We start from the raw sequence: 72,089 nt of genomic DNA, 5'->3' as shown, positions 1-72,089 counted from the left end.
AGAAATCGTATGAAAGTCAGAGGAATGTCAATTTTATAATTGCAATGCAGCTGCATTATGCCCATGCGTACGTGACTCATTACCACACTGACTATTATGCCAATCTGATCCACTGTCGGCTAGAGCCCGCCCCCTCACCCCCCAGCTCCTGATGTCGTAGCAATATGACTGCTGATGGAGCTGCCATTGTTGGATATAATCCAATATGGCATCAGCCTCTTTAGCGCAAAGTGTTTGGACTAAATCTGACACTCTGAGAGCCAGATTATCTTCTTGCACTAGGGTGAAGAGGAAGAGACCCCACCAGCTCCCAGCAGCACAACATCAAAGGGTCATCCCCTGTCCATACACACAGACACAGACACACACACACACAGAGACACACACACACACACACACACACAGACACACACACACAGACACACACACACACACACACACACACACACACACACACACAGACACACAGACACACAGACACACACAGACACACAGACACACACACACACACAGACACACACACACACACAGACACACACACACACACACACACACAGACACACACACACACACACACAGACACACACACACACACACACAGACACACACACGCACGCACGCACGCACGCACGCACACACACACACACACACACACACACACACACACACACACGTACACATACTAAAGCTGGGGGGACCATGATCCTTAAAAAGGAATGAAAAGGGTTAATGAAAATATGCTTCATTGACCATTTTCCTAATAAAGTACATTAAAAATATTCCGACTGCAATATTTGTACCACTAGAGTAGCATGCGTTGCTATGGTAATGCGTGTTTCACAAGCTACGTATTGTCTGTTACCATAGTAACTGGAGCATTGACCCTGTACCGCGAGCTGCACTAATTGCACAGCGTGCGTTGCTCTGGTAGCCATAATACCGGTAAATATTAATACCAGCATACAAATGTTATCGTAGCTTAGTGAATCAACCCCTATGTGACATATTAGTAATATGTGTCTGCAAATGTCCCTAGTAGGAACTGTCCACGGTAATACTCTTGGCAATAAGTTTCTCTGGTAACATGCTTTTCCTAGGCAATAAATTACAACTATTTGAGGCTCAAAAGAGTTAGCTATTTTTCCCTAGTAAAGTTGTGGTAGACTTTATCTGGGGTGTTACCGACATCTGCTTTTTATGTTCTTCCTAAAGTCCCTGCTTATGTGTGTCACCATACTCCTAGTAAGGCATACCCTTGGATGTGCCCTTTAAGTATCTTTCTGGTAATCCATCTGCTTGGTATTCCTTTCTGGCAATGTGTGTCCCTGGCAAAAGGAATCCTAACCATTTTCCTCATAATGGGCTTGATTCACTAAGACAAATGGCACTCCTTATCAAAGTTAACACGCCTTATCAGAGTAGCATAGCAAACACTATGAACCTGCAGGGGCTCAGGGCAGGACAAGTGGAGCTTTCATCTTTGCCAATTAGCTGGCATAAGTTCATAGCGCTACTCTGATAAGGCGTGTCAACTTTGATAAGGCGTGTTATCTCTGATAAGGCATGCTATTTGTCTTAGTGAATCAAGCCCAAGGTGTTTATCTTTTCTTATTGCTTGCAGGTTGTGTAATTATGGATGTATAAATATATATAAAAAGTGATAAATGTATACAAAAATACATATAAATATATAAAGGTGTTAGATTGCAGCCATGTGCTTTGCTTGTTACCACTGCTGGGCAATATTAGAAGGGCGAATGATGTGCACCATCATAAGTCTGTCTTTGTGAAGACCAGCTGTGATATGTGCCAGGAGCTACCTGGAGCTTGGCACTGTAAGTGGGAGAGGGCTGGGAATGATGCAACAAACGGCTGCTAATGGAAAAGATGACAGTTATGTTATTATTCCGGTACGTAGGTCACAGTTTTAAACATTTAACACATTTATCAATAGGCTGGGCAGTGGGCACAGGTTTTTTTCTTCCTATGAAAGTATAAATTATAACTTCATAAAGACTTTTGTCAAACACTCCTTACTGTCATACTTTTTGTAATAAGATGCATATTATTCTCTGTGTGTGTTTATTTTACAATATCTGTCTATTTTTCCTGGCATTTATCTGTGTAATCTTACCGTAGTTCTTCAGTGTTCACACTAGTGCACATTTGGGTCTGATTTAATGGTATGGTTAATCATTACAATCATTTCAGTCCTTGTCACACAAAGAGACCAAAGATATCCTTTTGCTGTGTTGGCAGAAAGTATTACTGGCACTTCCACAGTACTGAATAAGTCTTTCCCCAACAGCCATGTAACCTCCCTGGCCCTGCTGGATTTAGTTTGTTTATATTACAGAGAACCAGTAGATAAGGATCTACCAGTTGGAATATCCTACATGCAGATGCAAATTTCGCATGTGGCTGTATGCAAATTTTAAATTCGCATACCAAAACCACTTTGGAATTTCCTATTAAATACATTGTATGCAAATCGCATAGCGGTATGCGGTATACAAATTCTGTAGGCTCTGCCGTACAGATTTTTTCTGCACAGAAAAACGCTCAGAAATCCTGAAAAGTGGAAACAGTCCCATCTACTTATATTGTCTATGCGAATCTGCATGCAGGAAACACATGCAGATTCGCAGAGGCGTAGCTATGGTTTTCAGCGACAAGACAATTTTTGTGCCACCCACCTGGACAAAATGGGCGTGGACGTGCATCAGAATGTGGGCATGGCCATTGGTGGAGACAGATGGACAAATGCTGTTTAGAAAGCCACATCTGCCCCCTTCCTCCATGGATAGATTTGCCCCCTTCCCCCTTTAGATAGCCCAATTTGCCACCCTTCCTCTTGTTTATGTATCCAGATTTGCACCTCTTCCTCCTGTTCATATAGACAGATGTGCCCTGCTTTTTCAGCTCCTGTAAGGATTCTGCACTCCTCTGCAGAGGGAGAGAGAGAAGCAGGGGCACTTCAGGCAGTCAGCAAGCTGCCTCTCACGTGTGTGGGGGTCCAGTAGCTGTGCTGAGTGCTCTCACAGTGCTGCGCCCGGGGACATATGTCCCCCCTTGCCCACCCATAGCTACGCCCCTGCAGATTCGCTCTAGTGGAAACGGACCCTCAACAGAGCTGTTCTTGTTTACTAAAGTATTTGACAAGGAAAGAAAGTTACAGGCCACCGTTTATAAACCCAAAGTAAAGCAAACGTCCCACAACAGGCCACCTACAATGTTCTTTCTTCCCTGTGACTACCTCACAAAATTGGCCCATTTCCTCCTTTTTTTTCCTACTACAGTCTCTGCCCCTGTTGGTAGATGCTGTCTCCTAACTTAATAAGACAAATTTATATAGGACAAATACATTTTTTTTAATCTATTGTCAGGAGGTGGATAGATAGATAGATAGATAGATAGATAGATAGATAGATAGATAGATAGATAGATGAAATATTAAAGTAGCTAACAGTGCAATATAAAACAATTATACTGAAAGAGGAACTCCAGTGAAAATAATGTAATAAAAAGTGCTTCATTTTTACAATAATTAAATGATTTAGTCTGTGTTTTCCCATTGTGAAATATTTTAAATCCCTGATTTATATTCTGACATTTATCACATGGTGACATTTTTTTTTTAAAGAATAATTTGTATTGATTTTCAAATATGCATATAACATACATAACATTGCAATATAAAACATTGCTAACATCAACAACCTATTTGTGGCAAAATATCCAAAGTTATAGCTGCTCAACAAGGGACAGCAATTCAGTCGAGTCCAAGACTGATGAACTTGTCTGACTCGATATCTTCCTGGACAGATTGTATGCTCCCCGCTTGCTAGACATTCTAAATTGGGTTACAAATTATTATATACTAGTCATCAAGATGCAGTTTATAAAAGGAAGTCCAACACGACCAAACTTTTGAGAATTTTTTCCGACATTTACGTTTGTGATATATCCGTTTTAGTATCACTATCTCTTTATGCACTAAGGATATCCAGTCCCTCTTCCGGGGAGGTATGGGTTTATTCCAGTTTAGAACAATCAATTTTCATGCATATGAGGTCAGCATACGAAAAGCCAGCATCCCATGTCCTCTGGTAAATAACTCAGCAGTAGGGATTCTGGGGGGAACCTAAGGAGATTTTAAAAATATTCTGAAGCTCCACATTTATTTGGGACCAAAATACCTGTATGAGCTGGCATTGCCAGGTTACATGAAAAAAAATCGGCATTAATTTGACCACCCCTAGTGAATCTGGGTTAAATTTCTGTAGACGAGCGGGGGAGAGGTAACTCCTGTACACAAATTTAAAGGCGATAAGTTTGTCTTGTGCAGAAACACTGGTAGTGATAAAGAATCCCAAGACAGCATTCCAGGCCTCCGCAGTGAGTGTAGGAATGTTCTCCAGCCATTTTTGATATAATTTGTTGATTCCCTGTTGACCTCTGTATGGAAATGTTTTATAAAGTGCTGATACTACATGTTCCAGGCCTGTTTTTGCAAGTTCCCCTTCAGTGGCATGGGACTGTATCAGAAAGGTTCTCTACATGGTGACATTTTTACTGCTGGCAAGTGATGTAGCAGCTGCTTGCTGTTTTGGCAGTTGGAAACAGCTGTAAACAGCTATTTCCCACAATACAGCAGGGTTCACAGACAGGGAACTGCCAAGAGTACGTACTCAGAATATCTTTGTGGGAGGGGTTTCACCACAATATCAGCCATACAGCGCCCCCTGATGGTCTGTTTGTGAAAAGGAATAGATTTCTCATGTAAAAGGGGGTATCAGCTACTGATTGGGATAAAGTTCAATTCTTGGTCGGAGTTTCTCTTTAAAGAGAACCCGAGGCAGAATTTTAAATCTTAATAGGACCCAGAGACATGTCATGTGCACAATGACATGCCACTGTGTCCTTCTATCGCTGCTGCTAGTCCTCCCATGGCTCTGCTGTCCCCCCTGAAAATATCGCCAGGCTAGTGACAATCTGCTTGTCGCTACCCGTTCTGTTTACTTGAGGCTTGTCATTCATCCTCCTCCGCATCGCCGCCTCCATTACAGGCTCCTTTAGATTTAGGCATCTGGGGGGGGGAGGGGGGGAGGGGGGGAGGGGGTCAGCAGTTATGGTTATGCATCAGTGAGGGAAATTGATTATGGTTAGGCATTGTTGGGGGGATTAGTTAGAATTTGGCATTAGAAGGGAAAGGGCTCTGTGTGAGAATAGGGCTACGCTTGGTGATGGTAAAATATCAGTAAATTTTACTGATATTTTACTATTGGAATTACTACTGTACTATAGTAGAATATTGTCAATTTTACTGATATTCTACTTATGGCTATTTCCGGCGCACAAAATAATGGTTTGTCCCTGTGAAATTCCCCCTCCCCCCAAGCATTCTGGTAGACCAAGTATATTTTCTACTGGCTTTAGTGCTCTCAGTACACAAACATTCCGCAGAGATCCCTTGACAGGGTTAAAGATGTCGCCAACCTGTGATATATTTCAGAATGTAAATCACAGTGAGGAAAGATTTTACAATGGGCGAACACTGATTACATCATTTATAAATGACTATTGTAAAAAAAAAAAAAAAAAAAATATTAATTACATTCTTTTCACTATAGAGCCTCTGTAAGTAATGTATGAAAAGTAATCTAATACAAGACTGGATTTGTGTTGTTCATAACAATCAAGAAGCTTCAAAAGCCATTTTATAGTATTGTTTACCATCAATGGAAAAATTATCGGTTCAAGTTCATATTTTTTTAAACAATGTTTTATTCCTTAATTAGGCATAGTATCTTGGCCTGAAATGTATATATTTATTTTCTTTTTATTTATTTATTTTAATGTTCTAGTGTGGTGGTGTTGCAGAACTAAGCATTGGTGCTAACTCTCCGCGGTGTACCGGTAAATGCTCACATGGAATATTAGGTCTTCAGGGATCTGCAGGACAAAAGGTACGAGAAAAATAACACAAAAGCTAATGCAAAGAAATTCACATTTAATTGTTTAGACAAATCTCCATTTTTGTTTTGAAGAACCAGGACAATTCCATCCAGACAGACAAAACATTTTTGGCAAACTTATATTAGAAATTTTTATTTCCTTGTGTTCTGCAGAAGAATTTTGTGAACAGGAAATTCAAGTGGAGTGGCTGCCTGCCATAAACACATAACAGATGTTAAAGGGAATGCACAATGGTTTTACATACATTTGCTTTACTCATCCCTTATGATAAATGCTTATTGAAAAAAAAATTGTAGAATTTTTTGAAATATTACAAATGTAGTATTATTTTGTAGCTCCACCTGCTAACTTAGCTGGAATGTTTTGTAAACAGAATAGTGTCATACCAACACTCAGAGCTCAAAAATGAAACATTTGTAAAATTTCTCATTTATTTTATATTTTCCTGAAAAAAATAATTGGATTGATTCGAGGCTAAAGGTGGCCATACATCAGGCAACTTGGTGGCTCAGTGACCATCCGATTTGATTATTATAATCGGAATCGCATGAAAATCGGTGCTGCAAAGTGTATGCAATGTTACCAATTTTGGGTCGAAATTGGTTGCATTAAACGGTCAGACAGGGTGCCAGCTGTAGGGCCAACTTGCTCAATCAGGTGCACGTCAGTAATGGCGAGCGATATCAGGATGAGCAAAGAACGCGACAAAACCCCCAACACTGTCCGCCCTAATGTTTAATGTGCCCCCTGCTGCCCAGTGCACTCTATACATTACCTGTCCATGGCCTCCACTTGCTCCGGGCTCCCTTCACTGCCTATACACACACGCCACGTGGTTACCTAGTAACGTGGGAACGTGTGTGATGTCACACATGCACCATTGCTAAGCAACCACATGGTGGGCGAATGTATTGACAGTGAAGGGAGCCTGGAGTAAGTGGAGGCCACAGACAGATAATGTATAGAGTGCATTGGCCCGGAGGGGATGTTACACATTAGGGGGGACAGCTTTGGGGCAGCAAGGCAGCGGATACGGCATCACAAGGCCGATTCCTGATCAATTTCAGCATAAAATTAATCGGAAGTCAGCCTGCAGTGTATGGGTAGCCGATAGATCTCTCTCTAATCAGATTTAATTAGAGAGAGATTTGTCTCTTGGTCGAATCTGCTCATCATTATTATTATTATATCATCGCTAGATATATAGCTACCTTTACTATTCTATAAACAAGCAGCTCTGATGTATTTAGTGGTTAACAGAAGCAAGCCGAAGCATATGCTTATCTCTGACCACAGTTATTAAGTGACATGAGTGCTGTACTTTGGACATGACCTTCTTCTTTAAGAAGTCAATACTGTAATTTGTAGGTTCCATTTAGTCAAGTCTGAACATTCTTTAGGTGCTGGATCTCAAATACATTACTGGACCCCCTTGTGATGGTTCTGAGACAACAGAACCATGAGACACTGGCCCATTGTTAGGATCCGCGTGGCTGCCTGCGCAGGCAGGCAGCCTTTTGACCACTGTTCAGGTCTGCATTCTGCAGGTCTCTGGAAGAGAGACCTTTTGTCAGTATTGCAGCTTGCTGCTGAGGAATTTGCATATGTTTGTCATGCAGATTGCCTAGCCACATCCTTTGTAGGCTTGCCCTATAAATACTATGTGATATCACAGACCTGGGCTGGTCATAAGAGTTAGTTCCTGTGTAACACTCACCTTGAGTGTCAGCCTTGCTCTTTGTGTGAAGATTAGCCTAGAGTAATTCCTGGGACTGCACTAGGCATGTTTCCCTAGTGCAGTTAGGATTGCATATCTGTTTTGTTTGTCTGTTGCGATTGTCCTGTCCCAGCGGTGGTCGACAGGAAATCATTCTATATGTCTGGGTGCTAACCGGAACAGCGGTTGTTACTGGTAGCCCCTTCTGATCTGTCTTCCTGGATCGCACTAGCCACTTGCGCTAGTGCTGTGGATCTTTCTGGTCTGCTACTCTGTACTTGGATCGCACTAGCATCTTGCGCTAGCGCTGTGGATCCTTCTGTTCTGTCTTCCTGGATCGCACTAGCCACTTTCGCTAGTGCTGTGGATTCTATCTCTCACTTGTTCATGTTTTCGTGTGTCTGTCTTGTCTGCTACGAACGCTTGCTGGAGGCTCGGTGAGGTAACCGTTAAGCAAGCGCTCGCGTCCTCTGTTTCATGTTTGTCTATCGGTGGTTAGTTAGGCGTGCTTGTCTCTGTTGTGCTTATCACGTGGGGACCGCGCATAAACGCGTGCACTGTTGCGAATGAGTGCGGTGTTCGCGTTTTAGCTAGCGTTTGTTATTTTCCGTATCTCCTCATTGTATGCTTTGCTGTGCCTTTGCTACTCTCGTGCTCTGCCTTGCTGTAGCCTTGTGTCACCTCTGGCAATCGCCTCTCTCGCGATTGCGTTCCTACTTCATACCTGCTGTTGTGTATGCACCGTCGCGGGTTGGCGACTAGTTTGGTGCACACACATACAATCTGTCCCTGTGCTCATTCTCTTCCACAATCGCTTCTCTTGCGATTGCGTTCTCACTTGGTTTCTTCTGTTGTGTGTCCACCGTCGCAGGTGGCAGCTAGATTGGTGGACAAACATACATTCCTCATCTGTGCTTATTCGGTCTTGTGTCGCTGTTAGCAATCGCCATCTCCGGCGATTGCCTTCTCGCTTTGTCTTCCTGGTTGTGTGTTCATCGTCGCAGGGTGGCGACTAGTTTGGTGAACACACATACCCTCTGTCGCTTTGATCTCTCTCTTTCAGGGCTATCTTGCCCTGCGTTCTTCCCTTCGTACAATTCCTGTCTGGCGTGTGTGGCAGGGCAGAGGAGCTGTTCCTCTGCACTCCACAGCTCCCCCTGTCGACAGGGATTTCCCTCTACAGGTGCATTGCACCTTTTGCTGGGTTCCCGCAAATTATACGCTTGTGGAGGATTTCCGCAGTGTCAGCGCACGTCTTGTGCGCTGATCACGGAGAGAATTCCACAATCGTTACACCCATATGCAATTCACTTTTTCTCCTTAGTTAGGAGATCATTGTCATATTCTCCTTGAAATAACTTTTAAAGCAGTAGGATTAGCCACACTATGCCAGGGAAAAAAACACATATATAAGTAGATAAATACTTGATCTACTTACACATACCACATGTATTGTACTATCTACGTTTTGATTTCAGTGAATGTTGTATAGTAAATTAAGAGAATTGTGTTCCTTGTGGGAACCATGTCTTTTGCCCACAGTTTAGGCTAAATCCTGATGTTATTTATGCCCTTTACTTTTTTTTTCTTTTCTCCTCCAATCACCTCAGCCTTGCTTGTAAACACAAGTGAGCAGGGGGTCATGTTTCAGATAAGGAGCTAGGCAGGGAAATAAATGAAAGAGGAGGAATATATTACAGATGAAAAGAACCCCCAGCATGCAAGTGTTTGGCACTAAAAGGGCCAGTGCTCCTTAAGTATTTGCTAACTCCATATCATAACAGCAGAAAAAGTTTTGAACGTTTTGAATGCAGGATTAGCATCTTTATCACTTAGGCTGGTTTCACACCAGGACGTTGCATTTTAGGGGACGTTATGGTCGCATAACGTGCCCCTAACGCAACGCCTGGTGCTCCCTGCTTTGGACGTCAGAGTGAGCCGCGTTGTGCAGCTCACTCTGGCGTCCGTGATGCCGTGATGCGCACTCTTGGATGCATGCGGCATCACGTGGTCCCGCCGGCCAATCGCCGCACAGAGCGGCCGCTCCAGGAAGTAAACACTGCACGTCACTGAGTGCAGTGAATATTAATTAGCCATGTGCCTGGCTGCTCTCCGCTCCTCCCCAACGTTACTGAGCATGTGCAAACAGTCTAACGCGGCTCTGCCGCTTACAAAGTACTGTATGCAGTACGTTATATTATGGCGCAGCGTTACACTGTATCGCAACATGGGCACTGTGAACAGCCCATTGATTTTTCATTGCTGTGCGGTGGGGTGCGTTACAGGCTGCTCTAACGTGCGCCTGTAACGTCCCACTGTGAAACCAGCCTTAATACACTCAGACCAGTTGCTGTTGAAATTAGATTGTTATGGTGACAATACCGCTTTAAGCATTTTACATTTGAAAAAGTACTCAAAAGTTGGTAAAAAAAGTACTATTAAAATTATTATCCTCTTGCTTGCTGCTGGTTTAGCCACTTGAGGACTGATGGGCTAACCCCCCCCCCCCCCCCTCCCTAGTGACCAGGCCATTTTTAACAAAATTGGCCACTGCAGCTTTAAGGCCAAGCTGCAGGGCCGCACAACTCAGCACACAAGTGATCCCCCCCCCTTTTCTCCTCACCAACAGAGCTCTCTGTTGGTGGGGTCTGATCGCTCCCCCCATGTTTATTTTTTTAAAAATAAATATTATTGTTTTTTTTTTTTTTAAACCCGTTACTTTAAATTTCTTCCCTCCCTCCCTCCCTCCCTCCCCACAGCCAGCCAATTATGGCGATCGGCTGTCATAGGCTTCTGCCTATGAGAGCCGATCGCTCTCTTGTCCCCCATGGGGACAGCCGCTGTCAATAGACAGCGATCACGCCGTCTAACAGTCTCCCGAGCGGCAATAGCCGCTCGGAGACTGAAGGCGGGGCGGAGCTCCGCCCTCCGAGCATGAGATGCGCGCGCAGCGTGCGCGCAATCTCATGCAAATTACAGCCCCAGGACAATCTGCGTTAGGTGGTCCTGGGGCTGCCGCCGCGGCCACGCCCATTGGTGGGACACAGGCGGCAGAAGGTTAAAAAGCATTTTATTACAAGGTGTAAAAATATCACCCTGGAGAAAACTCAGGAGAAAAAGTGAATTTTCATATGGACCACAGTGTATTATTATTATTATTTAGTATTTATATAGCGCTGACATATTACGCAGCGCTGTACAGTGTATATATATATATATATATATATATATATATATATCTTGTCACTAACTGTCCCTCAAAGGAGCTCACAATCTAATCCCTACCAGTGTACTAGTGTACAGCGGTAGATTAAACAGAATCTGACTGGCAAGCATTTATTGGGCACACAATTCACACAAACAGTCCAAAATATTGCTACATAATCCACAAGTGGGTGTCACCCCCCCCCCCCTTCCAAGTAGCTACAATTCCCAGCTTCACATAGAAAGAAACACAAGTCCCTAAAGGTGGCCATACATGGTACAATTTTTTCATTCAATCTTACCAATTCTATGTAGTATAAGGGAACTGCCCAAAATATCCTTTAAGTATATTCACTTAATTTACCCTTATACTACATAGAAATAGTAAGATTGTATGAAAAAATTGTACCATGTATGGTCACCATAAGTCCAATTAGTTCTACAAATAACAGAAGTCCAAAGCTTGCACAATGGATCCCAGTAGTCCCAATAGAGGTGCAGTTTTCATCAGCCACAACATCCAGTATCTGTCTGGCAAGACCAGTTGAAGGAGAAATACAACAGTCCAAAGTCCAGGGCCTCAAGACAATCTGAGTTAAAGAGACTCTGTAACAAAATGTTCTGCCTTATTTCTTCTATCCTATAAGTTCCTATACCTGTTCTAATGTGGTCTGTCTTACTGCAGCCTTTCCTAGTTGCACAGTGGCTGTATTATCTCTGTTATATAATCTAATCTTCTTTCTTCTGATGGCTTTGTCGGGCTCAGGCACTCAGGCAGGAATGTGCTGGTCTGATTATGATAGGATAGAAGCTATACACACCCTCTCCACGCCCCCTGCAGGCTCTGTGGAGTCACAGACTGAGCTCCTCTCAGCCTATCACACTCTGGTTAGCAGCCATGTCTTTTGTTTGTAAACACTGCCTAAAACTGGAAACTACAAGCCAGGATCGCAGCAGGGAGTGGCAGAAACAGCAGAGGGGCCCAGGAGAACATAATAAATAGAATGGTATGTGTCACAGGGCCCCTAGTGGCCGGACCGCACAATGCCTTCCAATCGGTTTCAGCACACAGACCATGCAATCTGTGGTCGCAATCGGTGCGCATAAACCGCGGGAATTTTAGCAGCAGACCGACTAGAAGGGAGCCTGTGAGTTACGGTAATACAAATTACACACTATTTCAGGGTATAACTGCCACCACCTCTGTTACCATGGGACAGAGGAACCCACTGACTGACTGACTCTAGACCTGCAAATAGAAAACGGTTAAACACACTCTATTTTATCTAGCTATCAACGATAGTAGCGACTCTTCAGAAGTCAGGGTTCAGCTTGTGCGGCTGAATAATAGGGTAGCTGAACAAATAAAGGACGTTAGCATTGTTTATTAAATATGCAATATAAATAATTAATATATACAGAAAATCGTTAAAATCAACAATTATAGAAACAAATAATAGCACAGTATAAAAAATAAAAGGGAAGAAAATACGGATACTTAAAGTTTGTGGAAATATGTCCTTTCTGGGAAAACTCGTAAAGTTTCTTTGTTTCAGTTCAGAGCAAAGTTCAGACAAGATGGCCGCCACAGTTCCTCAAAGCGGCAGCATGCTCCCAAGAAGATGGAATTTGGAGGAATGAGGGAGGAGTCCCTGGCAATCACTTTTGACTGATCTTCATCTTTGGGTGGAGTCTCAGGTCCAGCCCAGGGGCTAGATAGGGTGCGGGTAATCCCCTGGGTGGGTTCCTGGTGCCCACCAAATATGACATTTTCCATATCCCGGCTTACGCTTCCCGCACACACTTAACGGTCACAAATTCATGTTCCTCAGAATATGACAGTTCATATGACATTAAACTTGGGTGCTTTTCCCAGTTATGAAATAGCAGAATACCTCGGGTTCTGGGTATGTCAGTGGCCTCAATTTAATATTAAAATATTCACCAGACCCGGACCAGCAGAATGAGATAACTTTCATACCTCTCATATGAACGGTATTCCTTAAACATGCTAAAAATCATATACGGCATTCACTTTCTCTCTGCTGCTGACGGAGTCAGGCCGTCTGGCCTCATGCTGTGAGGGAAGCTCCCTTTGCTGGGCTCACCAAATGGTGGAAGCAATTGACACCTATCTGAGGTTCTGCCAGAGTGCAGAACCTTTGTTCTCAGGTAATTAAAAATAAACATTAGCCTCTTGGACACAAGAGTTTGTTCCTAGTTCATTAGCTAATCAACAGAGTCATCCTGCACCTAAGTTAATGCTCTTTCTCTGCTGAGAGAAGAGACCCCAGGCTTGACTGCCTGGTATCCACTGACAGACAATCCAGATCTGGCAACGTAACGACAATCGGTGCAGCAAACTGATTGCGATTGCGTTCTCTTTTCTCACGGCTCTTCCGTGACAGTATGCTTTTTATTGTAAGAATTTTAGAGTACAGATTCTCTTTAAAGAAAATACTCTCTGGTTCCTGGCCACATCGGAGGTTATCCTAGGCTCACCACAGCACCCTGAGCTGCTCTCTCTTCCACAGACACAATCCAACTGCTTCTCAAGAGGTACAAGCATATTGTATGGGACATCAAAGAAAGTAGTTTGCATACAATATTTAAGTGAGCTAAGGTGAGGGATGGCTGGATGCTGCTTAGTTGTAGCCCTGTAATCGTACATTAGCCTTCTAATGTGTCCTGCAACAGCAGGAAAACTAGAATTTTGATAAAGCCTGTAAACAAATTAAGTGTGTTACCTTCATACCCACCCCTGAAATGAGCATTTAAAATGCTTTAGTGGTTTTAGAAGATATTTTTGAATTTGTGATTTCTCTTTCTGTAGGGGCAAAAAGGACACCCTGGTGAGCGTGGAGTGTCTGGGCAGACTGGAAACCTGGTAATTTTCAATATCTATTTACTTTTCTGTCAGAATTTTTTAAACAAATTCTGAAATACTTTAGCATCATTAATTAACTTAACATTTATTTTTTTAATTATTATTCTCCCCCTCCCCAAAATTTCCACTTTTGTCCTATTTGATCAGGGAGTCCGCGGAAATTCTGGTGCTTATGGTAAAATTGGTGACACAGGCTTCAAGGTATTGTGCATTATGTTTATTATATTGACATCATGTTGCTATTTTTTTTGCCATTTTGCTAAAGTGAGGTCAATTTTTGAACTCTGTTATTTAGGGAGAACCAGGCATAAAAGGGGAAAAGGGTGGAAGAGGTATACCTGGTGAAAGAGTAAGTAATTTGATTTAATTTTCACATCAGATTGTGTGTAACGTCCTTCTTTAACCACTTCACTACTGAGGGGGTTTTCCCCTTCTGTACCAGAGCAATTTTCACCTTTCAGTGCTCCTTCAATTTTTTTTCCGCAATCAGTTAGGCTTTCTTTGGGTGGTACATTTTGCTAAGAATTATATTATTCTAAATGCATTTTAATGGGAAAAATAAGAAAGATAGTGCACTGGTTAAAGCCACAGCCTTTAACACCAGGTTAGAATCCTGGCTAGGGTCAGTACCTATTCAGTAAGGAGTTCAAGGCAAGACTTCCTAACACTGCAGGGTGGCCTCTTGAGCATGTCTCAGTGGCTGCAGCTCTTGAGTGCTTGGAGTCCAACAGGAGAAAAGCATTATACAAATATTCCGATTATTATTATTATTAAAGCACACACATTTTATTTGCCCATTTGTCTCAGTTATTGCAACGTTTAACATAGATAATCCGTCTCAAATTACAAAAGTGGTTAATAAGTATGAATAAGAATGTCTAAAGTATTTCCATTAAAGTTACATTTATTTTCAATTCAGGGTTTGTGTGTAATACCATTAATACTGGATCTTAATTAAGAAATGTCTATGTTGTAAAAATTGCAGTAATATTATACACACAAAAAAAAACAACAACACAAAACACTGTAGCAAGAAAACCCAAGACATTGAACTGCACATGATAAATTTCAACAAGTGGGCACTTAACAGAACTGCTGTTTGGCTTTGGATTCAGTTCTACCTGAACATAGACTTTTCATTCCAGACTGGCTTAAAGTGATAGTGATGTTCCCAGGAACATTTGTCAGCTTATGTTCTAGCATGTATGGGGGCTTTTGTATTAATCGATAATGTATTCACAAGAACATTTCCGCAAAACTTGCAGAATGAAGGTATTTTATAACACAAATTTTTGCAATAAGATCAGAGGCAGTCTCATCCCTAATAGTAAAGTACTTTACTTAACTGCTTAACGACTGCACCACGCATATTGGCATGAGCAGCGCGGCAGTCCCAGGACCACTCCACGCCGACTGGCATGAATAGCCTGGAATGCGGATTGCAGGGGATCGCGTGTGCACATGCACACGCATCCCCTGTTGAATGACAGAGCTCCGCTCGGAGACTGTTAGATGGCAAAACCGCCACCTATTAACATTGTACAGCGCTGTGATCTACAGCAGCGCAGTACTAGGGGACAGACACGTGACTTGGCTGTCCCCCTAACAGGCACAAAAGTGATCTGCTGTCATAGGCTGAAGAGGGAGGGAGGGGGGATTGTAAAAATAATAAAAAAAATAGGCAGATTTATTTAAAAAAATAATAAAACAAATATTTATATAAAAAAAAAAATCTGGGGAGCGATCAGACCCCAAACTCTGTTGGTGGGGAGAGAAGGGGGTTGGGGAAATCACTTGTGTGCTAAGTTGGACGGCCCTGCAGTGAGGTCTTAAAGCTGCAGTGGCCTATTTTACTAAAAATGGCCTGGTCACTAGGGGGGTTTAACACCGCGGTCCTCACGAGGTTAAAGGACAACTATCAAAGTTTACTGAAATTCTAAATATGTACGTTCTCCGCATGAATTTAACCCATGCATTGAAGCTAGATATGTGTTCCTCCCATATGCTTGATAATTCAAGCAAACACACACACACACACACACACACACACACACACACACACACACACACACACACACACACACACACACACACACACACACACACACTCCTCTTCTGCATCTGCAAGCTGCTTTGCTGCATCCACTTTGTATGGCTCCCGATGGGTGCATGGGACCTGATGCAGGTCAGATGACACATCAGGAGCCATATGAAGAAGCGCCAGGCAGACGTAGAAGTAAAGAAGACCAACACCCAGAGCTTTTGTAAGTAATTGCAAAAGGCACACCCCCATGACTCTGAAAAAAGACATGATGCTTGAGATATATTGTATATGTATTTGTAAGACTGTAATTGTTTCCTTATTTGTCCATATCCATGCCTTATTTGTTGTTTTTTTTGCCCATAGAGCTGTTTGCAGTCTTAACTTAGTCACATTTTTTTTTCTAGGGGGATCGAGGAGATCCTGGATTTAAAGGACTTTCAGGAGCAGATGGTTTTAAAGTAAGTAATAATTGTAGGAACCTTATTTTCACTATGATGACTGAACAACGTTCAACAGATCGTTTTCTGTGAAGATGACATTAACAGAAACTGCCGTGACAGTAGCATTTGCAGTAATCACACATATAACATGCCCATATGCATGCGTACTCCCTAAAGACACACCATGCATGCATCTTACCAGACTCTCTGATTCTTTCTCTCTTCTTTAGGGTATTGCAGGCATACCTGGAAATCGGGGATCACAAGGGCCAAAAGGAAAGAAGGTGATTGTTCACATCGATTACAGTGTAGACTTTTTTAAGCATTACTTACTACCCAATAATTGGTGTTGTATAGCTTTTTTAATATATACTGTATATATGTACTGTATGGTTTTGCACTTTTTATGGATGCGCTATGATTGTAAGAACTAACCTTATTTATTGTTTGCTCTCAGTTTACTGGACCTATGGTCAGTTTTTCACAGTAACACATATTAACATTTTTATGTACAGTTTATTTTAAAATGGGAATATTGTAAGTGATAAAAGTGCAGGAAACGTGCGTAACGTCTTACTGTTGAGTAGATGAGAATGCAATACATTTCATGCAATGCATTCTGCTCTACTAATCAGGTGCAGTGGCGGCGCTACACTGGGACTTGCCGGGGCTGAAGCAGACACTAGAGCTTCAGCTGCCTAGTCCACTTCTGTCTCCTCCTCAGCAATACCGCTCTGCACGCACTGAATCAGGAAGTAGTGCAGAGCGGTATTGCTGAGGAGGAGACAAGAGTGGATCAGGCGGCTGGAGCTCTAGTGTCTGCTTCAGCCCGGAGACTATAGCTGTATCTCCCGCTCTGCGCCGTGCATAAAAGGAGCCCCCGTACGCTGAGGTGAGAGAATGATGGGGCTCCCCTCCCAGCCTCTGCAAATAGTCCTCCCACCCTCCTGACCAGGTAGAACTTTATGTGCCAGAATATAATTAACATCTTTGGCGGCCACATGTTTAAAAATTAGCACCACTCGCTTTCGGAGGAGACAAACTGGTTACTCAAACACTGTTCGCTACCAAATAGAAAACCAGTATGTCTACATGTGCTTAATTAATTTTAATTATAACTTGCAAAATTTATAATTACACACATTGGGGCACACATTGGCCCCCCAGCCAAAGCCTATGCATGCCAATCGGCCGATTGGCATGCATAGGCTTTGGCTGGGTGGACAATGCGGTCTTAGATCCTCACAATGACAGTGGGAATAATGCTTAAGTAGTCCATGCGCCAGCCATGTTGTTTTTAGGATGTTTTAAACAAGTTTGTGAATCACTTTTTGTATGACAATTTTGCAAGTTATAATTAAAATTAATTAAGCACATGTAGACATACTGGTTTTCTATTTGGTAGAGAACTTTATGTGCATTTACTGGGGTAACGCTGTCTTACGTGCATTTACTGGGGTAACGCTTTCTCTGATGTGCATTTACTGGGGTAACGCTGTCACTTACGTGCATTTACTGAGGTAACGCTGTCTTACGTGCATTTACTGGGGTAACGCTGTCTTACGTGCATTTACTGGGGTAACGCTGTCTTACGTGCATTTACTGGGGTAACGCTTTCTCTTATGTGCATTTACTGAGGTAACGCTGTCTTACGTGCATTTACTGGGGTAACGCTGTCTGTCATTATGAGCATTAACTGGTGAAAAGCTGTCTCTTATGTGCATTTACTGGGGTAACGCTGTCTGTCACTATGAGCATTTACTGGTGAAAAGCTGTCTCTTATGTGCATTTACTGGGGTAACGCTTTCTCTTATGTGCATTTACTGGGGTAACGCTGTCACTTGCGTGCATTTACTGAGGTAACGCTGTCTTACGTGCATTTACTGGGGTAACGCTGTCTGTCATTATGAGCATTAACTGGTGAAAAGCTGTCTCTTATGTGCATTTACTGGGGTAACGCTGTCTGTCATTATGAGCATTAACTGGTGAAAAGCTGTCTCTTATGTGCATTTACTGGGGTAACGCTGTCTGTCACTATGAGCATTTACTGGTGAAAAGCTGTCTCTTATGTGCATTTACTGGGGTAACGCTTTCTCTTATGTGCATTTACTGGGGTAACGTGAGGTAAATTGCTGACTTGTGTGGTAATAACCTCAACATCTGTCAGTAAATGTCAATTCATAAAGCAGACAACAAGCGGTAAAGCCACAAGGCAATACCGTCTGCTTTGAAGTGGCGAAAAGAATGTGGAGAGTAGACTATGGGAGCATAACTCACTAGCAGAAGCAGAGGCAGCTGTGATTGATAGGAGCAAGGAGCCAATAGAAACAAACCCTGTCTCCTGCAAGTACGAATGCTGGAATCTGATAGGACCCGAAGCCTTAGCAAGTGGGACACGTTTTTAAACCCCCCAGGCAGCAGCAGAGGGAAATCGGAACAAAACAGGCATCCCCTGAATACCTTAGGCTGTGTGCCTGTTTAATGTCCTGGGTACCTGTTAGGAGCTAGTGGGGAAAATCACCCAAGCATGGCATGTTTAAAGTTTCTTGGAAGTTGATCTAAGCTGTGACAATTAAATAGAATGTTAGGAAAGGCTATTAGACAGATTAAGAGCAAGAAGAGGCAGTATAACAAAACATGTACATCTAAAGGGATGTCGGAATGCCTCGCAATGCCCTCATTGCACGGAACAGCTTGTAACGAGCTGTTACTGCAAAGGTTTTTGTCAATGGGCTTCAGTAATTTACTGGTCTTCTACCGCACCTGTGAAAATGTTTATGACTTAGCACACAAAAGTCTAAAATACCGAATGCGGTATTTTCTGGACCAGATTTTTCTTTCACACAGCCTTTTATGAATTGACCCCAATGCCAGCACGGCAAATTTACCACTGTTTATTGAATGTAGCACAGGGTTGCATGTAGAACAGGAGTTTCTAATGACTCCGATTACTGTAATATAAACTGAAGTTTCTGTAAATGACCTTTAAATCCCAGTATTATAACATACTGTAGATGTGCCAAAATCTGTAATTTGTTTGTAGAGTGATTTTTTTTTTCTTCAAATGCTGTTCCCCAGGATCATTTCATTATTGCAAAATGACACACTTGGATGTCAGGATTTCCAGTGGTACACCTACTTCTCTTTTTGTTTTCACTTGTAAAAATGTTTTTGAACACACCATCTCTTTTTTATAGACATGTTGCTGAGTAGGTAAGATGGGAGGGTGTAGTTGAGAAGTGGTCACAGTTTTTAGATTGTGCAACGCTGTTGGACAGCAGAAAAAAATGTAAAAAAAGGCTATGCCTCTTCCCAATGTAGCAAAAAGTTTTTCTTTCCTATCCACTGTTAAGATAGTTCTCCCAAACTAAGATAAGTAAAACAATAAAAGTTTTAGTGCAGCTGGCTTATCACTTTACCATGTTATCTTGTACCATATTTTACATAACTGTAATGTTATAATAAATTACAGTATAAAACAGTTAATGGACTCAAGAATGCCAGTAACAAAATGATATTTCATTTTTAGGGAGAAGGAGGAGAAAGAGGATATGAAGGAATTCCAGGATTCAGAGGTGTGAAGGTAAATAATTATGGTAACATTACCAACATGAAGTTGTAAGCTTCAAAATATGCACTGATTCCCCACATCCTCAATGATGCAACAAAAGTCCAAAAGGGTTTGCAGCACACAAACGCTCTTTATTTATTTATTTGTTCATTGGCTCAAATAAGAGCGTTTGTGTGCTGAAAACCCTTTTGGACTTCATATATATATATATATATATATACATTAGGAAAGTATAGATATTTGTTAGGAACATGCTACCTACACGCTTCCAACTGCTGCTGTCCGTAGGAATCAGACCATGAACCCTTGGGCGGCAGTTTGGCTTTCTTCTCTACAGACATGTCACCAGTCTAGAGGCTAGTGACATGTATGTCATTATGGAGGAAGCAGGAATGATGACTTGCAGCACACAGTGGAGCAGATTCTGGCAGGGAAAAATGCACTCCAGCACTGGACTTTGTTAAAGATCCAGCATTTCATATTTTTAGGCAACAATAGGGAGCTCCTGTACACACCCTAGATTCTCAGCGGACGTGGACTTTATCAGCTGCCCCGGGCCAAGTTCAATATAATTCTTCCACAGTTTCTTTGTTACAAAGTTAAATACATATTAAAAACAAAAACGTTTTAGTAGTAAGTCTAATTAAGTAAATAAATTAAACAGCAAAACCTCAAAAACATTACTACAATCTCCCCTCAAAGGAAAACCATAATACAGTAATGTTTTATACCTGTTTTAAATTGCTTAAGAAAAACTGATAGTCATTTGTCAGATTAATAAATAAGTGATCTACTATAGGAATTGTAAGTACTGTAAAGGATGAAATGGCAAATAAAATAAGTTCTGAACACAACATTTTTATTTTAATTTAATTTTATTTTATTTTAGGGTGATGATGGCTTTCCAGGATCTGAAGGACGACCAGGCAGACAAGGATTCAAGGTATTGTTATACCAACAGTACATTTTAAGGAGCCAAAAAGGATCATAAATGCATTAATGTTGTGCAAATAACATCTCTTTTAGGGAATTATAGGTGATCCGGGAGAACCTGGATGGGAAGGAAGTAAAGGAGAACCTGTAAGTATACATGTGTAACCTATCTATCTATCTATCTATCTATCTATCTATCTATCTATCTATCTATCTATCTATCTATTTATACGAGTAACAAAGAATGTCTTGGCTTTGTAGGGCATAACAGGCCCAAGGGGTGCAAAAGGATCACAGGGTCCACAGGTAAAGTGTAATCTATGGTTCTTATATTTGATTTTCTTATAAATATACCCATACCCTTTTGTCTGAATCTGGAAGAAAATTATGTCCATGAATAAAAAAAAAAGTCCTAATCTAATAATGTTGTTATAAATTAGCCAGGTCTTGTGCTGTGATTTTTTGGGGGTTTCATAAGTATACATGCCCACTTTTCTTTGTTGTAATATTTTCATACATTTCTGTGAAAAAGTATTGATTGTTTACAAAAATGGAAATATTCTTAAAAATGTTTTCATATCAGTGGCAAATATTTGAGAATTGTTTTTTTTTTCTGTAAAACCATAATGTCTATAAGGAAAATGACTTTGGAGTAAATTTTGTAATTTTGGAGCTTTTATACATTTATAAGCGGAAATATTTGTAAGAGCACTTTTGCACTTAGAAAACTTAAGAAACAAAATACAAAGTAGTTAATAACCTCGCTTCTTTCAGTTTCTGATTATAATTTTAGAGTGGATATCTCCCCTTGTTGGTGATAAATTTCCCTTTCATCAATGTGCTCTAAATAAATTTTGTTTAAATTTCTAGGGCGTGATTGGTGACCCTGGTTTGTTTGGACGTGATGGTGATGATGGAGTTGATGTAAGAAATTAATGACTGTACTTTTCATGACCTAGCCATATTCATAACAAAGGGATTTTATATCTGAATATAGCGAATTTCAGTATTTTATTTAACTGTTAAAAATAGGCATTCATTAGTTTACTTTTAGGTAGTTGACAGACATAAGTGAAATTTTGTTACCAACAAAAATTGTGAGAATGTACCTAAAATAAAAGATTTTGAATGAGTAGAATAAAAGATTACAATCTTGTATCACTAGTTGCCAAAGAATATTCATCCTTGTGCAGTATGCTTTTAACTTAATTTTTACAATCTTCATCAATCACTTACAATTTTTCATAAATGAAAGATTATGAATATTATAATAAATATGTGTGATACTCTACAGTATATAACTTTATAGTGACAATCTAACTTTCTGTCAGTGATGTGCATATAATATATTTTGTGTTCTATTATGATATAGGCATATCAAGGCCCTCAGGGCCGTGAAGGACGCCATGGAGTTTTGGGACATAAGGTAAAATATTTTCACAGTATAGACTGAAAAATATATGCTTTATAACCCAATGTACTTAAAATAGTGAGGCATCTGACCTATAGGGATCTTAAACTGTTGTTAAACTTAAACTGTTGTTTAAATCCCAGATCAGTGCACATAAGTACCGTGCCTGGTTTTCTACCCCTGATTACTGTATGCAGGGCCGGGACAAGGTACTCCAGCATCAGAAGCAGAGATTCCAAGTTTACCCCCCCCCCCCCCCAAGTGACTTACCACCAAGCATTTGGGCAACCCCATAGATGCCCATGTTAATTTGGGCACCAAGGGCACCTGAAATTTGTGTCCCCTGGGGACAACACGGTAACGGTGGTGGAGTTCTTTGTATTGGCAGGAAAAGCACAATAGTACCGCTACTCTGTAAAATTAGCTCTTTTGCTACTCTGTAGCATAACTCTGTAGGGACAGGGACAGTGGAAAAAGCACTGAGAGAGGATTTATACTTACCTGGGGCTTCCTCCAGCTCCTTGCAGTTTGCCAGGTCCCTTGGTGTGTGCCTGGCCCCCTCTGCTGCTTTCAACCCCAGCAGTCAAACCTAATCACCTTGAAAACCATGGAGGGGGGGGGGGACTCATAGACAGCTTTCTCTGCCTCTGGTGCTGAAGCTTCACTGCAGTGCCAGGCTTCCAGTTCCCTGGTCCAACAATGTCTCGGCCTGCCACTCCACTCAAGCAACTTGGGGCCACTGCTCCTAGACCCAGGCAACGCTGCAGGAAGCCAGCGCCACTCCCAGCACTGTTTCCTGCTGTTGCCTAGCAACAGTAACACAAAAGCTGCTACCGAGCCTGTCATCTCTTTGATAACAATGTGCCTTATTATGACACAGAGAGAGAGTGGGCACCAGGACTAGTTGTGTGGCAATTGATTGACAGGGGCTGGAATCGCCAGAGACTGTGTGCCACTGCTATTTGCAGAGAGAGAGAGGAAAGGGATGGAGGAGGTCTATCACTGGAGGAGGGTGGGCCCAGGTGGTGAGAGCAGAATGGACCCTTACAACAAATGGACCAGAGGCTGAAACCTCTCCAGCCTCTGCTTTTCAGCTGTTTTAGACTTGCCTCTTACTGGTCCAGATCTCCTTCTCCTTTTACTCTCTTGATTTTTCTATCCAGAACCTATATGCCATCAACTTTTTCTCCTGAGTTTTCTCCTAGGTGATATTTTCACACCTTGTAAAAAAATGTATTGTAAACTACTAGCAATCAAGAAAATACTCAAAATAATTTTGATAGTACTTTTCAACTAATGTTTAGTACCTTTTCAATTGCAATATGCTGAAAGTTATTTTAAAAGGTAATTAAAAATTATCTCTTAGGAGAACACTCAGGATAAAAAGTTAATTGCCCATGTCTGTTTTAATTTGTGATCTAACTTTCTTATTAGTTCTTTGCACTAACAGCGATAAAATATACATGTGCACACAACCAGGCTGAAGTTTTACAGGGCATATGCTAACTACGGTATGTCACGTACATTACAGATTTTGAGTAATGTGTATATATACACAAAGTGTGCGTTGTTTAATAAATAACTTGTATTACTCCATTTGTGTAAAGCACATCATACAAATTGCGTAACATAAGTTGAGATGTTTGAGTAATGCTGGTAACATTCATGTGCTCTGGGCCTCTGGTTTGCCCTTTTTATAGTTATTTACTGTTGAGTGAATATACTGCTAGGTTACTCAAATTTATTTTTCACCCATTTTAGTCTTGGCTTTCACTGGTCCTGAATCCTGATTAGTTGCAAACCTATTTATTGTTATATATTAACTTGCAGGAATTTTATCCCACATATATACAGGGAGAAAACAAGTGTATTCCAGAATGTCTTCTTCACATGCAAGTCTGTCCTTAAAGTTCCCTTTTCCAAATCACCCTAGTATTTTAAAAAGCTACAGATAATAGATAGTAGAATGTACACTGTTAAACTAATATCAGGGCATTATGGTTGTAGTGTTCCCGGAAAAAACTTGACTATTGCACCAGTGGAGGAAACATCACCCATGTATAACTGAATTTGTTGTACCAGACAGGGTGTGTCAAACTCAATAACGTAATGGGCCAAATATGAAACACAGTCTATGTTGTGGGCCAAATAGTTTATTAAGATTTAACTGGGTAGTCTTCAGTGAGCATCTTAAATGGTCAAGTGCTAAACCTAAATGTGGGCACTGAATTGGATGGGAAGACAGTTTGCCATCATCTGTAGTAAATCAAAGATGCTTTTGGCATCCATAGTAATCAGCAGATCAACCTCACGTGACTATCCCAATCCTCCTTACACTTCCAAAAACATGTTTGTATTTTTTTTCAAAAATAGAAATCAAGTTTGTATATTGTAATGACTATACAATCTCATCCAGAAATTTTGACAAAGGGATACATTCTGAATCTATACTGACTACTATGGGCTGGTCAGGGGGACTTCTCAGATTTTTGCAGTTGTGTACTACCTTTTCTTCATAAACCTGTGTTCTGCAAAACTTACCGGTATATATTAATAAGAAATTAACAGTAAAGAAAAACAATTCACATTGGTGTCCATATAATTGTATTGCTGATGATAAAATGTAAGGTAACCATGGCTTTTCTCTTTAAAGAGACACTGAAGCGGCAAAAAAATTATGATATAATGAATTGGTTGTGTAGTACGGATAATTACTAGAACATTAGTAGCAATAAAATATTCTCATATTTTTATTTTCAGTTATATAGCTTTTTTTTTTTATAACATTGCATCATTCTCTAATACTTGCAGTTTACACACTACTAACTTTTGACCTGTCACTGAACTGTTTTCTGCAAAAGAAAAACACAATACAGTTGAGATAACCTAATCAGAAGTCAGAGCTCTCCAGGACTTTCAAAGTCGCAGAGCTCATTGGCTATTTGCATAGATAACAACTGGAGTTTCTTAAAGAGAATCTGTATTGGTAAAATCGCACAAAAGTAAACATACCAGTGCGTTAGGGGACATCTCCTATTACCCTCTGTCACAATTTTGCCGCTCCTCGCCGCATTAAAAGTGGTTAAAAACAGTTTTAAAAAGTTTGTTTATAAACAAACAAAATGGCCACCAAAACAGGAAGTAGGTTGATGTACAGTATGTCCACACATAGAAAATACATTCATACACAAGCAGGCTGTATACACCCTTCCTTTTGAATCTCAAGAGATCATTTGTGTGTTTCTTTCCCCCTGCAGCTATCTTCCACTGAAGTGTCAGGCTGTTTCTTCCTGCAGAGTGCAGACAGCTCTGCCTGTATGTAATTCCTCAGTATGTGAAAGCCCAGCCAGCTCAGAGGAGGATTTATCCAGCTTGTAAAAGATAAGAGAGAAGAGAGAAGCTGCCCTAATCTAAATAATACACAGGCAGTGTGCAGAGAGGGGCCTGGAGGGGGGGGATGCATCACAGAACCACAACACTGAAGAACTTGGCAGCCTTCCAGACACAGGCTGACAAGTCTGACAAGAGAGAGATAAGTTGATTTATTACAGAGATGGTGATAGTAGAACGTGCTGCAGTAAGCCAGAACACATTAGAATAGCTTTTGGAACTTGTAGGATGATAAAAAACAGGATGCAATTTTTGTTACAGAGTCTCTTTAACTCTTCCTGTACTGGAAACAAATATTAGTCTCTGCTCCTAATGCTTTATTTCTTAGCTGTACTACACAACCAATTCACCATTATATCATAACTTTTTTTTTCGCTTCAGTGTCTCTTTAATGAATAAGTATAACAGTAATGTCTGTTTGAAAATGGCTATGGTAATATATCACAGAAAGAATGTAAATCTTTCCAATGCTTAAGTTTCCAAGTTTTTAAATGAATGAAAAGTGTTCTAATATCAGCTTTTATATTTAGTTTTAATTGTTAAATGTTTTATGAACTGGTTTATGCAATGCTCATGTGTATATTTAAATTAATTTCAAGGGTGAAAAAGGATTAATTGGAAAGCGAGGTTCTGAGGGTCCCCCAGGAAGACCTGTGAGTTTAATACTAATTGTTGCATTTACAAAACCATGATGTTCCTGGCCTAAACCATATTTTTTTGTCATGAATTTATACCCTTTTTTGATTGTGCTATATTTGTAAATATCCAGTTTGTCCTTCCAAGCCAAATAAATTGCACAACAATCCTGTACATAATATTCTCTACTTCTAGTAAATAATAATCTAACTCACTATGCCCTGGTCTTGAAACAAACAAATCTAATTTCTTGAGAAATAAGAATTTCCATTATTTTAACCTTCTGCCGCCCGCGTCACGCCAGTAGGCGTGGCCGCGGCGGCAGCCCCAGGACCGCCTAACGCCAATTGGCGTAAAGTCCTGGGGCTCTGTTTTGCATGAGATCGCGCGCATGGTGCGCGCACATCTCATGCTCGGAGGGCGGAGCTCTGCCCCGCCTTCAGTCTCCGAGCGGCTGTTGCCGCTCGGGAGACTGTTAGACGGCGATCACGCCGTCTATTTACTACGTGCAGCGCTGCGATGAGCAGCAGCGCTGCACTGGGGACAGCCGTGTGACACGGCTGTCCCCATGGGGGACAAGAGAGCGATCGGCTCTCATAGGCAGAAGCCTATGACAGCCGATCGCCATAATTGGCTGGCTGTGGGGAGGGAGGGAGGGAAGGGTCTTAAAGAAACAGGGGTTTTTAAACAAAAACGACAAACAATAATATTTATTTTAAAAAAATAAACATGGGGGGAGCGATCAGACCCCACCAACAGAGAGCTCTGTTGGTGGGGAGAAAAGGGGGGGGGGGAATCACTTGTGTGCTGAGTTGTGCGGCCCTGCAGCTTGGCCTTAAAGCTGCTGTGGCCAATTTAGCTAAAAATGGACTGGTCAGGGGGGTTTAGCCCTGCAGTCCTCAAGTGGTTAAAGGCAGCTATACACTTATAGATGGTCAAGTGACAAAAATATAAATCCCTCTTTGATTAAAATCTAATCAGAGACACATTTATTCCTACCATACACTACACATAAATGATCAATAGATAAAAATATGTATGGGCAACCATGTTGGGGCATCAATTTCTATTATTCAGAGTGATTGAATCTGCTGTGGTCAGTTGCATAACACATGCGTTATAATGTGTTAAAATGTGTATGAACTGCAATGGAGACTGGACATAGACTTTAATGCAAAGGCTGCATGCAGCGAGTTAGAATAGCGCAATCAGTTACAACACTTTACTGTGAACAGGCCCATAGAATGTCATGGGTATAGAGTTGTCATTAAAGTTGTCCCGAACGATTCGGCCACGAACATATTCGCGCAAACGTTCGTCGAAATGTGAACTTTATGGCGAGTTCGACCCGCCCCAATACTACATCATTGGGCTAAACTTTGACCCTCTACATCGCAGTCAGCAGACACATGACAGCCAATCAGGCTGCATTCCCTCCTGGAGCCCCCCCCCCCCCTTATATAAGGCAGCTGCGTCGACCATTATCTCACTCGATGTTGCTGCAGTAGTCAGAGAAGGGAGAGGAACCTGCTGCAGAGATAGGGAAAGCTTAGTTAGGCTCTTGTAGCTTGGTCCTAGCTGATATTTGTTGTTGAAAAGCACCACAAAAAGAGGTCTTTTCAGAGCTAATGTTCTTGTGAAGTTTTTTTTTTTTTTTGTGTGCCACTGACATTGCATTATACAGCCCTGTGTGTCACAGCTGGCCCTTGCTAATTGCTATACTGTGCAAGGCCCAGCACATTCAGTGCCTACCTTTTAACTGCACCTGTGTGTGACAGCTGCACATTTATAATACCAGTCTGACCGTGCATATCTGTTCATGTTCACTGCACCTGCGTGACAGCACGCAGTGTTATATAATACCAGTCACTGCATAACTGTTCACTGCACCTGTGTGCGACAGCTGCACATTTGTAATACTAGTCCGACCGTGCATACCTGTTCATGTTCACTGCACCTGCGTGACAGCATGCAGTGTTATATAATACCAGTCACTGCATAACTGTTCACTGCACCTGTGTGCGACAGCTGCACATTTGTAATACCAGTCCGACCGTGCATACCTGTTCATGTTCACTGCACCTGCGTGACAGCATGCAGTGTTATATAATACCAGTCACTGCATAACTGTTCACTGCACCTGTGTGTGACAGCTGAACATTTGTAATACCAGTCCGACCGTGCATAACTGGTCATGTTCACTGCACCTGCGTGACAGCATGCAGTGTTATATAATACCAGTCACTGCATAACTGTTCACTGCACCTGTGTGTGTGACAGCTGCACATTGTATTGTGTAATACCAGACCGTGCATACCTGTAACTGCACCTGTGACTGACCGCACATTGTATTATATACCAGCAGTCACTGCAACCTTTTCACTGCACCTGTGTAACTGCACATTGTTGTACCAGCAGTCACTGCAATCTGTTCACTGCACCTGTGTAGCAGCACATTGTTGTACCAGCAGTCATTGCAACCTGTTCACTGCACCTGTGTAACCGCACATTGTTGTACCAGCAGCATATCTTCCTCCGCAGCCACCACTGCTACTACTAGCACCACATCTGGCCCATTTGACACTTAGCAGGTGTTATTTGGTGAGGAATTAACTGATTCACAGCCATTCTTGTTACAAGATGACGGCGCTAAGCATGTTACACCACCACCTCATATGTCTGAGTTAGGCGCCAGTATGGACCTAAGGTGTGAGGATGATGAAGTACCAGTTGTTGGTGCAGTTTTGGAGGTGTCTGATACAAGCGAAGCTTTGGAGGATGATTATGATGATGATGATGATACTGCCATGGATGCCACATGGGATCCTAATAGACAAGATGACCAGGGGGACAGTTCAGAGGGGGTTCAGAGAGGAGTAGGAGGATACGAGTTGCTGAAAGAAGCAGGGGAAGTGCGTCATCAGAAACAGCTCATGGCAGTGTCCGGCACCATATATCGCCACCTATGGACAGCCAGCCAATATGCTCTTCAAGGTCAGCTGCTGACACCACCACCAAAGTGCCATTCCAGGGCTCAGCGGTGTGGAGTTTTTTTTGTGTGTCTGCCTCAGATGAGAGCAATGCCTTCTGTACTATCTGCGATCAAAGATTGAGTCATGGAAAGACCAAGACCTGAGTAGGGACAACTGGCTTACGAAAGCACATGGTGAAAAACCACAAATGGCAATGGGAAGACCACCTGAGGAAAGGCAGCAAACAAAGGCAAAGCCACCCTCCTTCTCTGCTTCCTCCATCAGGTGCATCATCTTCAGCCGCTTTCTCCCTTGCACCTTCACAATCACAGCCACCTTCTTCCACTCTGCCTCTCACCTTTAGCGCTTCCTGTTCCTCTGCTCACAACAGCAGCCAGGTGTCCATGAGGGAAATCTTTGAGTGGAAGAAGCCAATTTCTGCCAGTCACCCCCTTGCCCGGCGTCTGACAGCTGGCTTGGTGGAACTGTTATCTTGCCAGCTGTTACCATACCGTTTGGTGGACTCTGAGGCCTTCCAAAAATTTATGGCGATTGGGACACCGCAGTGGAAGATACCAGGCCGCAATTACTTTTCTCAAAAGGCGATACCCAAATTGTACCATGATGTAGAAAGGCTAGTGGTGTCATCTCTGGCACACAGCGTTGGGTCAAGGGTCCATCTGACCACGGATGCCTGGTCTGCCAAGCATGGTCAGGGCAGGTACATTATTTATACGACACATTGGGTCAGCCCGGTGACCGCTGGCAAGCAGGGAGTTCATGGCTGTGTAGCAAACCTAGTTGTGACACCTCCGCGGCTTGCAGGCAGGCCTGCTGCCACCTCCTCTCCTTCTCCTCCTACTCCTCCTGCTACATCCTCCCCAACTAGACACCCCCAGCTCCCCAGGACCTATGCTGCATTCCAGGTATGACGGTGTCACGCCATCTTGGACATGTCTTGCCTCAAAGCCCAGAGTCACACTGGAGCAGCTCTCCTGGCTGTTCTGAACAAACAGGTGGATCAGTGGCTGACCCCGCACCAACTGGCGATTGGCAACGTGGTGAGTGATGGAATAAAGGTGCCACTGCCAGTAATCTTCCTCCTCCTCCCATGTCCACACAGGCAAGAACAGGACGCTTTAGCGATCTCAAGGTGATGTCAGACATGTAGACATTCTTTAGTCCAATGCCTCGCCTTAGCCATTCCGGATCCACCAACGCCTCGACTGGCAGGTAGCCGACTACCTGGCCTTAAGTGCGGATGTAGACACTCTGAGCAGTGATGAACCCCTGGACTACTGGGTGCGCAGTCTTGACCTGTGGCCAGAGCTGTCACAATTTTCCATGCAACTTCTGTCTTGCCCTGCCTCAAGCGTCATGTCAGAAAGGACCTTCAGCGCAGCTGGAGGCATTGTCAGTGAGAAGAGAAGTAGCCTAGGTCACAAAAGTGTTCAGTACCTCACCTTTATCAAAATGAATGAGGCATGGATCCCGGAGGGCTACTGCCTGCCCGAAGACTAAGTCAGTCCCCACACACAGCATCTCTGCCTGTACGCCGTACGACTGCCTTCTCCGCCACCACCAACAGGGTCCAGGACTCCAGGTGGATTCCTGCTAGCAGCAGCCACTATAATAATTTTTCTGGTGCGTGTACATGCCTGCCTAATTTTTCTGGCTTCACTGCAGCTGCAACAACAAAACAAAAGGCATGTACATGTGTCAATTCCCCTTCGTGATCTTTACCTTGCTGCGGTGAAGGGGCTTGCGTATCACAATGAAGTAATGACCGGCTAAATGAGTGTGTTAGGGTTGGGGGGCACACCTGACCCAAGAAGATAGATAATAAGGTTGTTGCTCCATTGTGGACAGACCAAATTTGATCAGCTGGACACTCAGTCACTTTTGTTCTGTCATTCAGCTACCTCAGCCGACCATATGGGCTTGAAAACCGCCATTGCCTGCACTCTCGCCATGGTGCGCACCAGTCCAGCATGGCCATCACTACACAAACAGCTGTTTGCGGTGCGTTAAACAGTGAGTTTAGTCTGTCAGTGTGAAGCAGTACACTAATTACACTATCTGATTGATGTATACACATGCAAGATGTTTTAAAGTACTTTAGGCCTCCAATTTAGCAATAAAATGTGATTTCTGCCCTTAAACCCTGCTGTGCGTAAAATACGGATTTTCCCTGGGACTTTTGGCATGTATCCCACTCCGCCATGCCCCCCTATAGGTGTTAGACCCCTTGAAACATCTTTTCCATCACTTTAGTGGCCACAATTAATGTTTGTAGTTTTGAAGGTTCGCCTGCCCATTGAAGTCTATGGCAGTTCGAAAGTTTGCATGTTCGCGCCCTTTTTTCACGTGTTCGAGTTCGAGGTTCGCGAACCAAAATCGGAGGTTTGCGACAACTCTAGTTGACATGCAGAATTATTCTGCAATGCAACTTACCACTGTGAACCTAGCCTTAATATCATCTTTTGTAATTATTTTTAATCATAGCGGTCAGATTGCATTACCTCATCAAAAGCTTACAAGAAGGGATAGGGATTTTGGGAAGGTGGTGTCTTAAATACAAAACAAACTAATGGATAGAGTTGGGCCGAACCTCCGATTTTAGGTTCGCGAACCTGGTTCGCGAACTTCTGCGGAAGGTTCGGTTCGCGTTAAAGTTCGCAAACCGCAATAGACTTCAATGGGGATGCGAACTTTGAAAAAAAAAATAATTATGCTGGCCACAAAAGTGATGGAAAAGATGTTTCAAGGGGTTTAACACCTGGAGGGGGGCATGGCGGAGTGGGATACATGCCAAAAGTCCCCGGGAAAAATCTGGATTTGACGCAAAGCAGCGTTTTAAGGGCAGAAATCACATTGAATGCTAAATGACAGGCCTAAAGTGCTTTCAAACATCTTGCATGTGTATACATCAATCAGGTAGTGTAATTAAAGTACTGCTTCACACTGACACACCAAACTCACCGTGTAACGCAGCGCAAACAGCTGTTTGTGTAGTGACGGCCGTGCTGGACAGGTGCGCACCATGGCGAGAGTGCAGGTTTTGGTGGCTTTACAGCCCATATGGTCGCCTGGCTGATGTAGCTGAATGACAGAACAGTGACTGTCCAGCTGATCAAATTTGGTCTGACCACAATGAGGCAACGACCTTATTATCGTGGGTGTGCCCCCCGAGACACTCATCTAGGCGCCGGTCATTGCTTCATTGTGATACGCAAGCCCCTTCACCACGGCAAGGTAATGATCACGAAGGGGAATGGGCGCATGTACATGCCTTTTCTTTTGTTGTTGCAGCTGCCCGCAGTGCAGCCAGAAAAATTAGGCAGTCATGTACACGCACCAGAAAAATTATTACAGCGGCCGCTGCTAGCAGCGGCCTAAAAAATTCAGCAATCCGCCTGGAGTCCCGGACCCTGTTGGTGGTGGCGGAGAAGGTAGTCAAGCGGCCTGCAGGCAGACATGCTGTGTGGAGGGACTGGGAGCGACTTAGTCTTCTTGGGGCAGGCCAGGCAGCCAGTCACACGGCGTGCAGGCAGAGATGCTGTGTGTGCGGGGACTGACTTAGTCTTGGGGCGGGCAGCAGCCCTCCGGGATCCATGCCTCATTCATTTTGATAAAGGTGAGGTACTTAACACTTTTGTGACTTAGGCGACTTCTCTTCTCTGTGACAATGCCTCCAGCTGCGCTGAAGGTCCTTTCTGACAGGACGCTTGCGGCAGGGCAGGAGAGAAGTTGGATGGCAAATTGGGACAGCTCTGGCCACAGGTCAAGCCTGCGCACCCAGTAGTTCAAGGGTTCCTCATCGCTGTTCACAGCAGTGTCTACATCCACACTTAAGGCCAGGTAGTCGGCTACCTGCCGTTCCAGGCGTTGGTGGAGGGTGGATCCGGAAGGGCTACGGCGAGGCGTTGGACTAAAGAACGTCCGCATGTCCGACATCATCATGAGATCGCTGGAGCGTCCTGTCTTTGACTGCGTGGACATGGGAGGAGGATTAGTGGCAGTGGTACCTTGCTGGCGTTGTGCCGTCACATCACCCTTAAAGGCATTGTAAAGCATAGTTGACAGCTGGTTCTGCATGTGCTGCATCCTTTCCACTTTCCGGTGAGTTGGTAACAGGTCCGCCACTTTGTGCCTGTACCGAGGGTCTAGTAGTGTGGCCACCCAGTACAGCTCATTCCCCTTGAGGTTTTTTATACGGGGGTCCCTCAACAGGCAGGACAGCATAAAAGACGACATCTGCACAAAGTCGGATCCAGTACCCTCCATCTCCTCTTGCTCTTCCTCAGTGACGTCAGGTAAGTCAACCTCCTCCCCCCAGCCGCGAACAATACCACGGGAAGGTTGAGCAGCACAAGCCCCTTGCGATGCCTGCTGAGGTTGTTCTCCTGCCGCTGTCCCCTCCTCCTCCTCCTCCCCCAAAGGAACACCTTGCTCATCATCCTCTGAGTCTGACTCGTCTTCTGCACACGACTTCTCTTCTTCCTCCTCCTCCCCCCTCTGTGCTGCCGCAGGTGTTGAGGAAACAGCTGGGTCTGATGAAAATTGGTCCCATGCCTGTTCCTGCCGTAACGGTTCCTGGTCACGCTCATTCACAGCTTCATCCGCCACTCTACGCACAGCACGCTCCAAGAAGTAAGCGTAGGGAATTAAGTCGCTGATGGTGCCCTCACTGCGGCTCACCAGGTTGGTCACCTCCTCAAACGGCCGCATGAGCCTGCATGCATTTTCCATCAGTGTCCAGTTGTCGGGCCAGAACATCCCCATCTTCCCAGACTGTTTCATTCTACTGTAGTTGTAGAGGTAGTGGGTCACGGCTTTCTTCTGTTCTAGCAGGTGGGAGAACATGAGCAGGGTCGAGTTCCAGCGAGTCGGGCTATCGCAAATGAGGCGTCTCACCGGCATGTTGTTTTTGCGCTGAATTTCCGCAAAGCGTGCCATGGCTGTGTAAGACCGCCTCAAATGCCCACAGAACTTCCTGGCCTGCTTCAGGACATTCGCTAAGCCAGGGTACTTTGCCACAAATCTTTGAACCACTAGATTCATGACATGTGCCATGCAGGGTATGTGTGTCAGCTTCCCCATATGCAAAGCGGCAAGCAGATTGCTGCCGTTGTTGCACACCACGTTGCCTATCTCCAGGTGGTGCGGGGTCAGCCACTCATCCACCTGTTTCTTAAGAGCAGCCAGGAGAGCTGCTCCAGTGTGACTCTCCGCTTTGAGACAAGACATGTCTAAGATGGCGTGACAGTGTCGTACCTGGCATGCAGCATAGGCCCTGCGGAGCTGGGGCTGTGTAGCTGGAGAGGAGAACTGCCACTCAGCCAAGGAGGAGGAGGACAGCGAAGAGCATGTAGCAGGAGGAGAGGAGGTGGCAGGAGGCCTGCCTGCAAGCCGTGGAGGTGTCACAATTTGGTCCGCTGCGCCCTGCTTGCCATCGTTCACCACCAGGTTCACCCAATGGGCTGTGTAGGTAATGTAGCGGCCCTGCCCGTGCTTGGCAGACCAGGCATCCGTGGTCAGGTGTACCCTTGACCCAACGCTCTTCGCAAGAGATGACACCACTTGCCTCTCAACTTCACGGTGCAGTTGGGGTATGGCCTTTCTCGAAAAATAAGTGCGGCCTGGCATCTTCCACTGCGGTGTTCCGATGGCCACAAATTTACGGAAGGCCTCAGAGTCCACCAGCCGGTATGGTAACAGCTGCCGAGCTAACAGTTCCGCCACGCCAGCTGTCAGACGCCGGGCAAGGGGGTGACTGGCCGAAATTGGCTTCTTCCGCTCAAACATTTCCTTCACGGACACCTGACTGCTGCTGTGGGACGAGGAGCAGGAACTGCTCAAGGGCAGAGGCGGAGTGGAGGAGGGTGCCTGTGAAGGTGGAAGGGAGAAAGCGGCAGAAGCAGATAATGCACCTGATGGAGGAGGAAGAGGAGAAGGAGGGTGGCTTTGCTTTTGTGTGCTGCTGCTGCTTTTGCTCAGGTGGCCATCCCATTGCTGTTTGTGCCTTTTCTCCAGGTGCCTTCGTAAGGCACTTGTCCCTACGTGAGTGTTGGCCTTTCCACGGCTCAATTTTTGTTGGCAGAGCGAACAGATGGCTTTGGTCCGATCTGAGGCACACACATTAAAAAATTTCCACACCGCTGAGCCACCCTGGGATGTGGGCACTATGGGGACCTCAGCAGCTGATGCTGAAGGGCAAGTTGGCTGGCTGTACATAGGTGGCGATACATGGTGCCGGACTCTGCCACCAGCTGTTTCTGACGAAGAGCTGCCCCAGCTTCTTTCAGCAACTTCTCTCCTCCTACTACTCTCTGACTCCCCCTCTGAACTGTCCCCCTCTTCATCTCCTCTATTGGGAACATACAGAGGATCCCTATTACCGTCATCATCGTAGTCATCCTGCCCAGCTTCGCTTGCCTCAGACAAATCCAAACTTGCACCATCAGTAGGTCCTTCATCCTCCTGACACGTTACATCCATAGTGTTGCCGCGTAACTCAGACATATTAGCTGGTGAAAATTCATCTGGCTGTAACAACAATGGCTGTGCATCAGTGATTTCAACACTAAATAATTCTTGCGAAGTGTCAAATGCAGCGGAAGTGGTGCTAGTAGTAGCGCTGGTGGCTGAGCAAGATGAGGTGTTCTGTGTCGCTAAATACTCAACCACGTCCTGACAATCTTGGGAGGTGATGGGACGTGCCTTCTTCCGAGCACTGTACTGTGGGCCAGGTCCACACGAAATTACATTTACACGACCTCGCGCAGACCTGCCGGGTGGCCTTCCTCTGGCTCTGGCACTACCTCTTCCTCTACCTGTTTTGTCCATATCGGGTATGCACGGAGTGGTATATCACACTGCGTGCACTCACGTAGGTAGGTGGGTTCACTTAACTGCACAGGTATGCGCACTGATGCGGTGGGTTCACTAAACAGAACAGGTATACAGTGGCGGGTTCACAGAACAGGTATGCAGTGGCAGGTTCACTGAACACAACAGGTATGCAGTGGCGGGTTCACTGAACAGGTATACAGTGGCGGGTCCACTGAACAGAACAGGTATGCAGTGGCGGGTTCACTAAACAGAACAGGTATACAGTGGCGGGTTCACTAAACAGAACAGGTATACAGTGGCGGGTTCACAGAACAGGTATGCAGTGGCAGGTTCACTGAACACAACAGGTATGCAGTGGCGGGTTCACTGAACAGGTATACAGTGGCGGGGCCACTGAACAGAACAGGTATGCAGTGGCGGGTTCACTAAACAGAACAGGTATACAGTGGCGGGTTCACTAAACAGAACAGGTATACAGTGGCGGGTTCACAGAATAGGTATGCAGTGGCAGGTTCACTGAACACAACAGGTATGCAGTGGCGGGTTCACTGAACAGGTATACAGTGGCGGGTCCACTGAACAGAACAGGTATGCAGTGGCGGGTTCACTAAACAGAACAGGTATACAGTGGCGGGTTCACTAAACAGAACAGGTATACAGTGGCGGGTTCACTAAACAGAACAGGTATACAGTGGCGGGTTCACAGAACAGGTATGCAGTGGCAGGTTCACTGAACACAACAGGTATGCAGTGGCGGGTTCACTGAACAGGTATACAGTGGCGGGTCCACTGAACAGAACAGGTATGCAGTGGCGGGTTCATTAAACAGAACAGGTATACAGTGGCGGGTTCACTAAACAGAACAGGTATACAGTGGCGGGTTCACTGAACAGGTATACAGTGGCGGGTCCACTGAACAGAACAGGTATGCAGTGGCGGGTTCACTAAACAGAACAGGTATACAGTGGCGGGTTCACTAAACAGAACAGGTATACAGTGGCGGGTTCACAGAACAGGTATGCAGTGGCAGGTTCACTGAACACAACAGGTATGCAGTGGCGGGTTCACTGAACAGGTATACAGTGGCAGGTCCACTGAACAGAACAGGTATGCAGTGGCGGGTTAACTAAACAGAACAGGTATACAGTGGCGGGTTCACTAAACAGAACAGGTATACAGTGGCGGGTTCACAGAACAGGTATGCAGTGGCAGGTTCACTGAACACAACAGGTATGCAGTGGCAGGTTCACTGAACAGGTATACAGTGGCGGGTCCACTGAACAGAACAGGTATGCAGTGGCGGGTTCACTAAACAGAACAGGTATACAGTGGCGGGTTCACTAAACAGAACAGGTATACAGTGGCGGGTTCACTAAACAGAACAGTTACATAGTTACATAGTTACATAGTTACTTTGGTTGAAAAAAGACATACGTCCATCGAGTTCAACCAGTACAAAGTACAACTCCAGCCTGCTCCCTCACATATCCCTGTTGATCCAGAGGAAGGCGAAAAAACCCTTACAAGGTAAAAATTCCTTCCCGACTCCAGATGGCAATCAGATAAAATCCCTGGATCAACATCATTGGCATTACCTAGTAATTGTAGCCATGGATGTCATTCAACGCAAGGAAAGCATCTAAGCCCCCTTTAAATGCAGGTATAGAGTTTGCCATAACGACTTCCTGTGGCAATGCATTCCACATCTTAATCACTCTTACTGTAAAGAACCCTTTCCTAAATAAATGGCAGGTATACAGTGGCGGGTTCACAGAACAGGTATGCAGTGGCAGGTTCACTGAACACAACAGGTATGCAGTGGCGGGTTCACTGAACAGGTATACAGTGGCGGGTCCACTGAACAGAACAGGTATGCAGTGGCGGGTTCACTAAACAGAACAGGTATACAGTGGCGGGTTCACTAAACAGAACAGGTATACAGTGTCGGGTTCACTGAACAGGTATACAGTGGCGGGTCCACTGAACAGAACAGGTATGCAGTGGCGGGTTCACTAAACAGAACAGGTATACAGTGGCGGGTTCACTGAACAGGTATACAGTGGCGGGTCCACTGAACAGAACAGGTATGCAGTGGCGGGTTCACTAAACAGAACAGGTATACAGTGGCGGGTTCACTAAACAGAACAGGTATACAGTGGCGGGTTCACAGAACAGGTATGCAGTGGCAGGTTCACTGAACACAACAGGTATGCAGTGGCGGGTTCACTGAACAGGTATACAGTGGCGGGTCCACTGAACAGAACAGGTATGCAGTGGCGGGTTCACTGAACAGGTATACAGTGGCGGGTCCACTGAACAGAACAGGTGTGCAGTGGCGGGTTCACTAAACAGGTATGCAGAGGTGGGTTCACAGAACAGGTATGCAGTGGTGGGTTCACAGCACAGGTATGCAGTGGTGGGTTCAATGAACAGGTATACAGTGGCGGGTCCACTGAACAGAACAGGTATGCAGTGGCAGGTTCACTGAACAGGTATGCAGTGGTGGGTTCACAGCACAGGTATGCAGTGGTGGGTTCACAGCACAGGTATGCAGTGGTGGGTTCACAGCACAGGTATGCAGTGGTGGGTTCACAGCACAGGTATGCAGTGGTGGGTTCACAGCACAGGTATGCAGTGGTGGGTTCACAGAACAGGTATGCAGCCAGACAGGAACAAGTTAAGCCTAACTAATCTTTCCCTGAGAGACAGTCTGCAGCAGCTCGCCCTACTCTCACTAACGCAGGCAGCACACGAGTGACCGTAATGGCCGCCGCTGCCTGCCTTATATAAGGGGGGGTGGGGCTCCAGGGGCTAGTGTAGCCTAATTGGCTACACTGGGCCTGCTGACTGTGATGTAGAGGGTCAAAGTTGACCCTCCATGTGCATTATGGGGCGAACCGAACTTCCGCAAAGGTTCGCCTGCGGGACGCGAACGCAAACCACTGATGTTCGCATGGAACTGTTCGCAGGCGAACCGTTCGGCCCAACTCTACTAATGGACAATAAAAACCATGGGCCTAATTCAGTAAATCCACAAAAAAAAAAATCAGATTATGAATATGCCCCATTATGGCAACAATACAAGACAGGTTACCCTTTCAATAAAGTTTTCCATATGCCCATCAGCCAAGATATTTTGATCATACAAGTCATTGCAGTAAATACGGAATACCCTAGTAATATTTTGTATTCTAATTTCCATATTTCTTGTCATTCTGAATTCTTTATATGAATGTTTTGCATTTATTATTCACTATTTTTTTATATTATTTTCTTATAAAACAGGGGATACCCGGCACAAAAGGAGAAGCTGGAATGCCTGGCAGACCTGGATTTATTGGTCCACCTGGAGCTGCTGTGAGTTTCTTTAAGATGTAGATTTTGTGGTAACTATCCCCCCTGCACACACACACACACCACCAAAAGCTCTGGGGCTAGCTGACCTTAAAATTCTAGGATACTGATGCTAGAATCCTAGATACTAGGATCCTTGATGCTCGAAAGCTTTTTTTTTATAAGTTTCTTTAAAGTATAACTTTCTCCATAAAAGCTCATTTTCAAGTTTCTCTGGCTCTTATTTGTTACATCTGCCGCACAAAGGAAGTTGCAATGCATTCTGGATTTTCTTTTTTTCTTCTTTACTTTCCCCTCAGACATAACTAATGCAGCCTGATTGGCATAGTCCCATATACTGTAGCATATCACTCAGAGGCTAATCACACTTATCTTTGAGAATTCTGCGTGTAATTTCCCACATGCATGAATCTGCGTTAGTGATTTTGCTAGTATTTATTAACTTTCGTGTGCGTTGTTGCATTTATGTGTGAACCTTTGTATGCAAATTTTTGGATTGTGATTTTTTTTCATTGCATACCAATAACATTAATTTACATGAAAACATATCTAATTAACATCAAAATTGCATGCATTTTTTTGCACAAAAAATAAATTTTCTGCATTGCTGTTGACTTTCATTAATTGCAAATTGCGCATTGCACATGAAAAAAGACAGACCTGCTGTGAGATTTTAAAACACAGGAAAAAGCAGAAAAACATGGGAAAATGCATTGCCATTGAAATGTGCGACAAATGCGAATTTGCAAAAATGCAAAATGCATGCAAATTCAAATAGGTGTGAATAGCCCTTAACTGGACTTTGGATTCCATAGTAACATATTAAAACCCTTTTTTAAAGTAGAAATGTGTTTCTTGGCAAAAAGATTGGACAAGGTAGGATGCTGGTACCTGTTGCCTCGTTGCTGCCAGCATCCAATTGGTGTCTATGTGTGACTCAGTCGCCTTGGCGACAACTATAACTTCCAGGCTGTATCCTCCCCTATGCTACCCCCAGGAGATTTGGCTTATTATGTTTTAAATAGCATGAATATATGTACTGATATGTATTTGGATATGATGAAAATCCCCTGTACCACGTCTTTCCTTGTTTTTCATTGAAAATAATAATAAAACGTTTTAAAAGTAAAACCCTTTTTTCAAAATTGTATTAAAACATGCTGATCTCTTATTAGGGAAGCTGGGAAGGTCAGTGGAAAGATCTGCAGAGCATAGTATTGGTCATGTTAGAGTGTGACTCTGTAGCTAAGGGATAAGCATGGCCACAAGTCATGATGACAATGATCATAAATTCAAAGCTTCAAAAAGTAAGGAATGGGCATTTTTATAAATGTCAGTTTTAATTCTGGTATGAGTGGGAGATAAGGGTAACATGGGTAGCTTTGTTTATTACAACAAGCTATGCTTTAATACCCTTCTAGTACAGTGAAAAAAAAATACTATAGAATGTTTGAGTACTGGTTTTTCTAATGAAAATGTATTAATTCAGTTTAGCGGAGTTCACCCAAAACTGCTAAAGGAAACTGTTGACACCCTCCATAAAATAATAGTTTACTGAAAAAGCTAAAAATACGATTAAAGGGTAACGGTATTTTTTTTTTTATTCTTACTTATAGGGTCATGTTGGACTTACTGGTGCTCCAGGACCAAAGGTACATTATGATTATTTATTATTGCTAACATTAGTATTCATAAAACACAGATTTATGTTTATATTACACACATTTAACTACTTCTCGACCGCCTAACGCACAGAGGCGGCCGGGAAGCGGACCCCGCAAGGACCAGCTCATGCCCAAAGGCAGCGGTCCTTGTAGGGGCATGGGCGGAGCGATCGCGTCATCCGTGACGCGATCCTCCGCCGGCGCCTGTCTCCGCTCATCCGCCGCAACATCCCGCCGGCCATACGGAAGCGCCGGCGGGATGTTAACCCGACGATCGCCGCATACAAAGTGTATAATACACTTTGTAATGTTTACAAAGTGTATTATACAGGCTGCCTCCTGCCCTGGTGGTCCCAGTGTCCGAGGGACCACCAGGGCAGGCTGCAGGCTGCAGCCACCCTATGTCGCACCCAAGCACACTGATTTCTCCCCCCCCCTGCTCCAGATCGCCCACAGCACCCCTCAGACCCCCCCTGCCCACCCCCCAGACCCCTGTTTGCACCCAATCACCCCCCTAATCACCCATCAATCACTCCCTGTCACTATCTGTCAACACTATTTTTTTTATCCCCCCCCCTGCCCCCTCCTGATCACCCTCCACCCCTCAGATTCTCCCCAGACCCCCCCCCCCTGTGTACTGTATGCATCTATCCCCCCTGATCACCTGTCAATCACCTGTCAATCACCCATCAATCACCCCCTGTCACTGCCACCCATCAATCAGCCCCTAACCTGCCCCTTGCGGGCAATCTGATCACCCACCCACACCAATAGATCGCCCGCAGATCCAACATCAGATCACCACCCAAACGCAGTGTTTACTTCTATTCTCTCCTCTAAACACCCACTAATTACCCATCAATCACCCATCAATCACGCCCTATCACCACCTGTCACTGTTACCCATCAGATCAGACCCTAATCTGCTCCTTGCGGGCACCCAATCACCCGCCTACACGCTCAGATTGCCCTCAGACCCCCCCTTATCAATTCGCCAGGACATTGTTTACATCTGTCCTTCCCTGTAATAACCCACTGATCACCTGTCAATCACCCATTAATCACCCCCTGTCACTGCCACCCATCAATCACCCCCTGTCACTGCCACCCGTCAATCAGCCCCTAACCTGCCCCTTGCGGGCAATCTGATCACCCACCCACACCAATAGATCGCCCGCAGATCCGACATCAGATCACCACCCAAGCGCAGTGTTTACATCTATTCTCTCCTCTAAACACCCACTAATTACCCACCAATCACCCATCAATCACCCCCTATCACCACCTGTCACTGTTACCCATCAGATCAGACCCTAATCTGCCCCTTGCGGGCACCCAATTACCCGCCTACACGCTCAGATTGCCCTCAGACCCCCCCTTATCAATTCGCCAGGGCATTATTTACATCTGTCCTTCCCTGTAATAACCCACTGATCACCTGTCAATCACCTGTCAATCACCCATCAATCACCCCCTGTCACTGCCACCCATCAATTAGCCCCTAACCTGCCCCTTGCGGGCAATCTGATCACCCACCCACACCAATAGATCGCCCGCAGATCCGACATCAGATCACCTCCCAAGTGCAGTGTTTACATCTGTTCTCTCCTCCAAACACCCACTAATTACCCATCAATCACCCCCTGTCACTGCTACCCATCAGATTAGACCCCTATCTGCCCCTAGGGCACTCAATCACCCGCCCATACCCTCAGAACGCCCTCAGACCCCAGCCCTGATCACCTCGCCAGTGCATTGCTTGCATCTATTCCCCCCTCTAATCACACCTTGCGACACCCATCAATCACCTCCTGTCACACCCTAGCACACCTACCCATCAGATCAGGCCCTAATTTGCCCCGTGTGGGCTCCTGATCACTCGGCCAAACCCTCAGATCCCCCTCAGACCCCCTTCCGATCACCTCCCCAGTGCATTGATTGCATCTATTTTTCCCTCTAACCACCCCCTGAGACACCCATCAATCACCTCCTGTCACCCCCTAGCACTCATATCCATCAGATCAGGCCCAATACAACCTGTCATCTAAAAGGCCACCCTGCTTATGACCGATTCCACAAAATTCGCCCCCTCATAGACCACCTGTCATCAAAATTTTCAGATGCTTATACCCCTGAACAGTCATTTTGAGAAATTTGGTTTCCAGACTACTCACGGTTTTGGGCCCGTAAAATGCCAGGGCGGTATAGGAACCCCACAAGTGACCCCATTTTAGAAAAAAAGACACCCCAAGGTATTCTGTTAGGTGTATGACGAGTTCATAGAAGATATTATTTTTTGTCAAAAGTTAGCGGAAATTGATTTTTATTGTTCTTTTTCACAAAGTGTCATTTTTCACTAACTTGTGACAAAAAATAAAATCTTCTATGAACTCACCATACTCCTAACGGAATACCTTGGGGTGTCTTCTTTCTAAAATGGGGTCACTTGTGGGGTTCCTATACTGCCCTGGCATTTTAGGGGCCCTAAACCGTGAGTAGTGTTGGGCGAACATCTAGATGTTCGGGTTCGGGCCGAACAGGCCGAACATGGCCGCGATGTTCGGGTGTTCGACCCGAACTCCGAACATAATGGAAGTCAATGGGGACCCGAACTTTTGTGGTTTGTAAAGCCTCCTTACATGCTACATACCCCAAATTTACAGGGTATGTGCACCTTGGGAGTGGGTACAAGAGGGAAAAAAATTTAGCAAAAAGAGCTTATAGTTTTTGAGAAAATCGATTTTAAAGTTTCAAAGGGAAAACTGTCTTTTAAATGCGGGAAATGTCTGTTTTCTTTGCACAGGTAACATGTTTTTTGTCGGCATGCAGTCATAAATGTAATACATATAAGAGGTTCCAGGAAAAGGGACCGGTAACGCTAACCCAGCAGCAGCACACGTGATGGAACAGGAGGAGGCGCAGGAGGAGAAGGCCACGCTTTGTGAGACACAACAACCCAGGCCTTGCATGAGGGCAAGAAGCGTGCGGATAGCATGCTTTGTACCGCCATGCAGTCATAAATGTAATAAAGATAAGTGGTTCAATAAACAGGGACCACGCGGCAAGACTAACCCAGCAGCAGCACACGTGATGGAACAGGAGGAGGCGCAGGAGGAGAAGGCCACGCTTTGTGAGACACAACAACCCAGGCCTTGCATGAGGGCAAGAAGCGTGCGGATAGCATGCTTTGTACCGCCATGCAGTCATAAATGTAATAAAGATAAGTGGTTCAATAAACAGGGACCACGCGGCAACGCTAACCCAGCAGCAGCACACGTGATGGAACAGGAGGAGGCGCAGGAGGAGAAGGCCACGGTTTTTGAGACACAACAACCCAGGCCTTGCATGAGGGCAAGAAGCGTGCGGATAGCATGCTTTGTACCGCCATGCAGTCATAAATGTAATAAAGATAAGTGGTTCAATAAACAGGGACCACGCGGCAACGCTAACCCAGCAGCAGCACACGTGATGGAACAGGAGGAGGCGCAGGAGGAGAAGGCCACGCTTTGTGAGACACAACAACCCAGGCCTTGCATGAGGGCAAGAAGCGTGCGGATAGCATGCTTTGTACCGCCATGCAGTCATAAATGTAATAAAGATAAGTGGTTCAATAAACAGGGACCACGCGGCAACGCTAACCCAGCAGCAGCACACGTGATGGAACAGGAGGAGGCGCAGGAGGAGAAGGCCACGCTTTGTGAGACACAACAACCCAGGCCTTGCATGAGGGCAAGAAGCGTGCGGATAGCATGCTTTGTACCGCCATGCAGTCATAAATGTAATAAAGATAAGTGGTTCAATAAACAGGGACCACGCGGCAACGCTAACCCAGCAGCAGCAGACGTGATGGAACAGGAGCAGGCGCAGGAGGAGAAGGCCACGCTTTGTGAGACACAACAACCCAGGCCTTGCATGAGGACAAAAAGCGTGCGGATATAGCAGCAATGCTTTTTGCCGCCATGCAGTCATAAATGTAATACAGATGAGAAGTTCAATAAACAGGGACCGGAAACGCTACACCATCCCAGATGTTCATTGGTCATCTTACTTGGTTGGGGTCCTGGAGTGTTGCGTAGTCATTTCCAATCCAGGATTGATTCATTTTAATTTGAGTCAGACGGTCTGCATTTTCTGTAGAGAGGCGGATACGCCGATCTGTGACGATGCCTCCGGCAGCACTGAAACAGCGTTCCGACATAACGCTGGCTGCCGGGCAAGCCAGCACCTCTATTGCGTACATTGCCAGTTCGTGCCAGGTGTCTAGCTTCGATACCCAATAGTTGAAGGGTGCAGATGGATTGTTCGACACAGCTACGTCATCTGACATGTAGTCCTTGACCATCTTCTCCAGGCGATCGGTGTTGGAGGTGGATCTGCACGCTTGCTGTTCAGTGGGCTGCTGCTGCATGGGTGTCAGAAAATTTTCCCACTCCAAGGACACTGCCGATACCGTTCCCTTTTGGGTACTAGCTGCGGCTTGCGTTGTTTGCTGCCCTCCTGGTCGTCCTGGGTTTGCGGAAGTCAGTCTGTCTGCGTACAACTGGCTAGAGGAGGGGGAGGATGTCAATCTCCTCTCTAAAGTCTCCACAAGGGCCTGCTGGTATTCTTCCATTTTGACCTGTCTGACTCTTTCTTCAAGCAGTTTTGGAACATTGTGTTTGTACCGTGGATCCAGAAGGGTATAAACCCAGTAATTGGTGTTGTCCAGAATGCGCACAATGCGTGGGTCACGTTCAATGCAGTCTAGCATGAATTGAGCCATGTGTGCCAGAGTCCTACCAGAATCCTCATCATCCTCTTGTGAGCGTTGTGATAGTTGTTGTGATGCATCATAGTCGTCACCTTCCTCCTGGTCTGCTTCTGCTGACCATTCGCGTTGAATTGTGGAAGTCCAACGTGCACCGCTCTGGCCCTCGTCAGTGGTGGCATGAAATTCCTGCTCCAACTCCAGCTGTTCCTCCTCCTCTTCTTCGTCATAGCTGCTGGGGCCAGCGTTCCCTGAGGCGGATGGCCTGATGTTGGTACCATCACGCTGATCGTTTTCTCCTTCAGATTCCCCCAGTTGCATCATGACAGCTGTTTCCTTGATTTTTAACATCGACCTCTTCAGTAAACACAGCAGTGGTATGGTAATGCTGACTGAAGAGTTGTCACTGCTCACAAGCAACGTGGATTGCTCAAAATTTTGGAGGACTTGGCAGAGGTCCAACATGTTGGCCCAATCGGATCCACAGAAGCTTGGCAGCTGTCCGGATGCGCCTCGGTACTACGCCGTCATGTACTGGACCACTGCACTCTTCTGCTCACAAAAGCGTGCTAGCATGTGCAGCGTAGAATTCCAGCGCGTAGGGACATCACACAGCAAGCGATGGTGGGGGAGATTGAAGCGCTCCTGCATCTTGGCGAGTGCCCCCGAAGCAGTACTGGAATTTCTACAATGTTTGGCCACTCGACGCACCTTCAACAGAAGATCGGCCACGCCTGGGTATGTCCTCAGGAACCGCTGAACTACTAGGTTCATCACGTGCGCCAGGCAAGGGATGTGTGTCAGCTTAGCCAACCTTAAAGCGCGAATGAGATTACTCCCATTATCACACACAACCATGCCCGGTTTCAGGTCCAGCGGTGCCAGCCACAAATCCGTCTGTTCCTTTATTCCCCTCCAAATTTCCTCCCCTGTGTGCTGCTTATCCCCAAGGCAGATCAGCTTCAGCAACGCTTGCTGACGCATGCCAACAGCTGTGCTGCACTGCTTCCACGATCCTACTGCTGCTGGGTTAGCGTTTCCGGATGAGGTACAGCTTTGAGATGCATTGGAGGAGAAGGAGTCAGAGAGGTAGGTGCTGCTGTTGTTATCCAGTGGGAGGGACGGCGGTGCAGCTGTTTGCGGCGTGGGCAACACCCGCGCCGTAGCAGGTGAGGAATCGCTGCCAGGCTCCACAAGGTTCACCCAGTGCGCGGTAAGGGAGATGTATCGACCCTGGCCGAACGCACTCGTCCAGGTGTCAGTGGTGAGGTGAACCTTGCAGGCAACGGCATTCTTCAAGCTTCGGGTTATTTTGCTGACCACGTGCTCATGCAACTCAGGCACTGCAGAGCGCGCAAAGTGGTAGCGGCTGGGAACCACGTAACGTGGGATGGCCACTGACATCATGCCCTTGAAGCTGTTTGTCTCCACCACTCGATATGGCAGCATTTCGCAGGCCAGAAGCTTGGCTATGCTGGCTGTTACTGCCACGGCCCGGGGGTCATTTGCTGGCAATTTCCTCTTGCGCTCAAACATCTCCGACACAGACAACTGAACCGTAGCGCTGCACACGGAAGGGCTGTTGGTTGTTGTGTTTGATGAACACTGGGAGACCTCAAGAGCACTACTCCGGAAAGTGACAGTGTTAGCGTCGTCTGATGTTTGTGAATGTTGTGAACCACGCAATGGCTGGGCTACTGCTGCTGCTGAGGCGGGTCTGGTGGTGAGTCTGGTGAACCCAAGGGAGGCAGTGTTGCTGGTACCCTGACCTGCCACGTTTGCCCACAGAGTGGGATGTTTGGATAGCATGTGGCGGCTCATGCTGGTGGTGGAGAGGTTGTTAATACTTTTCCCCCTGCTCAGGCGAGTCTTGCACACCTTGCAAATCGCCATGGTAACATCCTCAGTGCAGTCTTCAAAGAAAGCCCAGACTTTGGAGCACCTGCCTCCTTGCTGGCGATTTCTGTTTCCTCCTCTTTTGCCTCTCACTCTAACTTCCACGCTTGTGGTGCCTGAAATTGCGCGCCGCCTACCTTGTGGCACAAGGCGAACTCGTGCAGCAGTGGGTTCTTCAACAGACACATCTGTGCTGCTGCTACGACGGCGATGTTCTCGTTCACAAATAAAATCTGGGTCTCTGTCCACATTGTCCATACCCTCCTCTTCCATCTCCTCAAACTCGTCATATGTCATTGTGGGGGGCCGCCGCCGTGGAGTAGAGCTCCCCAGAACAACCTCTGCGCAGCTCACTCCAACGTCGTCTTCCAGATCTTGTCGGCCGACCTCCTGCAATTGCAACCCCTCCTGCCCAACTTGCTCTGGGATTTGGGTTTCCGAGTCCTACTCGGACTCGCCTTGTATTTCAGTGCGCGGTGCATTTCCCACAGTTAATGGTTGTGAATCCGGGCACAACATTTCTGGCTGTTCCTCCATTGACCTTTCATAGGTGGAAGTTTGTTGGGCTGGGAATAGCTCCTGCGAATACCCCATTGTGTCCTGAGGTAATTCATAGGACTGGTTATCTGGCAGTTGTGTGCGTGGTGTCGCTGCCGGTTGTGTCAGCTTTGTGCCCACTGGCTCCTTGTAACTGGCTGAGGACTCGGACCTCGTGCGTGATGTGCTGGTGCTGCTTAACCCACTGCTGGACGCTTGAGAGGTCATCCAAGTAATTATCTGGTCCTGTTCTTTTGGATTTGTGAGGGTTGTTGTCCTGGACAACATGGGCGGTATTGAGTGGGTTTTCTTGGGTGCTCCCCTGTGGCCTGTACGTGAACCGTCAGGGGAAACACCTCTTCCCTTGCCCCTTCCTCTTTCACCGGATTTCTTCCTCATTTCACTTATCCTTACAGTACACGCTGACTGGCAGCAGTACAGTGGCAGTACAGAAATGCTATACAGTACCACTATTCCCAGCAGCAACACAGAGCACAATGCTATACAGTGGCGGGTGAGCGGTGTACTACTGTTCCCAGGCCCAGCAGACACAGAGTGGAAGTAAACACAATGCTATATAGTCTGGCTGAGCGGTGTACACAGAGTGGCAGTACACACAATGCTATATAGTCTGGCTAAGCCGTGTACACAGAGTGTCAGAAAACACAATGCTATATATAGCGTGGCTGAGCGAGGTGCACAGTGGCAGTACACACAATGCTATATTAGTCAGGCTAAGCCATGTACACAGAGTGTCAGAAAGCACAATGCTATATATAGCGTGGCTGAGCGAGGTGCACAGTGGCAGTACACACAATGCTATATAGTCAGGCTAAGCCGTGTACACAGAGTGTCAGAAAACACAATGCTATATATAGCGTGGCTGAGCGAGGTGCACAGTGGCAGTACACACAATGCTTTATAGTCAGGCTGAGCCGTGTACACAGAGTGTCAGTAAACAATGGTATATAGTCTGGCTGAGCGGTGTACACAGAGTGTCAGTAAACAACGGTATATAGTCTGGCTGAGCGGTGTACACAGAGTGGCAGTAAACACAATGCTATATATAGCGTGGCTGAGCGAGGTGCACAGTGGCAGTACACACAATGCTATATAGTCAGGCTAAGCCGTGTACACAGAGTGTCAGAAAACACAATGCTATATATAGCGTGGCTGAGCGAGGTGCACAGTGGCAGTACACACAATGCTTTATAGTCAGGCTGAGCCGTGTACACAGAGTGTCAGTAAACAATGGTATATAGTCTGGCTGAGCGGTGTACACAGAGTGTCAGTAAACAACGGTATATAGTCTGGCTGAGCGGTGTACACAGAGTGGCAGTAAACACAATGCTATATATAGCGTGGCTGAGCGAGGTGCACAGTGGCAGTACACACAATGCTATATATAGCGTGGCTGAGCGAGGTGCACCGTGGCAGTACACACAATGCTGTATATAGCGTGGCTGAGCGAGGTGCACAGTGGCAGTACACACAATGCTATATTAGTCAGGCTAAGCCGTGTACACAGAGTGTCAGAAAACACAATGCTATATATATAGCGTGGCTAAGCGAGGTGCACAGTGGCAGTACACACAATGCTATATATAGCGTGGCTGAGCGAGGTGCACAGTGGCAGTACACACAATGCTATATATAGCGTGGCTGAGCGAGGTGCACAGTGGCAGTACACACAATGCTATATTAGTCAGGCTAAGCCGTGTACACAGAGTGTCAGAAAACACAATGCTATATATATAGCGTGGCTGAGCGAGGTACACAGTGGCAGTAAACAATGCTATATATAGTGTGGCTGAGCGAGCGGTGTACTACTGTTCCCAGCAGCGACACACAATGACTGGGGGGGACCCTGGCTAGCGTGGCTGGAGAGCGAACTACCCTGCCTGCCTACCCAAAGCTAAACCCACAGACAAATGGCGGAGATATGACGTGGTTCGGGTATTTATTTACCCGAACCACGTGACCGTTCGGCCAATCAGAGCGCGTTCGGGCCCGAACCACGTGACCCGTTCGGCCAATCACAGCGCTAGCCGAACGTTCGGGGAACGTTCGGCCATGCGCTCTTAGTTCGGCCATGTGGCCGAACGGTTTGGCCGAGCACCGTCAGGTGTTCGGCCGAACTCGAACATCACCCGAACAGGGTGATGTTCTGCAGAACCCGAACAGTGGCGAACACTGTTCGCCCAACACTAACCGTGAGGAGTAGTCTACAAAACAAATGCCTCAAAATGACCTGTGAATAGGACGTTGGGCCCCTTAGCGCACCTAGGCTGCAAAAAAGTGTCACACATGTGGTATCGCCGTACTCAGGAGAAGTAGTATAATGTGTTTTGGGGTGTATTTTTACACATACCCATGCTGGGTGGGAGAAATCTCTCTGTAAATGGACAATTGTGTGTAAAAAAAATCAAAAGATTGTCATTTACAGAGATATTTCTCCCACCCAGCATGGGTATGTGTAAAAATACACCACAAAACACATTATACTACTTCTCCTGAGTACGGCAATACCACATGTGTGGCACTTTTTTACACCCTAAAGCCGCATCTACACGAGTAGATGCGGCCGCGATGCTCCTTATCAATCGAGCCGCTGATCCGACAGGACGGATCTCCGCACCGCCGATTCCCTGCTCGCTCCCCACGAGGGGACAATGGCAGGGAATCGAGCGGAAGATAAGCGGCGCCGGCGGGGACGAGCGGGGAATCGAATGCGGCGCACGTGCGGCGAGCGGGGACGTGGCGGACACGCGGAAGAAGCGATCCGGCGGCTAATCGAGCCGCCGGATCGCTGCAATCTCTTATGGTGTAGACGGGGCTTAAGTGCGCTAAGGGGCCCAAAGTCCAATGAGTACCTTTAGGATTTCACAGGTCATTTTGCGACATTGTTGGTTTCAAGACTACTCCTCACGGTTTAGGGCCCCTAAAATGCCAGGGCAGTATAGGAACCCCACAAATGACCCCATTCTAGAAAGAAGACACCCAAAGGTATTCCGTTAGGAGTATGGTGAATTCATAGAAGATTTTATTTTTTGTCACAAGTTAGCGGAAAATGACACTTTGTGAAAAAAAGCCAATTAAAATCAATTTCCGCTAACTTGTGACAAAAATAAAATCTTCTATGAACTCACCATACTCCTAACGGAATACCTTGGGGTGTCTTCTTTCTAAAATGGGGTCATTAGTAGGGTTCCTATACTGCCCTGGCATTTTAGGGGCCCTAAACCGTGAGGAGTAGTCTTGAAACAAAAATGACCTGTGAAATCCTAAAGGTACTCATTGGACTTTGGGCCCCTTAGCGCAGTTAGGGTGCAAAAAAGTGCCACACATGTGGTATCGCCGTACTCGGGAGAAGTAGTACAATGTGTTTTGGGGTGTATTTTTACACATACCCATGCTGGGTGGGAGAAATATCTCTGTAAATGGACAATTGTGTGTAAAAAAAAATCAAAAGATTGTCATTTACAGAGATATTTCTCCCACCCAGCATGGGTATGTGTAAAAATACACCCCAAAACACATTATAATACTTCTCCCGAGTACGGCAATACCACATGTGTGGCACGTTTTTGCACCCTAACTGTGCTAAGGGGCCCAAAGTCCAATGAGTACCTTTAGGATTTCACAGGTCATTTTGCGGCATTTGATTTCCAGACTACTCCTCATGGTTTAGGGCCCCTAAAATGCCAGGGCAGTATAGGAACCCCACAAATGACCCCATTTTAGAAAGAAGACACCCCAAGGTATTCTGTTAGGACTATGGTGAGTTCATAGAAGATTTTATTTTTTGTCACAAGTTAGCGGAAAGTGACACTTTGTGAAAAAAAAACTATACAAATCAATTCTCGCTAACTTGTGACAAAAAATAAAATCTTCTATGAACTCACCATACTCCTAACGGAATACCTTGGGGTGTCTTTTTTCTAAAATGGGGTCATTTGCAGGGTTCCTATACTGCCCTGGCATTTTATGGGCCCTAAACCGTGAGGAGTAGTCTGGAAATCAAATTCCGCAAGATGACCTGTGAAATCCTAAAGGTACTCATTGGACTTTGGGCCCCTTAGCACAGTTAGGGTGCAAAAAAGTGCCACACATGTGGTATCGCCGTACTCGGGAGAAGTAGTACAATGTGTTTTGGGGTGTATTTTTACACATACCCATGCTGGTTGGGAGAAATCTCTCTGTAAACGGACAATTGTGTGTAAAAAAAATCAAAAAATTGTCATTTACAGAGATATTTCTCCCACCCAGCATGGGTATGTGTAAAAATACACCTCAAAACACATTGTACTACTTCTCCTGAGTACGGCAATACCACATGTGTGGCACTTTTTTGCAGCCTAACTGCGCTAAGGGGTCCAAAGTCCAATGAGCACCTTTAGGCTTTACAGGGGTGCTTACAATTAGGCACCCCCCAAAATGCCAGGACAGTAAACACACCCCACAAATGACCCCATTTTGGAAAGTAGACACTTCAAGGTATTCAGAGAGGGGCATGGTGAGTCTGTGGCAGATTTCATTTTATTTTGTCGCAAGTTAGAAGAAATGGAAACTTTTTTGTTTTTGTCACAAAGTGTCATTTTCCGCTTACTTGTGACAAAAAATATCTTCTATGAACTCACTATGCCTCTCAGTGAATACTTTGGGATGTCTTCTTTCCAAAATGGGGTCATTTGGGGGGTATTTATACTATCCTGGAATTCTAGCCCCTCATGAAACATGACAGGGGGTCAGAAAAGTCATAGATGCTTGAAAATGGGAAAATTCACTTTTTGCACCATAGTTTGTAAATGCTATAACTTTTACCCAAACCAATAAATATAGGCTGAATGGGTTTTTTTTCATCAAAAACATGTTTGTCCACATTTTTCGCGCTGCATGTGTACAGAAATTTTACTTTATTTGAAAAATGTCAGCACAGAAAGTTAAAAAAATCATTTTTTTGCCAAAATTCATGTCTTTTTTGATGAATATAATAAAAAGTAAAAATCGCAGCAGCAATCAAATAGCACCAAAAGAAAGCTGTATTAGTGACAAGAAAAGGAGCCAAAATTCATTTAGGTGGTAGGTTGTATGAGCGAGCAATAAACCGTGAAAGCTGCAGTGGTCTGAATGGAAAAAAAGTGCCTGGTCCTTAAGGGGTGTAAAGCCCACGGTCCTCAAGTGGTTAAAGCATACTTGAGCTGACTGTGGAGATAACTATGGATACTTTTTTCATTGCACGGGTTTAAAAAGCAGTTCTTTAAACTAGGTAAACCAATGAATTGCGGTCTTATACAGCATTCTTTCCCATGGGGGGCTGCTCCTCTGCCCACCCCCACCATTCATATGGAATTTGCCATCTTCTTCAGCTGCAGCATTTTGAAGCTCCTGGCAGTGTTGCATGCCTCCAACCACCGCTATGCATGTTGGGAGATGTAGTTCTTCTATGTTAGAACATCTCCCAATTGGGTCCTCCACTGCTGCTCAGTCCATTGCACAGAAGAAGCACCAGTATACAGTTGTGAGAGACCCATCAGAAGCATCAGGCTACAATTGGTTTGCAATAACCCAATGGAAATCCTGCCTCCACAGGGATGATTCTCGTTGGTTCATTTTGTGGTAAACAAATGAAAATCCTCCCTGGTACTCAGGGAGGATTCCCATTGGTCTTTTGCAAACATTTGGAATCCTGTTGCTGCTGACGGAGCTTTCGGATGTATATATGAGCATTTCTTGGACCTGAGTAGCAGTGGTGGTACACGAATGTGGCAGCAACAAATACAGAGTGGGTGGCAACTCAAACATGGAATGGAAAAAATGATGCCCAACGTAACAAACTGATTTGTTTAAACAGAAAATGGACCAGTTTTTACAGGATCAGTTTGAACCCAGGTACAGTGCTAGAAAGTATATGACAAGAGCAGAACATTTTCTTTTCCCACTAAAATTATACAGCTGTGCAAGGTGAGTTACAGAGAAAAATAGCACTGCATGAAAATCTGTTTTGTGACCTTGCCCCTAATAGTCTCTGTGAGGGTCTAGTTGGAAAAGGGACTGAAAGTAGTGGCATCAGTGGAAGCTCTCAGTGTTAAGTACAAACTATAACCTGAAGGTATATTGTGTGCTCTAATACTTAGTTAAGTTTACAGCACAATATCTTTTTAATAGCTCACTTATTTGTTTAATATACACTTATTTTGTCTTTTATGGTGTCTTGTTTTATTTACAGGGCAGTGTTGGCGTTCAGGGGAACAAAGGTTCAGAAGGACGTAAGGTAACTCTAAAAGTATGATGTGATGGAAAGGACAAAAGTGAGACCACTATACGTTTTCCAAATATAACGTGCAATAATGAGTTCAATCAATATGTTATATCTGTAGCGATTGGGTGCTGCAACTCAGACGTCTGATTATTTGTGCTCTACAGAACCACAAATAATACAGACGCTATACTTGATTATGTGGTGATCTGCAGTATCACCAATAATACAAGTATAGCTAGCAGAGAGTAAGGTGTGGTGTTTGGTGCAACAGTAAAGACTTCTCCAGTGGAGCTGGAGGGTCTAACAACACGAATTATCGCAAATTCTTTCTGTTTTAGGAAAGCAAACTTTTACAAATATAAACAATAGACCTTTACCAGAGGAGCTGGTAAAGTATAAAGAAAGAGAGAATCAAAGCAGTTTGGCTAAACCTTACCAGAGGAGTTGGTAAGGTACTAACAGCACAAGTGACTGAATAGTTTAGCTAGCCCTTACCAGAGGAGCTGGCAAGGTACTATCAGTCACTGGAGCTATATACTAACTCTGAACCTCACCAGAGGAACTGGTGGGCACTAAATGGGATCAACGCTAGCCCTCACCAGAGGAGCTGGTGGGCACTAGCTACTAACAACACAATTGTTGCCTCTTTGGTAGGATATAAAACGTAACTTATAATAAATAAAGATATAAAATACACCCAGAGCTGGCTGTCTTAATTACAAACTCATAACTTATGAATTAGGGGTCTATAATAAGCAACGCTGGAAAGATTACTTCCCCCCCTTACAGTTCATATCGTCAATAATAAATTACACAAAACCCCCACCAAAATAACCCAACATGTTTCAGGCTGATGTCTTGAGCGGACACGCTGTTTGACTCATGTTATTTTCTTTGTTTTAATAATATTGCACCTTAGCACCAATGCACTTTTGCACTTCACTTTGTTCCCTTGAAAAAGCTTCCGCTAGGAAGTGAAACATGTTGGGTTATTTTGGTGGGGGTTTTGTGTAATTTATTATTGACGATATGAACTGTAAGGGGGGGAAGTAATCTTTCCAGCGTTGCTTATTATAGACCCCTAATTCATAAGTTATGAGTTTGTAATTAAGACAGCCAGCTCTGGGTGTATTTTATATCTTTATTTATTATAAGTTACGTTTTATATCCTACCAAAGAGGCAACAATTGTGTTGTTAGTTCAAGTAATCAGGTGTTTGTGAATACGGGCACTAGCTACAACAGAACGAGATAGTTTGCCAACACCTTAACAGTGGAGCTGGTAAGGTACTATCAGTGATAAGACTGTATTAATTAACAAGACTTTACAAGAGGAGCTGGTAAAGTAGTATCAGACACGGTAACTGTATAGTTTAACAAAACCTTACCAGAGGAGCTGGCAAGGTACTATCAGAAACAAGTGTCACCTCACCAGAGGAGCTGGTGGGCATATATAAACACCTCACCAGTGGCAAGGGCCCACTGGTGAGAGGAGTGGTTAGACAGGCAAGGTTCGGCAACAGAGAGGTAATATCAGTACAGAGCGATAGGCAAGAGAATAGTAGGTAATCAGGCAGAAGTTCAGCAACAAGGATCAGATAGGCAGAAGTACAGAATCAGTAAGCAAATGCGAGGTCAGAGTATAGCCAGAATCATACACAAGTAATCAATAACAATATCACAATTCCTAGTCTGGTGTGAAGTCCTTGGTTTCAACACCTGGGAACTAGTCTAAGGTCTGAGCGCTAACACAAAGGGCCTGATTCACAAAGCGGTGCAAACACTTTGCACGCCTGTGAAAAGCCCTTTATGGTGATCTGAAGGAATTCGCGCAAACTCCCGCGCGCAAAGTTTTGCGCAGCGCACCGCGCTTCGCACGAAGCGCCCATTAAGCCCTATGGGACTGTACGCGCGTACGCGCGGTAGCTTCGCGCGAGTTAGAGCACAAAGCGGTGATAACTTTGCTAGTGCAAAGGTTATCACGCCTAAAGTCTTTTAGGTGTGATAACTGAGTTATCACCGCTTTGTGGATCAGGCCCAAAGTATTCACGACAGCAGACAGTTTGCGAATGGTGAACGAAGGCTTTATGAAGTAGAGGAAGACTCTCAGCCACCCCCATCTCGGAACAGCCAATCCGAGCGGCGAGAGTCACCTCTGACGTCAGTCGACCGGCAGGTCAGCTGATGCGCCTTCTCCCAGCATAAAGGTCCTGTCTCCGCGCGCGCCCGCGCGAGACAGCGTCCCTATGAGCAGATGACAATACCGTTCCCGGCGTGTTAGACGCCGACGGAACGGATGAGGTCTGAGAAGAGGAAGCAAAGGCGGCTGCGGATTCACCCTGCGTGTCCCCAGCCGCCATTCCTACAGATGTTACAATATCATAATTAAAAGCAATACATGGAAGGAACCATCAAGATGGAATAGCGTAGCTTAATATATTGAGCAAAATGCAAAATGGTTTTTTCAACATGAAACATTCAGGCAAAAGCAAAAGGGTGGTAAGGCAGGGCAGACTCCAGCTCCGTGTGACCTGGGTTTGCAACAGTCCTGTGACATCCAGATATAGCAAAGATATCAATAAAGCAAGCTGCTACAGGACAAATAGTAGCATGTGTAGTCTCTCTAAGCTGGCACATATAAGAACACGAATGCTCAGCAGGAAGCAGGGCAATATACTTCACAAGACAAACAAGGGCAGCAAGCTAAGCCAAACAATTGGAAGCATATGTATCAGAGGCACTATGCATTTAGCTATCCAATATGCCCAGGATGCAGGTGAATCAGTGATATATACTTGCAGATGTCCAGCTGATGGATGGATGACCAGACTTTATGCATGGAACCCTCCTCCATAGAGGTGCCACATGGAGCCCATGTAGGGGTCCATGTGATAAAGGGTTAGTAGTATGGTGATGGTCCAAAGTGTAAGTCCCAGGGGGATAGGCCTGGACACCCAGATGCATTTCATTAGGCAGATTGGACCATCAGTGGAAGGCCTAATCGTAAGGTAACGCTCTTTCTCTTCAGAAACATAGTTTTAATAGTACAGTACTTTGTTTTTAAACTTTATTTTAAATGTCATAATTATATTTTGCTTTTAGAGTGAAAAGGGAATGAAGGGACCCAAAGGCAAGGTAAACATGCATGGGCTGGTTATAATCTGTAGCACTGTGTGAGAAATGACTGCCAATAAACGGTTAATTATTGGATGTAGGTTGGGGAAACTGGCCCAACAGGCCCCGAAGGACTTGCTGGAAGAAGAGGGCAGCCAGGAGAGGTCGGTGCTCGAGGTCCAGATGGAGAACAAGGTCTTACTGGTGATCCTGGATTCGCTGGAGATATTGGACCAATGGGTTCAAAGGTAAGAGGCTTGTGAATTCTACCAACATAATAAAAAGAGACCTTCGGTCAGTATAAAAGTATGGAGTAAAGTTGCATGTTATCAGTGTATATGCACTTATTATTTCTTAGATTAAATTGTAAGCTGCAGAAATACATGCTCTTAAAGCGTAACTGCAATGATAAAAGACATTCTGAAAATGTGTTCACAATTCTCCTTATACATTATACTGCAGTATTAATTCTGCTTCTGAAATGAGCTAAAATAAAATGGATCTGGAATGAAATCTGTTTAAGATTGGCTTATTGACATTTAAATCCTTGTACAATCTGGGCCCTGGATACCTGAAGCATTTATTGCCCTTGGGCCAGAGGGGCCCCATAGGGCCCTCCCACAACTGCAGTTTTAATTCTTTCTTGGTCCTGTGCTTGTAATAATCACTTCTATAGAGGCTTTGAATAGTAGTAATCATTAACAAGCTGTTCCCCATCCTCTTCTTGCACTCAGACACTGTGGTTGTCCTTGGCAGGTTTTGGTGCTGCCCCTACACTTTGGAACTCCCTGCCACACCCAATCAGGACATCTCCATCTCTGAGAGCATTTAAGTACAAACTGAAAAGCCAGCTGTTTAACCTGGCATTTATGAGCACCTGGCCTATTTCCTCTGTAACACAGTCCAGCCTCTAACCCTGTATTGATCTGAGACATATCTATGTGCTTTGAGTCCTATGGGAGAAAAGCACTTTACAAATGTTATTGTATTGTATCATATTGTAATATGATTCTGGAGCACTTTTAACCACTTGCCGATCGCCCACTGCACAGAGGCGGCCGGCAAGTGGATCCCGCAAGGACCGCCGCATGCACAGAGGCGGCGGTCCTTGTAAGGGCATGGGCGGAGCGATCGCGTCATCCGTGACGCGATCCTCCGCCGGGGATCGGTAGCCCGGCATTAAGCCTCCAGCTCGCCGGCCACTTAGTAGCGCAGGCGAGCGGAGGAATATAAAAATCCGACCAATCAATGCGTATAAGGCACTTTGTTAGGTAAACAAAGTGCCTTATACATGCTTCCTCCTCGCCTCGTGGTCTCATTGTTCCAGAGACCACCAGCGAGGAGGAAGCCATTGTAAGTTACACTGCACACTGCTTTTTTTTTGCCCACAGCCCCCCTGATCTCCCACCCCAGCCTTCAGACCCCCCCTGATCACCCCAGCAGACCCCTGCCCAGCACCCTTGCACCCCTCTAAAACCCCCACCCCCTCACCTGCCACTAACTATCGACGCTATCCCTTAGATTAGGTCCCTAACTGCCTCCTAATCACCCCTGATCCCCCCCCTACCTTTAGATCACCCCCAGACCCCATCCCAGACTACCCCCCTGTATACTGTATACATCTGTATACAGCTACCCTACCCCCTGATCCCCCTCTGATCACCTGTCTATCACCTGTCCATCACCCCTCAGCACCCCCACCCATCAGAGCAGACCCTAACTGCTCCACGGGGGCAACCGGTCACCTGCCCAGACCCTCGATTGCCCTCATACCCCCCTCCTGATTACATCCCCTGCGCATTGTTTACATCTGTCCTCCCCAGCAATCACTAACCCCGTGTCTGCCTCTCATCAGATCAGGACTCAGTCTGCCCCGTGCGGGCTCCTGATCAACCCCCCACCCCCTCAAATCGCCCTCAGACCCCCCCCCCCCAATCACCGTCTGAGTGTATTGTATTTGACTGTGCTGTGATTGTATTCAATTGTGCTGCGATTGTATTCGATTGTGCTGCGATTGTATTTGATTGTCCCGTGATCTGCTTCGATTGTCCCGTGATTGTTTGATTGCCTCTGAGACCCCACTTCCCACCACACCCAACCCCACCCTCCCCCCCACCACCTCCAACCACCACCTTCCGAGTGCTTCAGATTTGCTTGTGCTGTGATTGGATTCGATTGTGCTGTAATTGTATTTGATTGTCCCGTGATCGGCTTTGACTGTCCCGTGATTGTTTGATTGCCTCTGAGACCCCACTTCCCGCCACACCCAACCCCACCCTCCCCCCCATCACCTCCAACCACCACCTTCCGAGTGCATCAGATTTGCTTGTGCTGTGATTGGATTCGATTGTGCTGTAATTGTATTTGATTGTCCCGTGATCGGCTTCGATTGTCCCGTGATTGTTTGATTGCCTCTGAGACCCCACTTCCCGCCAACCCCCCATCACCTTCCGAGTGCATCAGATTTGATTGTGCTGTGATTGGATTCGATTGTGCTGTAATTGTGCTGTAATTGTATTTGATTGTCCCGTGATCGGCTTTGATTGTCCCGTGATTGTTTGATTGCCTCTGAGACCCCACTTCCCACCAACCCCCCATCACCTTCCGAGTGCATCAGATTTGATTGTGCTGTGATTGGATTCGATTGTGCTGTAATTGTATTTGATTGTCCCGTGATCGGCTTTGATTGTCCCGTGATTGTTTGATTGCCTCTGAGACCCCACTCGCCCCCACCCCCAATACCTCTCAAATACTCCCTTTTGCTAGGTAGGTGCTCTTTTTTTCTGGGTAGTCTCGGAGGAAAACCCCATAAATTTAGCAGTCCACAATGGCAAGAAGGGGGCTTTCCGATGAGGAGGTATACAGGTACATGGACCAGTCGGATGAGAGCTTTTGGGTAGACTCATCTGACGAATCATCCGGGTCCAAATTTGAACCTGTGGAAAGCAGTGGTTCTCTGACTGAAAGTGATGACGAGGTTTTGGTCCCGGCTAGAGCCAGGCGTACCAGACCCCATGTTGTTAGACCGCAGGTGGCGCAGGATCCGCCTCAAGGGCAGCAGGGTGGTGCTAGCGCTGATGAGAGTTTTCTTGGTGAGGCAGGCACCAGCAGCGCAGCATCTCCTGGACTTAGTACCAGTACTTCCGTAGACCCTGGTGAAGTGGTGAGCGCCAGCATGGAAGTTGAAACTGGTACGGTGGCACGTGCAGTAGTACCCCCGTCGCAGCCACCAAGAAGAAGACGGGCCCGTAGTACCCATAGACTCCCAGAGGTGCTGGCACATCCAGATTGGCAATCCCCGGATTCCGCCGCACCCATAGTGCCCCCTTTCACCGCCCAGTCTGGAGTCCAGGTGGCGACAGCTCATCTAGGAACGGCCCTAGACTTTTTGCAGCTGTTCATCACCCAGGTTCTCTTGGACTTAATTGTGGTTGAGACCAACCGTAAAGCCACACAATTCATCACCGAGCACCCGGAGAGCAGCTATGCCCAGCCTTTCCGGTGGAAACCAGTCCAAGTTTCCGACATTAAAATCTTTTTGGCCCTTATCCTTCACTTGGGACTAATGAAACAGAATGTATTGTGGTCATATTGGTCTACGAACCCAGTACATCATGTTCCCTTGTACCCTGCTGCCATGTCCAGGACACGATTTAAGTCCATCCTGCGCTTCCTGCACTTCAACGACGACAAAACCTGTCATGAAAAGGGCCACCCTGCTTATGACCGGCTCCACAAAATTCAGCCCCTCATAGACCACCTGTCATCAACATTTGCAGATGCTTATACCCCTGAACAGAACATCTGCGTAGACGAGTCCCTCTTACGCTTTACCGGGCACCTTGGCATCAAACAGTACATCCCAAGCAAGTGCGCCCGGTATGGGGTGAAACTGTATAAGCTCTGTGAAAGGGCCACAGGCTATACTTGTCGTTTTAGGGTCTATGAGGGAAAAGACTCAAAATTGGAGCTGGTCGGATGCCCTGACTACCTGGGGAGCAGTGGAAAGGTTGTGTGGGACTTGGTGTCACCCTTGTTCCAGAAGGGGTACCATCTTTATGAGGACAACTATTACACAAGTGTGGCCCTCTATCAGCACTTAAAGTTAGAAGGAATCTGATGCTGTGGCACTGCGCGGCCTAGTCGCCAGGGCTTCCCCCAATGGCTCGTTACCACCAGACTTGAACGGGGGCAGAGGGCCGCCTTGCGTACTGACGACCTGCTCACGGTGAAATGGAGGGACAAGAGGGACGTTTATTTTCTGTCCACCATTCACATAGACACGACAGTCCAAATTCAACAGGCAACTGAGGTCATTGAAAAGCCCCTTGTCGTCCACGAATATAATGTCAACATGGGAGGGGTGGACTTCAATGACCAGAGGTTAGCGCCCTATTTAGTTTCCCGGAAAACAAGACGCTGGTATAAGAAAGTGTCTTTTTATCTGATTCAATTGGCAGTTTACAACAGCATTGTTCTCTACAGTAAGGCTGGGAGAACTAGATCTTTCCTTCAATTTCAGGAACAGATCATTCTGGACCTCCTGTATCCAGTTAGCGGAAGTTAGCGGAAAGTGACACTTTGTGGAAAAAAAAAAATACAAATCAATTTCCGCTAACTTGTGACAAAAAAAAAAAATCTTCTATGAACTCACCATACTCCTAACAGAATACCTTGGGGTGTCTTCTTTCTAAAATGGGGTCATTTGTGGGGTTCCTATACTGCCCTGGCATTTTAGGGGCCCTAAACCGTGAGGAGTAGTCTTGAAACCAAATGTCGCAAAATGACCTGTGAAATCCTAAAGGTACTCATTGGACTTTGGGCCCCCTAGCGCAGTTAGGGTGCAAAAAAGTGCCACACATGTGGTATCGCCGTACTCAGGAGAAGTAGTATAATGTGTTTTGGGGTGTATTTTTACACATATCCATGCTGAGTGGGAGAAAGATCTCTGTAAATGGACAATTGTGTGTAAACAAAATAAAAAAATTGTCATTTACAGAGATATTTCTCCCACCCAGCATCGGTATGTGTAAAAATACACCCCAAAACACATTATACTACTTCTACTGAGTACGGCAATACCACATGTGTGGCACTTTTTTGCAGCCTAACTGCGCTAAGGGGTCCAAAGTCCAATGAGCACCTTTAGGCTTTACAGGGGTGCTTACAATTTAGTACCCCCCAAAATGTCAGGACAGTAAACACACCCCACAAATGACCCCATTTTGGAAAGTAGACCCTTCAAGGTATTCAGAGAGGGGCATGGTGAGTCCGTGGCAGATTTCATTTTTTTTTGTCGCAAGTTAGAAGAAATGGAAACTTTTTTTTTTTGTCACAAAGTGTCATTTTTCGCTAACTTGTGACAAAAAAATAATATCTTCTATGAATTCACTATGCCTCTCAGTGAATACTTTGGGATGTCTTCTTTCCAAAATGGGGCCATTTGGGGGGTATTTATACTATCCTGGAATTCTAGCCCCTCATGAAACATGACAGGTGGTCAGAATAGTCAGAGATGCTTGAAAATGGGAAAATTCACTTTTTGCACCATAGTTTGTAAATGCTATAACTTTTACCCAAACCAATAAATATAGGCTGAATGGGTTTTTTTTAATCAAAAACATGTTTGTCCACATTTTTCGTGCTGCATGTGTACAGAAATTTTACTTTATTTGAAAAATGTCAGCACAGAAAGTTAAAAAAAACATTTTTTTGCCAAAATTCATGTCTTTTAAATCGCAGCACCAATCAAATAGCACCAAAAGAAAGCTGTATTAGTGACAAGAAAAGGAGCCAAAATTCATTTAGGTGGTAGGTTGTATGAGCGAGCAATAAACCGTGAAAGCTGCAGTGGTCTGAATGGAAAAAAAGTGCCTGGTCCTTAAGGGGGGTAAAGCCCACGGTCCTCAAGTGGTTAGTTTGACTGCTCTACTAGCTATGCGCAGCCCCACTTCTGACTCCTGATCACAAATCCAGGAAAAGTGAAAAGTTAATACTATCCAAAGAGCCGAAGCATTCTTCTGCTTATTCTAGTACAACCTACCATTTTTTTTACACAATAACTACTTACTTTTACATTTAATTCCTGGCTTAAAAGATATATCAAAGGTGAAATGACAGGCTATTTTAGAAGAGCAGTGACCAAATGGATGCCTTGTTATTTGGAGCAGTGAGTACGCATGTCAATTTGTGAAGATTTCAGTAGGAGTATGGCATGTACATTACTAAAAGTGCTGCAGTATCTTGACTGATTTCACATGTTAATAAATATTGATATTAACATAATGAATATGCAAGTAAACTTGGAATTTTTTGACAACAGGGACCAACATTTCCTGCATCCCGTGTAATTGAGGTTTGTCAAAAAATAGTTCTCGAGCAAATGTCTTCATATGCGCAGTCTGTACGGCGACAGTGTGCAAGTCTTTGTCCCTTGTATGGTGAGGTACCCATGGGGGCCCCAGGACCTGTGGGGCTGCCAGGACCACCAGGACCACCAGTAAGTATGGCCTAAAGGATAATCTGTTATTTTCTGAAATGGTACTCTAACTACAACATGCAAATCTATTGGTGAAGATTGCTTATTAAAGTTCCAAATCTGTTTCCCAATAAACAATGTAGGGTAAAACCGGAATTAAAGGTCTAGATGGAGAAGATGGCCCAGAAGGATTTTATGGTGAACCTGGAGATCCAGGAGCACAAGGGCAAACAGGTATTTTTCAAATTAAAGTAAAACGCACCTGTAGCAAGATATATAAAAAAAACTATTAGGTAGACTAATTAAAGCGTATCCCATGCGACATGTGATAAACATGTGTATGTACAGTGCAAAACATATACATAACCAGGCTATTTTAAATTTTTTTATTTTTCTGTCTGAAAGAGTTAATTTCCCAATTTGCAAGGAACAGCTTCTGTCTTGTCAGTACCTTGTGGGGAATATAGTAAACATCACTAATAAGCAAATTACAGCAATACATTTTGTCTGGCAGAACACAACTTCTGAGGGCAGTGGAGAAATAGAAAAGAATCAATAGTTCATGTATTTTAACATTTAGAAGACTGCCATTGAGCCAAGACAATAAAATATCCCATATACCTTGTAAATGCTTAAATGAATACTATCAATACCCAAGTGTTCTAAAATGACAATGTACAAATAATGTCTAAGTAGCTGTGTAAACATTTTCCTACTTTTCATGTTAAAAATCAAAGGCAAAAGCTGTAATTTATTGATGGTAGGATTTAGCTATATTGGGACAAATCAATTGCAGAAGGGGTGTCTGCTTCAATGCACAGCCAGAGTTGCGTATCAGACTACATAAAGCAAATATCAAACATATCAAACTCTGAAAGCAAAAACAGTATGAAAAGCTGTGACAATTAGTTAAATTTCCTCTGCTCTATTCAGACACTTCAGTCGGAAACACAGGACACAGAAGCTGCTGCTGTTGGGAGCTTTCTCTCTGTCACACACATAGTTACACATAGAGTTAACTGATCAAGTGTGAGGGGAATTTCCCCTCTCCTCATGGCTCAGTCTGCAGTCAGTTTTGGCGTCAGTAAAGTTTGAAAGTATTTTGATAACAGTAAACAAAGAGGTTGCTACTAAAATGTATACACCAGTACTTAGCAGCATTTCCCAAACAATTCCTGTGTCAATTGAAAAAAATATGTGAATCGATAGTATTCCTTTAAGTATAAAACAAAACCATAGGATATTAAAAAAAAAGTGCATTTTTAGGAGTACGAGGATAAATACAATTGTTTATCTCATCAATTTATTTTTACCTCAGGTTCACTTTAAGAGATATTATAATGCCCTGGTTTCATTTGTAACTAATAAGACTTCCCACAGTCCTATTGTTTGAGCTAGGTTCTGGCATGTAGCTCCACCTTCTCACAGAAAATGGCCTGAGCCTTTTCTATATCTGACAAAGAAAAGGCAGAGGCCTGTTTTTGAAAGGGGGCAGAGTTATGCAATGGAATCCAGCTCAAACAGGACTGTGGTAAGTCTTAAGAATAAGCGACACCCATGCTAACCTAGAAATAAAAAACACATATATAAGTAGATAAATACTACTTCTACTTACATAATAGATGTATTGTGCTACCCACATAATGATTCCTGTGAATTTTATAAAGGAAAAGCAGACAATCCTATTCTAGGCAGTGGCCATCTTGCAAAGCTAATGATAACATCATATCCTCCCTGACTCTTGTTTCCCCCCCTCCTACTCCTGCTCATTGTGTATTCATTAGCTGTCCTCCTCTCATGCTGGATACACACCATGAGTTTCCGCGTCGAATGCGTCCGTCGATACGCGTCGATTCGATTATTTCCGAGCATTTCCGAATGAATTTCGATGATTTTTAGGTAGATTGCCATGTAAAGTATGGCAAATCGACCTAACGATCCATCAAAGCTTGAATCGGACATGTCGGAAATAATCGAATCGACGCGTATCGACGGCCGCATCGAACGCGGAAACGCATGGTGTGTATCCAGCATCAGAGTCTTCAGACACTCCCACTTAGGTGTATACTAACAACTGCACTGTCTTTTTTTTATTTACACATCCAATCACTGAGTCACCTAAGTCTTGCTTGTAAACACAAGTAATCAGAAGGTGTTTCTGATAAGCAGCTAGGCAGGGAAATAAATGGAAGAGGAGGAATATATTATAGATAAAAAGAACTCCCAGCATTCAACTCTTTGGCACTGTTTGGCACTAGGGCCAGTGCTCCTAAAGTATGTGATAACTACAAACCATAACAGCAGAAGAAGTTTTGCAAGTTTTGAATGCAGGATTAGCATCTTTATCACTTAATACACTCAGACCAGTTGCTGTTGAAATTTGATTTGTATGGTGACAATACCGCTTTAAAGGGAATCTTAACTGAGAGGCATATGGATGTTTCCTTTTAAACAATACCAGTTGCTTGGTAGTCCTGTTGATCTCTTTGGCTTTAGTAGTGGCTGAATCACTCACCTGAAACAAGCATGTAGCTAATCCAGTCTGACTTCAGTCAGAGCACCTGATCTGCATGCTTGTTCAGGGGCTTTGGTTAAAAGTATTAGAAACACAGGATCAGCAGGAGAGTCAGGCAACTGGTATTATTTTAGAAGGAATAATCCATATCCTTCTCAGTTTAGGTTCCCTTTAATAATTACACAATGTGGCAGGGCATTATAATATTTCTCCATAAGCGTACTTGGTTTCTTACAAAAATGTACTTTAAATCAGATCAATACTTACAGATATATTCATGCATGTTTACTGTAGCACACATTTCTGAAAAACCTAAAGGTGCTACAGCACAAAGTGCATTACAGCTTGCTGTGCATAGGGCTGCATAGCCACATATCAATTATAGCGCCAATGCTGACATCTATTTAGTGCCATAGTTGCATCAAATTGGCCTATAAGCTTTAAAAATAGACCTAAGTTGGAGAAATAGAAGTAGGTGGTCTGGTCTGATAAATGACATTTTCTTTGGTATCAGTTCCTGAGATCTCAGTTTAAGCATTTCTGGGATAATTTAGAAAAACAAGACAATGCAGGTTCTACCTGTAATCTTACAATCTGCTGCTGCACAAGCAGGACCTACACAATAGGAAGCAAGCATTTTTAATGTTTTGATTAATCCACATTTTCTGAAGTGCTTTATAGAATAGATTGGGCTTGCGTCACAAAAGAGTGCTAACTGATAGCACGGGCGTTTTTGCACAAATTTTCATGTTTCGCGCGATAGAGAATTTCCGTGCGCAATTATAACGTTTTCTTTTTTTTGCGCGCGGAACCGATATCGTTGCGCGTCAAAATTCGCGATCACACGAAACACGAAAATTGACGCGAAAATGACCGTGCTATCAGTTAGCACTCTTTTGTGAATCAAGCCCATTGAATCTAAATAAATCCAGTCCATCAGAGATATCTAATCTTTACCATAGCTATAGTCCGTTATCCCTACATAGTCTAATATCATTTTTTGAGGGCCCCTGATTAAGTTTTCAGGTTGTGAGATTAAACTGGAGAGCTTTGGGGAAACCCAAGCAAATATAAGGAGATAATAACAACACACAGGTAGATAAAGTTTACGCGCACTACTTTACGTGCAAAATAAACCGCTTCGCGTGCTAAGTAGTGTGAAAAGCATACTTTGCATGCGAAGCAGCTGATTTTGCACACGAAGTAGTGCACGTAAACTTTTACGCGCGCTAAAATACACTCGAACAGTAACAGCTTTGCCGTGCAAACTACTTAGCACCCTAGTTTGCACGTGCAAAGCTTTTAGGCGTGCTAACTGTGTTAGCACCCTTTAGTGAATGAAGCCCATAGTGTATTGGCTGATATTTGAATTGGAAACCTCATACTGCAAAGCAAGGGTGCTAACTTCTTATGCATGTTATGTCTTTTTTTTTATGTATAACGTGAAGGATGTCTGTATTGCTATCCCTCAATATTAAACTTTTTCTTAAGCTAGGAGTGAATTTGATGAGACCGGCAGTTTTGGAAATAGAAAAAGTTAATGTATTTAGCTAACAAAGATCAGGAACAAAATATTTTTACAAGGATAAAGCACACAACTACCAATACATACATACAGGAAAATGCAGTAAATTAAACTACAGAAATATATAGTTAAGTTCTATCATATGCACTATGCTATGTATATAACTTTAAAGTACACTTGTTTTGATTCAGATTAGCTCAGTTTCTATCTTCTATTGTCCTCTGTATTCAGCATTGTTTGGTTGAACAGTGGGTCTCCATGTCTCCCACAGCACAGGCCTTTCTTGATGCGTTCACAACATGGCAATCAGCAGAAGATAGGGAAAGAGAACATTGGCTTGGAACATTATAAATATTCTAAAGTCCCACCCCTTCCCTGTTTTATGATTGGCTAGAGGGAGGTATGAGCTGTACTTCCTGTGTAGACTGGTCACATGGAAACTCCACTATGATGAGCTGTCCCTAGACAAGTTTAAACTGGTTTTCAAACAAAGAGCTGCCATGTGCTAGTAGTAGCTATCTTGAAACTGGTTAATGTTTCAGATTTAAATCGGAACTTGAACTCACAATGTCCTCTCTGCTCTAAAAGATACGCAACAGCATAATAACCTTTAAACAAAAAACATCTCTTTGTAACACCTGATACAAATCCTAAAATAAATCTACATTGTTTCTACTTTCTGATTCATGGAAGCAGACATATTGTTAACCTCCTGTGCATTCAAATGGCTTATCTGCCATCTCAGCCATAGGCAGTCATATGACACAGGGAGAGATCAGATTACAACTTGTGATTAGACACAAATGAGGGGAAGTTAACTAGGCTAAACTCTCTAAATACATACAGGGTGCAAGAGTTCGGGTCCACTTGGTAGAAATATAGTAAACAATCTTTGCATCACAATGTCCAATACTTTTTTCTGTTCTCTATTGTGTAGGTCAGCTTGGTGAGAAAGGAGACAAAGGTCCAAAGGGATATGGACTTGTTGGATTTGAAGGTGACCCAGGGCCAAGAGGTAAATGCTAAAATGCTTAACACTCTCTGATTATGTGAATTTAGTTGAGTCATGCAGTAGTAAAATGTGAAGATCAGGCGAGATTTTGATTTACTTGCCACATTTTTCATTCAAATGAAGGAGCTCCTCTGTGATCGACTTCACTTATGTTGTTTCTGTGGTAAACATTAATAAAAGATGCCCAAGCCACTTCAGTTAGCATCCGTAAATGTATTTTTCGATAAATCATGCAAAATGTGTATAATAGTATACTAGCATAATAGTATACAGATATTGAGCAGCAAAGTGGGCCAAAGTTGAGGTTCACCTAGAATTGGGCTGATATTCAACACTCATATATAAGAATACTAGATAAATAGTCTTCAAGGCATGATAGGCAATCTGCTCAGTGTGCAGGATTACCCTTTATGCTTGATTTTCTCTCCACTGCTAAGTACAGAAGCTCGAGATCCTGAGGAGCTGGGTACCCCTTACATTGCTTTTCTTGTAATAAGAGCCTGAGGATTTCCTATATGACAAGCCCCATTATTACTCATGAAAAGGGATGGTCATGTAAATTCCAGGCTTCAAGCATTCATTACATGAGTTTACTACTTCAGCAATGACAAGGTGAAAATTCTTTCACCTGATACTTTAAATGGCTAATTTGACTTGTAGTTAGTTGCCTGGGTGCTTTGAAGGTTACTCTAAAGTTAGGCTATTGGGGTATGTCTTACTCTCCTGAGCAGATAAGATTGTGTAGTTGTGTACTTCTAAGGCATCTAGCACAGTACTTTACCAGTTCATATTTTTAAAGGGAGAAAATTCACTCTGCTGATTATGTTCCTGCTTATTGAAATACATGTCTGCTTCAATATCCATCTGAAGTCTGGTGTGCTTTAAAGTAAACCTTAAGTAAGGAAGCTCACTTCAGGTTTGATACTTCAGGTGAGATACTTACCTAAGTAGAGGGAAGGCGCTAGATAGTGCAGAGCCTTCCCGTTCCTCCATCCAGTTTGTCGTTGCAGCAGTTCCTGGTTGTAGCTATTTGATATATTTAGCTGAATAGCTGTTTGGAACTTCTCTGGCAACCTCCAGAACTACTTGCATTCCCAAGTAGTTCCTAGGAAAAGCACAGTCTGAACTCATGCATGTGCAGCACAAATGTGCTTGTTTTCAGAACTACCTGGGGATGCATGTAGTTACAAAGATTGCCCAAGGAGTTCCAAACATCTTTTCAGTAGAATTGCTACAACTGGCGAGGGCACTTCAATGGTGATCCAGACGGAGGAATGGGGTGGCTCTATACTATCCAGAGCCTTCCCTCTTCTAGGAAAGTATCAAACCTGAAATAGGTTTCCCAACATGCCTTCTTCAGAATCTATTCCTGTAGACCGACTAAATGTTAAAACACACAGCTTACTGTATAGACACTTGGACATTATCAGAAGAAGGGACACAGATTTTATTTTGCAAATATAAATAAATGTCATTAAGATGCATTAAATAGAACAGGACATCAAAAGAGTTCTTGCATGGATGTTTACTAACCCCAAAGTGTTGTGTGGTATTTGAAACAAATAGATAAAACCCCTGTAAAATACTCTCCTGCTAATACTTATATATAAAATATATTTTAGGTGAAAGAGGAAAACAAGGACTTGGATTTGACGGAGATCCTGGTCTAATGGGTCCTCGTGGGCACAGAGGACAACTTGGGCTCAGAGGTTATACAGGAGTAAGAGGACCACCAGGGCCATGTATAACAGCTGGTTGTGGAGCTAATGAGTCTACAAGGGAGTCCACAGAAGACACAGATTCATAGAGTGCAGTAATCATAGGATGGACTTTTACTGACTCACACAACAGGGCTACATACATAAAAGGCCGTTTTTGACAACATAAAAAAGGCAACATCATGTGTGAAAATAAACGTTGTAAATAAAGTGTTCTTACTTGTTTTAAAAGGATGCATAGTTGTAATGCAATGCCAGGTTGTCATCTGTTGTGCCTAGAACATCTCCTGTGATTTATCACTTGAAGTAATTTATTAAAGAATAATGTAGTCTATTTTCCATTACAAAAGCGTATGAGCTTATAGAGACCAAATACAGTCAAATTACAACAAAAGAACCATTAGAAGAAATCCTAAATCTATTTTTTGTTTCCAATGATCAGTATTTTAAATTGAAGATGGAGTTTGTGTTGGAGAACTTTAATAAAATACAACAGTTTAACATAGTTGAAGGCACTTTCTTCTTATTTTGTTAGTGTTGTGGCCCTTTGAAGCAAAATCAAGTTTAAAGAATCAATGTGCTTTCAAATAATAAACAAAGTGGGATACAGTTAAGAACACTGGACTCAGAAAAGGATTTGAGAGTACTGGTTAATAATAAATTAAAGAGGAACTGCCACAAAATCCTAAAATTTAAAACACATACAAATAAGTACATTTCTCCCAGAGTAAAATAAGCCATAAATTACTTTTCTCCTATGTTGCTGTCACTTACAGTAGGTAGTAGAAATCTGACATTACAGGATTTGGGCTAGTCCATCTCTTCATGGGGGATTCTCAGCGTAGCCTTTATTCTTTATAGACATTCTCCGAAAATGATTAATAAAAAGATGCTGACCAGCCTCCCTGCTTGCTGCACAATATTTTGGCAGTTGGACAAAGCAACTGCCGTTCACTAAGGGCCTGTTTCCACTACACGCAGATTCTGCATGCAGAAAACTGACTCCAATGTATGCCTATGGGAAATCTGCATCAGAAAAATCGCGTTCAGTGGAAACAGACCCATAGACATTCATTGGAGTCAGTTTTCTGCATGCAGAATCTGCGTGTAGTGGGAACAGGCCCTAAGTGCTTTTAAAAATAAAGAAAACCCTGAGAACCCCCCTATAAGAAGATAGGCTAGTTGTAATGATCCGCTCAGCTGGATGCACTGGCAGACAGCTGTTTGAC

General features: G+C 44.4%; 2 protein-coding genes across 2 annotated transcripts; both read left to right on the top strand.

Annotated features, from left to right (window-relative positions):
- The first annotated feature begins 21,042 nt into the window (after nt 1-21,042).
- On the top strand, nt 21,043-64,056 carry LOC137504762 (collagen alpha-2(I) chain-like). Its single transcript, XM_068233347.1, has 11 exons — nt 21,043-21,081; nt 21,646-21,699; nt 22,148-22,201; nt 26,176-26,229; nt 39,325-39,396; nt 41,010-41,045; nt 54,467-54,511; nt 57,601-57,633; nt 57,714-57,860; nt 63,935-63,971; nt 64,013-64,056. Exons 5-11 carry the CDS (start codon nt 39,355-39,357, stop codon nt 64,054-64,056), a joined length of 384 nt encoding a protein of 127 aa, XP_068089448.1. The 5' UTR covers nt 21,043-21,081; nt 21,646-21,699; nt 22,148-22,201; nt 26,176-26,229; nt 39,325-39,354.
- On the top strand, nt 64,053-71,121 carry LOC137570664 (collagen alpha-1(IX) chain-like). The gene is made up of 4 exons (XM_068279367.1): nt 64,053-64,111; nt 64,234-64,324; nt 69,068-69,145; nt 70,765-71,121. Exons 1-4 carry the CDS (start codon nt 64,064-64,066, stop codon nt 70,947-70,949), a joined length of 402 nt encoding a protein of 133 aa, XP_068135468.1. The 5' UTR covers nt 64,053-64,063; the 3' UTR covers nt 70,950-71,121.
- Nucleotides 71,122-72,089: the final 968 nt, after the last annotated feature.

Source organism: Hyperolius riggenbachi, chromosome 4 (genome assembly GCF_040937935.1).
Source record: "Hyperolius riggenbachi isolate aHypRig1 chromosome 4, aHypRig1.pri, whole genome shotgun sequence".
Lineage (NCBI taxonomy): Eukaryota > Metazoa > Chordata > Amphibia > Anura > Hyperoliidae > Hyperolius > Hyperolius riggenbachi.
The sequence above is the reverse complement of the archived record's forward strand: the minus strand, read 5'-3'. Positions and strand labels throughout refer to the sequence as shown.

What these genes read in the sequence shown, in the direction of transcription:
- LOC137504762 (XM_068233347.1), top strand. Translation starts at nt 39,355, where the DNA reads ATGCCTGGCAGACCTGGATTTATTGGTCCACCTGGAGCTGCT. An exon ending in AAGGTTCAGAAGGACGTAAG is followed by an intron (nt 54,512 to 57,600) that starts GTAACTCTAAAA and finishes TTTTGCTTTTAG; the next exon opens with AGTGAAAAGGGAATGAAGGG. An exon ending in TTGGACCAATGGGTTCAAAG is followed by an intron (nt 57,861 to 63,934) that starts GTAAGAGGCTTG and finishes TTTTGACAACAG; the next exon opens with GGACCAACATTTCCTGCATC.
- LOC137570664 (XM_068279367.1), top strand. Translation starts at nt 64,064, where the DNA reads ATGGGGGCCCCAGGACCTGTGGGGCTGCCAGGACCACCAGGACCACCA. An exon ending in AGGAGCACAAGGGCAAACAG is followed by an intron (nt 64,325 to 69,067) that starts GTATTTTTCAAA and finishes TCTATTGTGTAG; the next exon opens with GTCAGCTTGGTGAGAAAGGA. An exon ending in AGGTGACCCAGGGCCAAGAG is followed by an intron (nt 69,146 to 70,764) that starts GTAAATGCTAAA and finishes AATATATTTTAG; the next exon opens with GTGAAAGAGGAAAACAAGGA.